This window comes from Akebia trifoliata, chromosome 7 (genome assembly GCF_017979445.1).
Source record: "Akebia trifoliata isolate Shusen 1 chromosome 7, ASM1797944v1, whole genome shotgun sequence".
Classification (NCBI taxonomy): domain Eukaryota; kingdom Viridiplantae; phylum Streptophyta; class Magnoliopsida; order Ranunculales; family Lardizabalaceae; genus Akebia; species Akebia trifoliata.
Window position 1 is genome coordinate 6454635 of NC_141381.1, and position 72089 is coordinate 6526723.

At 34.0% G+C, this 72089-nt stretch overlaps 3 protein-coding genes and 1 non-coding gene across 5 annotated transcripts; 2 read left to right on the forward strand and 2 right to left on the reverse strand.

The window, feature by feature from the left end:
* Positions 1-7860: 7860 nt before the first annotated feature.
* LOC147398131 (calcium-binding allergen Ole e 8-like) lies at positions 7861-8896 on the reverse strand. Its single transcript, XM_086447285.1, has one exon. The coding sequence runs from the start codon at positions 8757-8759 to the stop codon at positions 8289-8291; it is 471 nt and encodes a 156-aa protein (XP_086303411.1). The 5' UTR covers positions 8760-8896; the 3' UTR covers positions 7861-8288.
* Positions 8897-9032: 136 nt separating this feature from the next.
* Positions 9033-9916, forward strand: LOC147398132 (ESCRT-related protein CHMP1B). The gene has a single exon (XM_086447283.1). The coding sequence runs from the start codon at positions 9183-9185 to the stop codon at positions 9792-9794; it is 612 nt and encodes a 203-aa protein (XP_086303409.1). The 5' UTR covers positions 9033-9182; the 3' UTR covers positions 9795-9916.
* Positions 9917-40061: 30145 nt separating this feature from the next.
* Positions 40062-45958, forward strand: LOC147398133 (helicase sen1-like). Of its 2 annotated transcripts, XM_086447287.1 has the most exons (8): positions 40062-40291; positions 41189-41774; positions 42186-42343; positions 42563-42887; positions 43143-43398; positions 43501-43717; positions 44245-44612; positions 45664-45956. In XM_086447287.1, exons 1-8 carry the CDS (start codon positions 40202-40204, stop codon positions 45791-45793), a joined length of 2130 nt encoding a protein of 709 aa, XP_086303413.1. In that variant the 5' UTR covers positions 40062-40201; the 3' UTR covers positions 45794-45956. The 2 variants fall into 2 exon arrangements, with proteins under 2 accessions (XP_086303413.1, XP_086303412.1); XM_086447286.1 differs by having other exon boundaries at positions 41189-42343; positions 45664-45958.
* Positions 45959-57162: 11204 nt separating this feature from the next.
* On the reverse strand, positions 57163-57236 carry TRNAN-GUU (transfer RNA asparagine (anticodon GUU)). Its single transcript has one exon. It is a non-coding gene; the product is annotated as a tRNA-Asn (tRNA).
* Between the last annotated feature and the right edge of the window lie 14853 nt (positions 57237-72089).

Here is a 72089-nt window from a genome sequence, read left to right on the forward strand (position 1 = left end):
TTATTATTTATTGTAGAATTTTAATTTTAAAATTAGGAGTTCAGCTGTCCATTTACAACACCTTGGATTATGTTCAAAAATGATAAAAATCTTTTGAATCTAATTTTTTCAATGAAATCTACAAGCATACGATGTTGGATTGTCAATGTCATAAAGCACTTCTAAAATTTAAGTTCAGGAAAATTACATGATGAACCCTGAGAGAGAGAGAGATTTCTTTTAAACACCCTTTTTTTTTCTTTTCGTGATAACTTGATAGTCTATTTAGTAAACATTTTATTTTTTAATGCCCACTCACCCCCCTTTCAAATGTTGAGACTGTCAAGATCAACAATTGCAAATCGTCATTTTCAACATTTATACACGAATCATCGAGATCAACATTTAAATTGCAAAAATCTATCTTGTTACAATCGTCGATCGCCATGTTTCAATATGAATCATCAAGATCAACGATTCAAATTATCAAGATTGATTCTTTCACTGGTTGAGCTTTAGGAATATCTTTATATTGAATCACTTCTATAAGAATTTTGATTACAAGTTACGACATTCATTGTTCAATGACTACGGTCCAATAATGCTCTTTGGAATTTAATAGGTTGCATTTCTCGTGCTTTTAGCACAAAGTGGCATTTCCTCGATTTGAAATAGCATTATGTAAAAGAAGTTAGAAGTGCTTCAACTTGTAAAGATGATAGAAGCGACTTAGAACCGCTTATCACTGCCTTTGGGGGAAGAATCCGCCTGAATCGGATTTTTTTAGGAACTTATCGAGAGAGAATTAGATTTGGTTAGACAATGTGTGGTTGGTAAACAAGGATTGATTTTTTAGCAAAGTACGAAATGTATCATCAAATATGCAATATGATTCCACAAGATCTATTTCCGTTCAAGTAACGGATTCTAACCAATTGACTCCAGATGAAAAGGGTAATCAATCGACATCGAAGTCTCATTTCACTCTCATGCTTGAATTCATCTCCTCATTGGAAGGAGATAGGGTTATGTCTATTTGGAAAATTGTTAATATATTTTGTGTAGTACTTGGTCGGTAGATGAAAGGAATATTTAATTCTCTTAGTGTAATGATTTTGTAACTCAACTTAACAAGGTGACTCAAAAACTCCACTAACGTGTACCTTGCAAGAATTATAAATTTTTTTTCTCAGGATACACACATTGGATTTGACCTAAAATCACATCCATTAACTTGGATTTGGATTAAAAAAATTTGGGATTTGATGAAGATTTAGATTTCTTATTAGATCAACGACGCTCTAATCTAGAGTTTGATCCAATAGTGTGAAAATATACAAATTACAACATATATTAAAAATATTACGAATATTTAATGTAGGATTTTGTTTTGGTTGATAAGCCTAACATGATGGTGCTTTGCTGGTTTTGAACCCAGGACGACTTAGGTGGCCTGCAACAAGTAGTTCTATGAGTTAAATTTAATTGAGATTCGTGATAATCTAACGGTTCTTTTTTTTTTTTTTTTTTTTTTTTTTGAAAAAGATTTATAATTCTATAACTACCATGTTAGGGAACATCTAAAAAAAGAGCATTAGATTATCAGTAATCTTTAATTAAACTGTATAATTGAGAGAGTTTTACGACGAGCCATGCTACAACATTGACATCCAACAACACTTTCTAGAACATTATTTGTGTAGAAAACCATTTATCTTCCTCAATGTGTAACACTCACATCTCGAGAAAAACATCTATGGGTTCTATACACATCACCATATCAGTGCAGTGCTGTGGGAAGTTAGTGTAGGATTAATCTCCAACCAGACTATATTAAGTAAAAAAAAAGAGTCGTGTGCTGGGCTGACACAGGATGTATTGTGATTCTCACAATTTTGACATGGACATGCATACATAACCGTAGATGATTTTTACTTATATTGCGAGGAAACACATCTATGGTTATGTGCACATCCCACGTCAGACTTGTGAGAATTGCAATAAATACTTTTTATCATTTTAGCATTTTCCATAAATAAATATAAAAAAATCAAGAATAGGTGTGTAGTTGTACAACCATCCTAATTGACGAATCCAAGATAGTTATTTTAAGTATCAGAAGAATAATAATACATATATCATCTAATATTCAACAACCCCTCTTGCAATTGCATGTTAGTTTGGATAAGGAACACGTGCTCGCCTATATTTTGGGAGCCATTTGTGGATTGGGCATGGCAAAATCCGTTTTTTAACTATATTTTATTGTATCAAGCGCATACCAAATAATAATAAATCAATCAAAATAATATTTTATTATCATATTTGATGCTACGACACCTATTGCCTTGCCCCCTCTCTTTAACCAAAATATTGTTTGCCTCGACTCACCTTTCTCTCAATTATTTTGCCCCCTTAAATTTTATGAGGGTAATTTAGACACCCCTCTAGGTTTTGGTGAATATTTCATATACCCATGTATCTTTGAACTAATGACATTCCCCCCCACTCCCCCCCCCTTCAACCTTAATTTTTTAGTTTTTCGAGGATGGGTGGGATTCAACACCCCTCTATACTCTATACTTTGGTGAACATTTTAGATACTCTTATTATTATTATTTTTAAAAAATTGGTGATATGCCACTTTTACCTTATTGCCCCTTAAAATTTTTCAGGTGATTTAGACACCCTTCTCCATTTAGGTGAATATTTGAGATATCCTTACTTTTTCAAACTGATGACATGTCCCCTTTGATCTTGCTCTTATTTTTCAAACTAACAATAAATAATCTAAAGGAATGTTTGATTGCATATGAAAAATAAGGTAGAAAATCAATTTTCATAAAAAATGACATTTTTCACGTGTTTGATTGCATTTTTTTCATGGAAATTAATTTTTCATCCTAATTAAAAAATTCACCAAAATATGAGTTTCACTTTCTCACCCATATGGTTGGGAAAATGAAATCAATCTATATTTTTCATTATCAAAATATCATCTTCTTCCCTACCATCACCATCACACTAACCTTGTTATTGTCACCACCATCGTCGTTGTTGCCTTCATTACCATCTCCGACCACATTCTCTCTCTCTCTCTCTCTCTCTCTCTCTCTCTCTCTCTTCATCTTCTCCTTCTCCTTTTCTTTCTCATTCCCTCACCTCCGCCGCCACCACTAGTACGTTATCCTATTTTCTTCCTCATTTACCTCCGCCACTATCACTACTACGTTCTCTTTTTTTCTTCCACACTTATCTCCACCACCGCCGCCGCCACCACCACTTTCTCACTCCTCCCTATCATTTCTCAAGCCTCTTCCTCTACTCTCATCTTCTTTCTCTTTCTTCTCATTCTTCTTATTTTTCATCTTTCTCAAATATTTTCCTATGATTTTATCCAACTAAAATCAAATAATGAAATTTGATTTTTCAACCTTGCTTATTTTCCACTATTATTTTTTCATGGATTTCAAATTCCATGGAAAGTCACTTTCCATGCAATCAAACATACCCTAAATACCTTCATTTTAATCACTAATGATTTTTTTTCTTTAATGTTTTCTGTCTAAAACTAGTAATCTTTAGGCTCTTCAACCTCTATAGTAAATGAGTTTTAGTTTATTTAATTTCATCTTCAATCCATCATTACCTTACATTAATCCCGTGTAAAAAATTCCAAGATTTTTAATTTTTAAATTTTTTTTTAAACATACCTCATCATCTCTACTTCTAAAATCCTATCAACTTCTTTCAATTTGCAAGTTTAAGTATATTAATCCCAAGATTGAAGACTAGGGTAAAAATTTTACTTAATAGGTTAAAGATTATTGATTTTGGGAAGAGAAATTAGAGGGATTTTGATTTAAGGTAGAAGATGAGGGTAATAATGTTATTTATTATTATTTTTTTTTTTCTGTAAGTCAGTTTGCATTAATCTATTAGAGAAGATCGAGATAAAAGGGTGGTTAGATCCATACCTCAGTTGGTTTGACACTCGTGGTAGAATGAAGTCTAGCTTTACCCTTTAAAAGGAAGATTGAGATGGGTGGGGGTGGGGGTGGGGGTGGGGGTGGGGAGGAGTTTTGGTGAATAGTGAAAATATGACATTACCCTCTTGACTTTGGGTCTTCTTTCATAAACTAGTAAGAAATGACCTAAATACCCTTTTACTTCTATTTCTAACAAAAAAAGCCATGAATTATCTTCCCAAAGCCGATTACGAGTTAATTATAGTTTGCCCCTTACAAGAAAATTCTGGCTCCGCAATACTACTGAAAAAAAATTCATAGTACTATTGTCGGTCTTCCTATCGATAAAACCCATCATTGTCTTATTCCGAAAATCATTCATAATACGATCTCTCTAAGAGCATTTGATTAGATTGTAAAACTTATTACCTCTTAGTAGAGATTATGAATGATGAAAGAGTACTAGAGAAAGTCCAAGAATATGGATAGAAAATTCTATCGGAATAGAAACTAAGAGCATGGATCACTTGGTAGAAATACCGGGATCAACCATAACTCTAATACAAGTTTGAATTATGTGAAAAAGCGAAACCTATCAAAATAGAAATCAAGAGCATGGTTGACCTGATAGTAACATTAGAATCAACCACAGCACTGATATGGATTTGAATTATTTGAGTAAGTAAAAGTATTTATAATCTTCGAGGTATAGTTTGTAGCTTTTTTTTTGTTTTTTCTGGGCTGGTGAACTCGACCTTCCCCCTTCCTCTAGGGATTCAAATTCGTATCCAAATAATTGAATATTATTCAAAAATTTCAAATATTGAATTCAAATAGTGTTTTAAGATTCGATTGATTTTTAGGTATGAATTCAGACATTGATGCAGTGAATCCGATAAAATTCAATTCAAAGTTTTATTTTATAATAATAATTATATTTAACATAAAAGTAAATAAAAATAAAATGAATAAACCCAAAAATATCTTCACTTCATCCTTTCCGCTAAGGCTGCGCAAGTATGGACAGATCAACAAAACCAAGTAGAAGAAGAAGATGGTGATGACGACAAATGAAATCACATTTATGAGGATTGTGGAAAGGGACAAATTAGGGTTTGAAAGGTTGTGAAGACGAAAGAATGTTGAGTTGAAGAAGAAGATGAATGGAAGAGGGATTTTCTTGTGTTTAATCATTTCTCTCTCTGATCTTTAACTTGGGTATAAAATCCTTCATCTTCAGCTCGAAATCCACCATCTTCCACTAACATGGTTGTTCCAACACCAGGTACATCTTTCTCTCTCTACCCCAAACCCATTGATTTCTCGTTTAAAATGCATCATCTCTACCTCTACCTAAAGACTTGAAGATGGATGGTTTTGAAATTAAAAATCAAAATGTTAAAGATGGTTGGTTTTGAGAGAGAAAATCTAGGGTTTTTAATTACAAGTTGAAGATATGCGTATTCCCAACACTAATTATTTTTATTATTGGACGAATTAGATATTTTTGGAATATCCGATAAACTTATCGAATTTGAATTCAAATAGAATTTCAGATTATTTGTTAGATTCGAATATCAATAGTTATTTTCAAATTCCAATTTGGATATAGTTGTATCCGATTCGACCAGTGTTCGTAGATAACATGTTGTATCTACTTAACTTTATTTTCAATTCATCATTTTCAACTAATCGTTTTCAACCTAAAACTAATCCATTGCATAAAACCCTACATTTTTTTACCTCAATTTTCCCAAAAATCCTATTTGTTTTTACTTCCCAAAACCAATCATTTTCAAGCTCTTCAACCTCTTGGTAACTTTAATTTATTCAACCTTATCCACATCCATCATTATCTACTTTGCATCCTTTATAGAATACCTTACATTTTTCTACCCAAAATTTCATCATTTTATACTTCTTCCAAAATTGTATTTTGCTTTAATATTTGAATGTTGAAGACTTGAAGTAGATAAAATCTTAAGATTGACGATGAAGGTTAAATTTTTTTGTCCAACAAGGCTGAAGTTAACTAGTTTTGAGATGAAAAATTAGGCTTTTTAACTAGTGGTTGAAGATGAGGGCATTTGAGTCTTTTCTTGTTACTCTATTTAGAAGATTGAGGTCAAAGGATGCATGTCATCAATTTCAAAATTTAGGAGAATCTATAATATTCGATAAAATAGAAGGGGGCATGTCTAAATCACCTTTTTTTTTATTAATGTAATTAAATTTATTATATTTTAAATATGGACAACGTTCGATAGATAAAATTGTGTACAACGTCTAGACAAAGTTTTGTCTTATATGGTTAAAATATTTCAGAATGGGCTGATTTTTTATAAGGATTATCTCTATGGTGAGAAGATCATCCTCACAAAAAATCAACCCATTCCGAAACTTCTAACCCTATGAAAAGTGGTTACAAACTAACGGTAAATAATTTTTAGATCCATGTTCTTCAACTTACAAACTAGGGTTAAGAATTTCAAAATGGGCTGATTTTTTGTGAAGATGATCTCCTCACCATAAAGATCATCCTCACAAAAAATCAGGTCATTCTAAAACTTTTAACCCATATAGGACAAAATACTTTATCTAGAACTAAATATTTATTATCTAAATAAAAATATGATATTATAACCAAGCATTTTCAAAGCTAACTATTTTATAAAAAAATGATAATTATGTATATATATATAGGGTCAGGTTCAAGGGCCATATGAGAAAACTTTCGTTTTTAATAAAATTTTAAAATATGAGTTAGAAGTTTTGGATTGAGCTGATTTTTTATGAGGATGATCTCTATGATGAGAAGATCATCCAAAAAAAAAAAAAAAATCAGCCCAATCTGAAACTTCTAACCCCATTAAAAGTGATTTAGAATGTGGACCGTCGATTTTTTACCAATTTGTATCACTAATTTGTAAATCACTTTTGATGGATTTAGAAGTTTCTGATTGAGCTAATTTTTTGTGAGGATGATCTTCTCATCATAGTGACCATCCTTGCAAAAAATCAGCTCAATCCAAAACCTCTAACCCTTATTTTGGAAAACGAAAGTTTTTTCATATGTTTTCTCATATGGCCCTTGAACCGCCTATATATATATATATATATATATAGAACAGCGTTCCTAAGACTCATATTGGGACTCACATTGCGACACACCGTTTTGTCTTATATGGGCAAAAATATTTGGAATGGGCTGATTTTTTGTGAGGATGATCTCTATGGTGAGGAGATCATCCTTGCCAAAAATCAGCTCATTATGAAACTTCTAGACCGTCCAATTTTTGTTGAAAAATTATAGATCGTCCAATTTTTGTAAATCAATTTTGATGGGGTTAGAAGTTTTGGAATGGGATGATTTTTTGCCAGGATGATCCCCTCATCACAGAGATCATCCTCACAAAAAATCAGCTCATTCCAAACATTTTTACCCATATAAGACAAAACGGTGTGTCGCAATGTGAGTCTCAATATGAGTCTTAGGAACGTGACCCATATATATATATATTAAATGATGTAGATCAAGTCAAATGATCTATCTTGTTCAAGAAGAGATGGCGAGACAATTTGGCCTCATCCTAACTAATCATGGATCAATCCCCCCTTCAAATAGCATAGTTTTAAAACTTGTTTTTACGTCTCATCTGTGAGTGAGACCGAGTCATCTCGGATGAGTTTTCCAATACATTTGAGACATCCCGTTCAATAATGAGAAAAGTGAACCTGGGTTTTAAATCTCATCTAACACATTTACTTGTCCGTCCGTCTCGTTGTTGGGTGATACCGAGATGACTCGGGTGATACATTTCAGTCTCATTCGAGTTTGGAAACCATGCCAAATAGTCACATTAATATTTTTGTATTTTATGTTTTAATTTCTAAATTTAAAATAACAGATATATTAATCAATAATCTTAAACCGAGTTAAATGGTTTATCTAAATCACAACATTCCAAACCTCAAACAGCAGTTGAGGAAATTATTAAAGATCAATGGTGATCTTCTGGAAATTATTACAGATTTTTCTAGGCGACAAGTTTGACTTTCAAACCAGAATCAGATCCATGTGGTCCCACCATGTGATGGACCATATAGAAATGATCAGTGGGCCCACCATTTTTAAAATGTCTGTATCAACTATTAATACATCATTGCTACCTAAGCTAAGCTTGTTCCAAGTAAAGTGGCATGAGGTTTCATGCTATCAAATCTTCTAATTTTGACCAAATAAAAAAGAAACCATATCAGATCAAGAAGAGCAGAGAAAAGATACCATGTATCAGCAAATATACTTCCATGGGTTAGGCTTTTCTCCACCGTTCGATCCAACTATTGCAGCCCGTTGACCACCATCTTCTTGAACTCCTCGAAATTAACGTTTCCATCACCATCAGAATCAACGGATCTGATCATCCGAGAGCAATCTTCAATCGAACACTTCTCACCTAAGCTTGTCAACACCATATGCAACTCTGATACAGATATCAATCCGTTCTTATCTTTATCATATAAATTAAACGCTTCTTGTAATTCTTTGCTCCCATCATCACCGTTGGATCCTGCAATATGGAAATCTGCGAATTCTTTCAGATCTATAAATCCATCTCCATCTGTATCGATCTCTTCCATCATCTTCTTCAGCTCCTCCGGAGATGTTTCGGATCCGAGACAGCTAAGAACGTTGGAGAGTTCGATTGAGGAGATCTTTCCATCTCCATTGGTGTCAAATCGATTGAAAACCCTCTCGATTTCCTCCATATTTTCCAGACAAATGGAGGATTTAGGGTTTTCGCTACTCATGCTCTCGCTCTCTTTCTCTCTCTCTCTCTCTCTCTCACACACACACACACACACACACTCTCTCTCACTCTCTCTGCGTCTTTATTTCGATTTTCGACAGTATGTATATATAGGGTTATGGTTGGTCTTTGAGGACTGTTTGGTTGTAAGAATATATGTAAGAGAAGACTTTTTAACACGGTTTGGACACGGTTCTTAAACCGAGTAGTCAATAACTCAATATTAGAGATACACCCTTACGTGTTTTTAAATTGATGGCATGCACCTCTTGAGACTTAACTTGCTTTAACCCAAAGTCAGCTCTTCATTTTAATCCATTACTACGTCTTTTTAAACCATCAAATAAGACATTTTCCATCAAAACCCTAACCCTAATTCAAGAGAGAATCGATCAATCTCTCGATCCGATCCAATTTGTCTCCAATGGGGAACACAGAGAAGCTCATGAACCAGATCATGGAACTCAAATTCACCTCGAAAAGCCTTCAACGCCAATCTCGCAAGTGCGAGAAAGAAGAGAAATCCGAGAAACTCAAGGTCAAGAAAGCGATTGAGAAGGGAAACATGGATGGAGCTCGAATCTACGCAGAGAACGCGATACGCAAGCGTAGTGAGCAGATGAACTACCTCCGTCTTGCATCACGTCTCGATGCCGTGGTCTCTCGTCTCGACACGCAAGCCAAGATGACCACAATCAGCAAATCCATGGGTTCAATCGTTAAATCCCTTGAATCGTCTCTTACAACCGGAAATTTGCAGAAGATGTCGGAAACTATGGATCAGTTTGAGAAGCAGTTCGTTAATATGGAGGTTCAGGCCGAGTTCATGGAGAGCTCTATGGCTGGAAGTACGTCTCTGTCTACGCCTGAAGGAGAGGTGAACAGTTTGATGCAACAGGTGGCGGATGATTACGGGTTGGAGGTTTCGGTGGGACTTCCGCAGGCGGCGGCGCATTCGATTCCGACTGCTACGACGGAGAAGGCCGACGAGGAGGATCTGTCGAGGCGCCTCGCCGAGTTGAAGGCAAGAGGGTAAGGAATTTGAGAATCTGGGTTTTCGGATATTTTCTATGTAATGTGTATAATCTGTGGAGATTTATGTGGATTGGATTTGGATGATTCTACCATCGAGAATTTATAGTAATAGATTTCCATCTATGAAGTATTTGTGCAAAATAAATATTGGGTTTAGTGAATTTATTGCTTGATGTTTGTTGAATTCCTCGAAAAATGTAGGGCTGTCTTCAAATTCCTTCATTTTTTCCTAATTAGCAGCAATTTTAAAATAGGGTATTGGAATGTAATTTCTCAATGCTTTGTTTAACTTTCCTAGATCTCTTTTATGTTACCGTATTGAATGTTGGATGCAAGATCGAGGTATTGTGATTAGGGCTGTTGATGGATCGATTTGGGTCAGATCAGGGTGGGTGTTTTGCGGATTTAGTCTAATATCTTATTGGATTGGGTTTTTTTCAGACCCTAAGTTGTACCAAACCTTGTCTAATAATTGTATGATCCAATCTGATAAACACAATCTAGGAGTATAGAAATATAAGGGTACATGAAGGAAAGAAAACTCGTGAACAAGCTACAATTATCAATATTGAAAGTGTGCTATTTAATTGGTCTTTTCTTTTTAAGCAGTGTAGGGTTTAGAAACTTATTGTTTGACTGTTGAACTTTCTCCCTTAGTCTTGGAAGGTCATCTTGGCCTCTAGGGCTTGTGGTTTTCTTGTATTGTTTCTAACATTGCTGTAATAAATCTTGATATTCATATCTTAGGTACTTTGTGATAATGTTTGGTCCTCTCGGTTGGTTGTGAAATGCTTTCTAAGTGTGTGCTCGGTACTTAGAGTGAATATTTCACTTTGGATCAGTTATAACTTATAAATGATGTGGAGTCATTGACTCTGTCTCGAACTATCTGGCTATGTCATTCTGGTCTGGGATGAGTGCTTGATTATTTATTGATAATCAGAAATCGCCACAAGGGACAGTGGTCCCACTCATTTGGTTTGAAGGAGTGGCGACTGTGCTTATAATACACTTTGAAATTCTGAAATGCCACTCCTATTCAGAACACATGTTCTTTCAATCCCAATTTTTCTTTTCCAATTTGCCTCAACCTGCTGTTCTTTCCTTCTCCAATTAGACAACCATTTACAATGACTCCAAAGGAGAAAAAATAGAAAACTAAGGTTCAAGGTTTCCTTTTTTGTGTCCTGAATCCACCTTTACAACAAAAAACTAAGATAATGAGTTCAAGAGAATTGAAAAAACTCAGTTTGATTGCTGGGCTCAATGTTTAATTTAGCAAATGGTGGAATTATAGATAGTTCATAATTGAGAGCTTTGAAAATTTTCTTTCATTTTTAAGTACGGGGATCGTTCAAGGGATGATCATATGTAAAAACATATGTAAAAACAATCATTTTTCAAAATATGGATGATCATCCTCACAAAAAATCAGCCCAATCTGAATCTTCTAACCCTATCAAAAGTGATTTAGAATGTGGTCCGTCAATTTTTTACCAATAATTAGTAAATCACTTTGGCTGGATTTAGAAGTTTCAGATTGGGCTAGTTTTTTGTGAGGATGATCTTCTCATCATAGAGATCATCTACACAAAAAATCAGCTCAATCCAAAACTTCTAACCCATATTTTGAAAAATTATTGTTTTTACATATGTTTTTACTTATGTCCCTTGAACGCCCCCCTTTAAGTATATTGTTAGAAAACCTATCCTCCTTATGTATGTTTGCTCTTTCTTGGTATTTCAGATATGATTCAATAGAAATTGAGATCCTTATTAATTACATTGTTCCTATTGAACAATTCAGTGCAATAAGAGTGAACCATAGTTGCACTGTGTATATTAAATGTTAACAATTGCTTATTCATTTCTCTTACTCAACTTATTGGATGAATTTTTAGGCACGATATGGTTTCTCACAGTTTATGATTATATTATTTCTCTTATATATATAGGGTCGGGATCCACATACACATAAAGCTACAACGTGTTTTGTCTCATAGGGGCAAAAATGTTTGGAATGGGCTGAATTTTTGTGAGGTTGATCTCTATGGCGAGGAGATCATCCTCACCAAAAATCAGCCCATTCTGAAACTTCTAGCCCCATGTTTACAAGTTGAAAAATTCTGGACTGTCCATTTTTTGTAAACCACTTTTGATGGGGTAGAATTTTTGGAATGGGCTGATTTTTTGCAAGGATGATCCCCTCACCACAGAGATCATCCTCACAAAAAATCAGCCCATTCCGAACCTTTTTGCTCATATAAGACAAAACCCGTTGTAGCTTTATGTGTCTACGGATCTTGATCCATATGGCCATATATATTATTTTTGATAACCGGGTATCCCTGTAGATAGGGGATCTGGTCCATATCTGGGTTTTGACCAATCCATAGACCATGTTCTTGTCCATGGTAATAAATATAAGTAATATTAATATCATACAAGTATAAGGTGATCTGGTCCCAAAAAAACATTTAGATAAATAAGAGATAAAACTCATAATATCCAAATATGAACACGAAAAAAAGGGATTAGCTGTGTCAGCAAATGGAATGTCTTTCTTCCTCAAGCTTTATACTTTTGATATATCTTTTATCTCAGGTTATTATTATTGTTGATAACTACTAACTGGCTCTAAGAACAACCTGAGAAAATAGATTGGTTATCCAAGAGTTGAGCTTATTTGCCATGGTATTTTCTTCACTTATATTTTGTTTTCTCTACACAAAGCACATCCCATACAGGTTGCAGATATGCTTTAGTGATGGTGGCCAACTTATCTAGTGGTTATTAGAGTTCCAACATCAGATTCTTTATTTTTTTCTATGCAAGAAGGATGTTGTGGAATAAAATCATGTGTTGAAATTTAAAAATTATTTTAGATAATTTCAGGAATTAAAATAATGCATAGAAGAAGGATGTTGTGGAATAAAATCATGCGTTGAAATTTAAAAATTATTTTAGATAATTTCAGGAGTTAAAATAATAGTTACTGAATTAGAGGATGTGAATTCTTGGCTAAGTTTTTATATTTATGGTGTAAGTGGTCTTGAGAGAATTAATTCAAGGCACAAATTATGCAGGTTGAGTTTTGTAATGTTTGAATGTAGTTCTTTTTCGTCTGGTTTTTTTGTACAGGTTAGGTAGTATGATTATATTTCCTTCAAATGAATCTTTTATCTGTCTGTTCATTTATGGATTTACTTAAATGCTCTACCTAGGGCTGCAACTCGGTCAGATTAGGTGCCAAACCAAGGTTGGGTTTGAGTAAAGATGGTGTGCAAGTCTGGGGTGAGAGAAAATTGGATGCATTGAGTAGATCAAGTGCTTTATTGGGTACGTTGATTAGCTAAAAAATACAAGAAAGATACAATGAGAACATAAGCAATACCAATTGCATGTGAAAAAGCTCTCAAGAGGGGCTGAAAAAGATCAAGCCCACACCCACACTCACACAAAATTGAGGAATCCCATTCCCACCAAAATATATACTAAAAAAACCCTTAAAACTCCTCATGCATCTAGAATCAAAGAAACAAGATTACAGTTGATTCATCCTTGTCTTTAGCACTTAGAGAAAAGAGTGCAGATTATTTTCGCATATACCATATAGTTTGTTCGATAGGTGAAAACTGGACTAGGTTTCAGGTCAAAATGTTTTTTTTTTGGCACGCAAGGGTGGGGGTCAAGACCTCTGTTGGCGCTAAGGTCCTCATAAAGAAAAAAAGGAAATTGAAAAAGTTGTGGAGTTGGATTGAATTTTTCTAAACAGACCCTAAGGATCTAGCTATAATAAAATGTGTCTATTCAGAAATATAGTTCAGGATTATTATGAGTGATTGTAATAACATGTATAAGTTCTTTAATGATAGGGAAGGATGTGGGAATTGTTCTTGTAATTTAGGAGCCATTCCGAATTCAGATAAATGTTTAAGCATTATGCTTTTGGCCTGTTGCATGCAACACTTTCTAGATTTGGAGTATAAGTGCATTGGTTTCCACCTATTTATTATTGATGATACAATATTGTTAGGTTTTGTCCTATTGCTCTTGCTGCTCATTTTGTGAGGCCTTAGTAAGATGTCCTCATCCTCCAAATTTCCCAAGGAGGTGGTTGGCACAACTTGGTGTTTGGAGATATTGGGGTTCGTTATCTAGGGCAATATCTTTAGTCAAGGCAAAGTTTTCATATATTTTTTACTACCCCAATTAACATCATTTTCGGCTTTGCATTCACCCATTTAGATATTCTGTCTTGTACCAAAGTTTTATGATCCCTTGACTTTGTACTAAAACATTTGTTTTTACCATGGCTTACATATGTTATTCATGGCACATATCCAAACCATCTCAATTGTTTTTTGTTTTTGTGTTTTTTTTGCATTTATCCTCTTAGGACTATTTCTATACTCACTCGAATGTTTTCATTTCTTCTCTTCTTTCCTAATGTTTCAACGGATCCATTTCAACACCCCATTTCTATGGCTCTCATGATGACATTGATGCTATTTTTATATGATGTATGACTTTTTTTGCTTTTGAAACAATTACTGGAGGAAACATTTACTATATGTTTGTGTGTTTCAATTTTCAATGGAGTAATGATTTTCGTGTGGGTTTAGTGGGGACACAAAGCACAAATTGCCTCGTCTCTCGCCTTATAAACTCCTGGGCCTCTCCACTCATTGTCAATTGGTTTTGTATTGAACCCCCAAATTTATCATGGTATCAGTGGGTCTTTTTCTCCTCCATGCCACCCAGTTCTTATCTCGTACTTTGGCCCAGTCTGAACCACACATGCAGGGGTGTGTTGAGTTTAATCTCACATCGGACATAAATTTTCTTGTCTCTCTCCTTGTAAGCTCTTGGGACTCTCCACTCATTGCCAATTAGTTTTGAGTTGGACCCCCCAAATTTATCATTGAGCACTTTGAGTAAAGGTTTAGAAATATAATTTAGGATTCAAGGGACAAAAATATAGGCGAACGAAGGTGGGAATTTGAGCTATTGTTGCTGGTTCAAATAGGTTAATGGCTACGATGATTACAACGTTCAATTAGGGTTGGAATATGATTCCAAAGGGGCTGAAACAATATCTGACATAGTACACAATGTAGAAGATATATAGGTTGAAGTCGGGGTTGAGGGTTGTGTTATATATTCGCAATACATGGTCACACTTAGGTTAGCCAAGGTTTGGATGATTAAATCTCAATGCTAGGAATGCAAATTTGAAGGAGCTTACATATTACAAAATCCATAGCCTTATTGGGATTTGATCTTTATCAAATAGAGTCCCAAGGAGAAAAAAAAAATTCTTAACTAATGGGAGATTGGTTATTTTGAGGACAATCAATTAGGATACCTTTAAGGGTTTCCTGTTTTTTTAACCTCCTAACTTGGCATTTTTTATTACTCCTTGTAATCTTAGCACAAGATGGAATTTGAACAACTAAGTTATGCCACTAAATGGATATCTTAGTGGTAAATTCTTTTGTGGATTTTCCTTCTTTAAATCCAAATATCTAATCATGTAAGAGGGTTCATTATTAGAATTTTAAAAATAAGAAATGATAATTTTTTCTAAAAATAATGAATTATGACTTTATACAAAATAATATGGTTATATGGTATTTGAAAATTTTCACTGTTAAATGTTTGAAATTTTTTTTTTTCAATTAATAAATTTTCATTTTACATAAAAATAAACTTATATCGCATGCAACATACGTGAACTTCACTATTATAAATAAAGGTACTTTAAGAAAAATGGTTACATAATTTAAAATTATTATTTTTTAAAGTAAATACATCCATCCTACTGAATTGAACCTGGGTAAGACTAATTTCACAAACATTCAAACCGATCTTTGATTTGGTTTTTAAAGCGTCGGGAAATTACTTATAAGGACCTTTGTGAAGGGACTTTTTTCTTAGTAGTCCATAAGTTTTAAGCAATTTTTTAATAATTCAGTTAGTAAAACTTTTCTCTTTCTAAACAGTACCTGAACCCCATCTCCCACATTTCTCATGATTGAATGTCCTAACCGTTCAAGTTCACCGTTTTCATCCAAAAAGTTGGATTTCTAGCATCTCAATTGAGTTTTGGAGATTCTATTCCATCAGAAACGATGTAAGAAAGAAGAAAAAGTCATTTTCAAATATTTTGAAGATGTACGTAAAAAAAATTAGGGTTCTTTCACTTCTTCTTTTTTTCCTTAGTTTTGGACGAAAATCGACCAAGAATAGTTCTTTTGGATTTAAATATCCAAACAAGTCGTTATTACAAGTTTTTAGTCGAACTCAATAGTAAATAGTAGTGAGTTTGACAATAAAAATTGTGAACTCGATAATAAATAAAAAAGCGGTGAACTCGTCAGTAACAAGGGACCATTAAGAAAGAAAAAGTCTACTACATGTCTATCAAGCTACTGCATAAAACTTAGGGATTATTTAGAAAGAAATCCTTTCACGAGGTTCTTTTAAATAATTTTTAAAATATTATCTAAACTCACTCCATGTGAAATAGAGAGTTAGATTATTTACTTAACCTTCTGGACCTGATTTTCTCCCTTACAGATTTATCTATTGACTCATATCACGAATGAAAAATATTTGATTTCTTATCTCATATCTCGAGGAGACATGTGTCAATATTATGGAGGATAAAAATTTATCACCCATAACTCCATTATTTTTTAAGGTGCACTAATGTGTGAACCACTCATAAATATGGAATATGTGGACCATGTCCCTAAAACTGTTATTTTTTAATCATATGATTAAATAAAGGGTTGATCTGTTAACTCACGAAGAATGACTCTTGAGAAAACATATGATCCCAACCGCTTTAGATACAAAATCTAACAATTGAGATTTATGCGTATCTTAATACTTATCCCGAGGATTCTTAATACTTATCTTGAGGATAAATCTCAACCATTGGATTTTGTGTTTAAACGATTGGGATCATGTGTTTTTTCCATTAGTCATTCTTCAAGAGTCGAGGGATCCTGACCTTTAATTAAATTATCCTTATTATTATAATGAAGTATACTAAAGACTGCTTAATTTTCTTAGGAATTATGATATGGCCATTACCTGATATATTAACTAATAGAATCCAGAGGTGTAACTTTATCTAAGCCAGATTTTGGTTGGCTCATATATTCATTGAACCAAAGACCATATCTTTAGAAATAGGGGCGGATTTAGAGTATGGGCACTTGCCCCCATAAGAATTTTTAAAGTCTATGAATTAGTGAGCTATTGCGATGGATTTTAGTGGTGGATAAAAAAAATGGGCCACTATTGCCCCCCACAATTTTTTTTTTTTTTCACTCTTAGTAGTCCCCACAAAAAAAATTCTACTATGTTGCCATCACATGGGCAAAATCTTGGATCCGCCCCAGCTTAGAAAGCTCTCCTAACTATAAAATTTATATTCAAATGTACTATATTACCCTTAATAATTTATTTTGTTGTATTTTATGTAATCATTTGTTTTTTTTTTGGTAGCTTCTTTTTCTCTGGTTGGCCTGCCTAACCCTCTCTTAATCTTGGGGGAAAAAAAAAATTTTAAGCACAAAATGAGCCTTTATTTTTTCCTACAAAAGAAATCATTGTGATGATTGGATGAGAAAACTTTCAATGATAATAAATATATTAGTGCTATAAACACCAACTATTTGGCTATCAATGGAAAAAACTTTGAAGCTGTCAGGCCACTTCAAAATTTGAAGAAACCCTCCTCCCCATTGGATTACATATGACATTTTCAATGAGGTATTTCAAACATTGGTGGAAGTGTACGCGTGAAATAAATTCAAAATACCGCGTGTATTGCATCGATGAGGGCTTCTTTAAATTTGAAGGAGGCTGCCCACTTTAAAGTCAGACTCGGTTATCAATGATTAGACACAATTATTTTGGTTATCTTTTAATGGCCATATTTATTGAAACTTTTGTTAGTTAAGAGTCTTTTCAATTTCTATAAATTTTAGAGATCTGTTATCGGCAGCCCAACTCTTACTTATTACACCCTAATAAAAAATAATTAAAATAAGTGAATGGTGGAGTATAAGTAAAAGTTAAGGTGCTAATAGAAGCTCTCTCAAGTTTTGGCATTGACGAGAATAACATAGTGATCGACATGCATAGTTTGCTAAGCATCTATATGCCCGCCTATTGCAATTCTATCATCAAGGGGGTCTAAACTATAATGGTCTTCTACTCAAGTTGGAATGGGGAGAAAATGTATGCCAACTGTGATCTTGTCACCAATTACCTCAAGGGTACTCTTCGATTCTAGGCAACGAGAGAGCATGCAGTTGCTACATTAATATTAGTGAAGGTGCAAAGTACATTGTCAATGGATAGGAAAAACTAAGGTTTTATGTAAAAAAGAGCAATTTTATGTTAAAAAAAACATATTCAAGATGGGGGCATTTGGATCTTTTCATATTGGTGGTTAGGTCAAGGGGCATATCATCAATTTAAAAATAAGGGTATCTCCAATATTCAGCAAGATGTGAAGGAGCATGCCAACAATTTAAAAATATAGAGATAATCTCCAATATTCAATAAGACGTGAAGGTGCATGTGTAAAATTACACAATTTTTTAAGAAGTTTTATTCACAGCAATGGCCATGACCGTAGCTATAAACCTCTTTAAAAAAAGATATATTATTTTCACACCAAATTTTACTATTGCCACACTAATTCCTTTATTAATTAGCAACAACTTGCACATTGTAAATGTGGCATTAGCAAAAGTTTGTGTGGAAATAACAATTCTTTTTAAAATAAACTTACCCTATAGCGACGGCCAATAGCCCTCGTTGAAGCCTAAATTTCAATTTTACTTTACACCATTGTTATAACGACGATATTTTTATATGTGGCTATCGGTAATACAAGTTGCTACAAGGGATCTTGATGCGACGTCTAACGACTAGGTTGATTGTCTCTGTAGGCTTCAGCGACGTCTGTTGTAGGCTATATCGACGACTTTGGCCATTACTATAACCAGAATTTATTATAGTATTTGATCAATAATTTATCAAACAAATTTAAAATTGTTTATTAATTTTAATTGAATCTTTTTTTATATTAAAAGTCCAACCTTTCAATTTTCAATATTTTAATTTACAGTTTTAATTTTGTAGTGAGTCGTCATTTCATGTGAGATTTTATCATTTTATATGGTGAAGAGTGTCATTCCGTATAATAAAAATTATCATGTTATGTGGTGATGGGTGTCATTTCATGCAATAGAAATCATCATTTTATATAAGAAATTTCGTCATTTCATGTGAAAATTCATAATTTCATTTTCATATGCATCGAAAATCTCTAGGTTTAGTCGATTCGCACGAATGTTGGTAAAAGACTCAGATTTATTCCAGAATTTTATTTTTCTAGTGGGGAGAAGTTTTTAACTACGAGTTGAAAATTAGGGTTATTTTGGTAATTTTGTCAATTTGTGTGAATTTTGATGTAAGACTTCTTCCTATTCCAATGTGATTATTTCTAAGTCTCAAGGTCTCATTTTCTTAGTATTGCGAGGTCTCTAGGTAATCAAAATGCGTAGCTATCCTAAGTATACATATTTGCTACACTACGTCATAATGCGTCAAAAATGTTGTCCAGGACAGTCGTTTTAAAAAAAAAAAAGACTACTCCTACAGTATTTAAAGAAGTCGTTTTTAAAAGGAATGGTTTTTGAATTGCAATTGCCGAAAACAGTCGAGAAAAATGACTATCATTGACAGTCGTTTTTCTTGATTTATAATATATATAATTCTGAATTTATAAATTGAAAAAACTAGATCATTAAAAAAGTTATTATTATTTTTTTAAAATACAAAACCACTGTTAGTATCAGTCAACCATCGACCTTAATATCCAAAACAACAGTAACACCAACAACATAAATAAATAAATAAAATTAAACCAAATCTCACACCAAAGCCTACAAGTGTAGCTGGTAACCTAAATGTAGTTATTAAACGGCTTCATGTGGTGTTGAAATTTTTGAAAAACCTGATACAAGATCAACATATTCAGGAGGCATTCACTTGTTAAAAACCTGCAAAACCACTTTCTCCAGTAAATAGAGGTTGAACATCACGCATCAAACATCAGAAGAATCCAACTAAATAAATTTGCATCTCAAGAAATACACCATTAAGGAACCCAACTAAGTATCCGATCAGTGAAACAAGGTTGGGGATAATACCCAATTCGTTGCTTGATTCATAATCTAAAATTTGGGCCACAAATAGTAAACAAACTCAACAAGAATTCCCTCTCTTTGTATACGTTTCACTTCCCAAACAATATCCGAGTGAGCTCTTCAAATACAGCAAAACTACATATCAAGACACCAAAGAATGTTTGTACCCTTTAAACCTTCCACGATCAGTTTTAAGTCCAATTCAATAATTAAATTTACACCACAAATGATTGATTAATGCAAGAGATAGTTTGTCCATTACAATCTGCCCCCACAAACAACTTGGGGCCAGCACAATACCTTATATAATTTTATGACAATAGCAATTCAAAATTGTAAAAAAAAAGATGAATGAATTGAGCCAAACCCAATAGAAATCAAATCAATACTTATAACGAAGAATATGAGTCTCATTTCATTTCATCCTTAAAGAGATAAAAAGGGAAGGAATAAAAAAATGAAAGAAAAAGGCCAATGGTTAAGCTCACAAAGATCACAACTTACGTTTCGGATTATGAATCAAATTTTAGAATGAAAAGTGTTTAGGTCAAGTCCCCAAAAACCATAGATAAACATAAAATGACATAGATTAAGGTGTTGTTATCGTCTGCCTGTTTGAATGGGACTCATCAAACACCTGTCTTTTAGTATGTCGCAACATACAGAGCCTATAATAAATTAACTGCCCCTCAAGAATGTAAAACTATACAGGTGGATCATAATTAATTAAACAATACATAAGTATTCATATTTGCATACCTGATGCCCCAGAATTTGGCTTAACTCTTGAATACTTGAAGTAAGCCATCATAACAAGTTTGTCCATTGCAATCTGCTCAAGATTCCTGCACAATAACCTAAATTAAGTTCCAAAATCTATTGTAAGAATCATAATCGTGCCCAAACTATAGTAATTCCTACCTTTGTTCAGGGTTGTTGGACCATCCATTACATGGATCTGACTTAACACATATTCTTGGTTTAGTTGAAAATGGTTCCTGATGGCTTCCACTTTCAAGTCGTAATTGGAGATACTTGGATCAGAAACCAACTCTTGAACAATGGTTCAACCCTCGAGAATGGTTACCACCGTAGACATTGCAGACCTTAAGTGTCGAAGATGTACTAGTGCAAAAGAGAGCCACATTAATCATCCTCAAGACCTCTTCCTTGTTGAACTCAAATTCCAATCTTGGATCCACCAACTCCATTAAAGTTCTTTTCTCCTTTAGAATCAATGCTTCTAAAAAAAGTGGTAAATGAGTTGCTTATTAGGAAATCAACTCCAATCACATAAAGCTCATTAAATTTAAGAATATATATAACAATGGGATGGGATTATAGATCTAAATTCACACACACACACACACACAAAGGAGGACAAAAAGAAGAAGGAGAGATTTGAAACTTACGAGTCGTTGCCCAATGAAGAACTCCCAAACAAGTTTATGAAGAAAATGGTGTAGACAAAAGTATTATGTTAAAAGAAAATATTTAACCTCATGAATATAGAAACTAAAAGGAGGCCACAACTGAATGAGAGTTTTCTTACACATTTTGTTGTTGACAAGGGAAGGAATCAAATCAATACTTATAACGAAGAATATGAGTCTCATCTCGTTTCATCCTTAAAGAGAGAAAAAGGGAAGGAATAAAAAAAAAACGAAAGAAAAAGGCCAACGGTTAAGCTCACAAAGATCACAACTTACGTTTGAAATATATGGCTCCCCAATTTTTGAAGATCTCTACTCAACATGATACACAACATAGTTCAATTCAAATGAGTAAAGACACGCACGCATGTGCCACAATATATGGTTCCCCAATTTTTGTATCCACATAGTGACAACTTCAGACTTACTTGCTATCAAACCTTCTTATAGGCTCCCATGCAAACTAAAGTGAGATTTTAGCCCACGATACTATTCTAGGGAAGGAAGTACTAACCTCACTGCGATAACTTTGTAGTCATGGATGGAAGACTGAATATTTAAAGAGATTTGTCACAGGACGAATGCCAATTAAAAGGTTTGCTGCCAATGCCAGAGCTGTTATAACTTTCTTCATTGTATCCATCAAGATATCTGGTAAGATCGTATAACCTCTACATTAACTATCAAACCCAAAGAATAGAGCTATGATGACTGATAACAAACATATGAAACACCAGAAACTATAAGCACCACAGCAACTAATCGGGTTGAGAGTCCTGAAATTACAAAATATTCAACAAGACACAAGCTTCAATTCAAAGTAATATTCCAGGAAAAGCATCAGATCCAATATTAGTTAGCATGTTGTAGATATATCTAAAATGGAAATCATAAGCATTATGTTCATCCCAATAAGCTTTTCATAACAGGAAGTTAAACATAAGGCAGGGTGCATCCCTGCAAAGTTGTATGCCATCTCCATCTACGATATGCTAGAGAAGTAAACTAGCCCTATCTGGATGAAGGATGATCATTCTTAAAACATCAATAACTGCATATAAACTATAGATCATGTAAGCCAAATGAAAATGAAAGCAACAAAATTAAGCAAAAACTTCCATATACCACAAAAAGATGACTAAGTCCCTGCACATTATAGTACAAGATTAATTATCTGATATAAAAAAATAATAATAAAATCTTAGATTGCAACTGAAATTCCATTTAGAGATTAACTCAAAACTTCGAACCTATTAAATGAATTCTACATTTTAAAGAGTTGATAATTTAAGACTTACTTATGGCCCAGTTTTGAACCCCCTTTCCAGGCACTGCCTAATGCTTGCCATGCTCCTGAAACAAGGTTTTCCATTGAACTACAGATCATGCGTCGCAATATCAGATATAGAAACAAGGTACTTCATTTCTATTGGAGGTATTGCTTGCTTGGCCTAACAAAGATTCCTCACTGAGACAATCTTAAGATAGCTGTAATGGGACAATCTTAAGATACCCATACCATGCGTTTGCCTTGGAAATAAAAATTACTTTAAACAATAGATAAAGATATAATTTTACCTCAATAGTCATCCGGACTTAAGACCATCCTTTTCCCTCCTCCTTTATCCGGGCTTGGGACTGGCAATGTAAAACATATAATTTTACATTGGCAGAATTAAAAAGGAGTTAATTAACAACAACAAAAATAGTTATGTAAGAAATCATAAAACATACATAGGTAAAAAGTCTATGTAGTGAAATTAAATGTACCAAAAAATAAATGTATCAAGATGACATTGGATCTACACCAAACTCTTTTTTTTTCCCTTTCCTTCTATGTATAAGATGGAACATAAGGAGGATAAGTAAGCTGCATTCTATCACACAGATTGATGATGGAAAGGAACATGTAATGCTTCGTAGACCACTTGTTAAATCTAGTTAATGAGACCCATGTTACTCTTGATGAAAACAATTAGAATAGAGAAAACAATTTAATTCGGACTTGTTTCTACTAAGTGGATTTTCAATTCCTAAAAATGAGTTATATACCAAACAGCGAAAAAAGTGTTTTGCACACATCCAAACAAGCCCTTATGTAATTTTGGTATACTTAATTTTTTGCACTATTAAGTTTCTCCAAAGGAAACTATCGAGGGGAATGCTCACTGGGATAGAGGGAATGAAGACAGAACTCCTTATATGGGTTAAAGTTACAAATGTAGCTGTTGAGAGCTACAAGTCAGACAAAGTTTGCTTCATGGCTGGTATGAAGAAGTCAAAGCCCAAGGACACATATGATATGCCTCATGACACCATCAAAGTAGAAGAATTTTGAGAAAAGAGTATATAATGCAGTCTGCATTACCTTACTTATGGGTGCATATTCATGTTCATGTCTATATATAAGAGGGTTACACTTCTTTTTTTTGTAATCTAAGAAGCATTATATGGATACCATTTTGGTTTATTGGTTCTTGTTGCAATTTTATATGGGTATAGTTTATATATATTGTTATTATTGTTGCTGTTGTTGGTAGGGCTAGGTTTTGGCCCGACCTGGCATGAATTGGGTTTGGGTAGTGTCACTTGACCTGCTTGTGGTATAGGGTTGAATAACCCAATTCATGTTTAGGGATGGGTTCAATCTTGGGAACGTTCATTGGACAGCCTTAATTTCCCAATTCTGAAATCATCGGCCATTGCACCATTGTCAACGACTTACATAAAATAAGTTTAAACACCCAATCTTATATATCCAAGTAAAAAAATATAAGTGCATGCTAGGTTGCCAATAAGGGTGCACACGGTTCAGTTTGGGGGCAAAATTGAAATCGAATTGAACTTGATTAGTTCTACAAATCGAACTAAACTTCTTTAGGTTTAAAAACGGTTCAATTATCTACTTAATAACATGAGAAAATTTTTGGTTGTCTTACAACTTGAGATCTGTCCTATAAATCATTGTCTTATGATTTCTACCGGCCCTTTCCCACCTGTACTTGCAAATTGCACTCTAGCACCAAAGTTCAAAACAAACTACTTGAAGATTAAAAGAGAGCAAATCCTTCTTACTTTTTTATTTTATGTCCAAAGAAAATTGCCTATCTCGAGGTGACACTTGTCTATTTAGGACAAACATCCAATTTTTTCCCCATAAAATTATGATCACTTGACTAGATTGATATGTATTGTATTATGAGATTTAAATTATAAGATCCAGTAAACTATAGTACTGCACCACTCTTGAATCAAATCAAAGATAAATGTTATATTATTCTAATAACGCCAACAATACAATAGCCCCACTAGAAGGGTAATGAACATAGAGGAAATACAAGCCATTTGTCTTGAGGGAACCCCTTAGCCTCTATACACATTGCTGAAGCTCACTCATCCATAGTAACTAGTTCACTTACAAGGCCAAATGCAGCTTTATCTTCACCACAAGCAGCCTTAGCTAAAGCTTCCCACACCTCCAAATGCAATCCCATATTCCTCTTCTCCATCTCCTCCAATTATTTACTTAATAACATGAGTGATTTTTTCAAAATTAAGATTCATTAGATGGTTAAGGCCATATCATTTGGACCACTAAGATTAGTGATTAAATTTCTTAGAATTCAGAAAGCAAACGGTGAGAGCTTTTTTTGTTATATTTAATTTTATTTATTAAATAAATGTATATATATGGGATAAAAGTTTCAGATTGAGCTGATTTTTTGTGAGGATGATCTATATCATGAGAAGATCATCCTCACAAAAAATCAGCAGAAGCAATAAGGAATGCCTTCGCTTGGTTTAACAAGATAACAGGACTCAAGATGAACTTGAACAAGAGCAGTATGCTCAGCTCTGGGATCGGCAGTAGAGTCAAGGAAAACATCTTACGTATGCTAAAAATCAACGAAGGCACCTTACTTGTAAAGTACTTAGGAATCCCCCTTATCTCCTCAAGATTGAAGCTTACCGATTGCCAGCCCTCATCTCTAAGATCTCCAACAAGATTAAAACATGAAAGGCTAGATTTCTCTCATTACCAGGGCGTATGGAGCTGATTAAATCTGTTCTCAACATCATGCAAGTGTACTGGTCTAGTATTATTTTGCTCCCCAAAATTGTGATCAAGGTGATTGATAGAATATGTGCAAGATTCCTATGGGCTGGCCCAAGCCTAGGGAACAAGATGCATGGTGTTAGCTGGAAAAGAATAGCAAGAAACAAAGAAGGAAGGCTATGATTCCATGACCTGGAGCTTTAGAACAGAGCTGGGATAGCAAGGCAAGCCTGGGGCATTATTTCTAAAAAGGACAGCATATGGGTGGATTGGGTACACAAAAACATCATCAAGTGGGCTATTTCTAGACTATGCCAACTTCGTCTGATGCATCCTAGATGTGGAAAAAGATTTTTTCTGCTATACTCAATTTTTTGCACTATTAAGTTTCTCTTTAGGAGCTAAAAATCTACTTTGATTATTTTTTGTCTATGCCTTCAGACATTAGCCAATATGCATAAAAATTATTCACATATAGCATGAAACAAAACAAAACCTGTTTGGAAACTAAGTTCCAATTTACTGAAAGTGTGCTAATTATGTTCCTATTGCAATAGTCATTAAGTACTTTTTTAATTCGGTATAATCAGGGTACTTCAACTAATAATCAAAATCTCTTTATATTTTACTCTTATAGATATAATACTTGAAACTATAAAAATATAGATTGGTGTACTTAACAGAGTTATACACTGAACACATTCATATAGGTCCTTAAAGAAAACTTTAAGTTTCTACATGCATTATCTCTAACTTTTTGTGATCTTAAAGAAATCATTTCAACTCATCCAACCTAATCCAACCTCTCTGTTTGAACCAAACTACTTCAACTCATCTTTTGTATCTTATCACAATCAACATGAGCAATGAATCAGGATTAGATGAAGATTTTATAATTATATCAATGAAATAACTAACATCCGAGAATATATAGCATTTTGATAAATAACATTAAAATTAGAATCTGAAACCTTAAAATAATTGAAAACAATCTGAGTTTCGATCAAAAGCCTTAACATACCCTACAATTAGATAAGAAACCTAGTCAAAACTAACATCAAATCCAAGAGAAATCGAAATTTAGTTGCTGAAATGCTATCTTATATGAATTTCCTCTACGATAGAAAGTAATATAAAATGATTAGGAAATGGGGCATCAAACAAAATCCTAAAACTTGCTTTAACAATGAAGAAAACTTTTGAAATCCTAAATTAATTAAAGAAAATCAGATATTCAATAAAAAACTTTAACATACTTGAAGATTCGATCATAAACCAAGCAAAGAGAGGGAGATCGAACAAAGCACTAAAACTTTCGAGCAAACTCCGATCGATTTTACCCTGAAACTTGCAAATCGAAATCTGATTGCTAATCGAAATGTGATAAAAATCACAGATTCTGTGAGTGAGAGATCGAGCGAAGATATTTAGATCAAACTCCGATCGATTTCTTTTCAAAAAATAAAATTCCAATTGATTTAGTTTCCAAAATGAAAAAGACTGATCAATTCTGTGACAAAGAGACGAGTGAGAGAGAGATATGCTAGATCGAAACTTAGAGAGTTGATCTTCAAATAAGAGAGAGATAGATTTGAGAGAGAGAGAGAGACAGATTTGAAAGAGAGATTTGAGAGCTAGCGAGAAGATAAACATTCGATAGAGGAACAGTCAAGTGAGAGTGTGTGAATGAGAGAAGATAGAAGAAGTTCGAGTGCGACGGAGATTGAGAGAAGAGAGTAGAGAGAAGAGAGAAGAGAGAAGAGTTTTTGTATTTTTTTTAGAGTGGTTATTGGCACCCCAACTTTTACTTAGTAGCGTGTGAGTAAGTTGAAATGATGGTTAGACAACAGTCACAAACTGTCGCAAAAAATGACAGCCTTTAGCAGTCGTTTTTAGCGTAATTGTGGTGTCGCCCAATGCACAATATGACGTAGTGCTAAATCGAATGTGGAGTGTTGCAATCCTAAGCATGCGTAATTTCTATACCGAGCGTGTCAATAAAGAAGGAGATGGAATCAAGAGGAACATTAAGGATTATAAAAATTTTGATGGAATTGGAGAAAATTAGGAGAGGGCTTCTCACAAGCTTTTAATTTCTTTGCATATTCTACGCTCATCATTAGGAATCCTCAACAACTAGGTGACAGATTGTCAAATCAAACAGATGTAAAATGTAGTGTATGAAAAATCATTCATAGAAGGCTTATAAGGAACATGATGTCTTTTGCCCATAATTTCAAGGGTTTAAACCAAAAGAAAGAGGGAAAAAAGAGGTCAAGAATGGGAAAAAAAATAAAATAAAATGAAGCAAAGACAAAAGACAAATACCTAAATTATAGAGAAATCAAACAAGGATGATGATGGACAGAACTTTAATCGAAAAATTGAACGAAGAGAAGCTTGAATTCTCAAAGGCTAAACGGATTTTTATAGAAATGGGAAATGAAAAATGGATTTTTATAAGGGAAATTATTTTGACATCCGTAACCAATCAAAAGGTCAAAATTGCATAGAAAATAAGGTCCATGATGGGCTATCTCTACCATTATTGCCCCCAAAAAATGAGAAGATCGAATGTCGTGTGCTCCATACTGAGTTAATAAGGAAGCGCTATGTGGAAAGAATCAACCGTCCAGAAGGTCAAGCAATGGCATTGAGTGTAGGCTCATAATGAAACGACAACTCAAGACTACATACCAATGAAGAAAGGGCACGTGGAACTACTAATTAATGCATGCATTGGGAACATATAAACGACTCAAGTCGTGTTGTTTCAAAGATTCAAGATCAAGAATTTTCAAGTTCAAAAGTAAGGTAGTATAAGTTCTTGGAAGGATAGGATACTCTCGACCTTTCGAGAGAGAGCATAATGAAGGGATAAATTCCCTGGCCTCCAAGATATTGACACATGTTAGTGGACAATGAGAGATTCCACATAGGACAATATTCTAACCTAAATATTGATAATACTCGGGTATTGCATCAAGGGAAGGGGCTCAAATGAAGGTCGGGGAGATAGAGCTCTGTGGATAGAAATAATTATAATCCCTCAATTCTCAGAATTTGAACACCACAATTTAAAAAGGACTTTCAGATTATGATTTCATACGAATCTAATCCTTAAACAGAAGGAGATAAGGGTGGAAATGTGATAAAGACAAATTATTTCCTTATAAATAAGGGGAGATGATCCCACACAGAGGTATGCATTATTCTATATAAAAGAGACTTGATTTTTTCTATTTTCTGACTTTAGCATTGGAGGCTCTGTGGAATAGGGAAGATTTCAAGGAGTTGCAGAAAAGAGAATAACTTGAGAATCACGAGGTGATCACTAAAATCATCTCCACAGAAATGAATTTCTTGAACAAGTTGTTGACAACTTCCAACCCTTTTTAAGTGACTCCATGATTAATGGGCGCTTATATATGTACATTGATTCCAATTTATTTATTTAATTTTTTTTTTAATATATAGTTTGAAGTATAACTGAGTTTTGATATGCACACATACTTTACCTAGTATAACTTACTTTTTTAGAGTAATGTTAGAGTGATCGCACACAACACTGGGCGATGTGGAAGTGTGCACAAAACACAATGTTGAACATAGTGTCATAGGAAATCACCTTAGGATTGTCCTTTTTTATTAAAAAATTGGAATTTAGCATTGTCCACGTGGCAATCTTGCAAGTAGTGAACCCACCATCAAACTTTGCCTAGCATATATTTTCCTTTTGAAAAAGAATCGTGTTAGAATGACCTCAAGATTGGACCTTGTATCGCACATCTTGATGTGAAAGTGGATAGGAGCCATTGATGCTTTTTCACTCGTATCTCGAGAAAATCATTGATGGTTCCCATACACTTTCACATCAGCTTGTGTGATGTGAGGTCCAATCTTGAGGTGACTTTAGTATTATTCTTTAAAAAAATGGTAATTTAGTCTTACCTCTTATAAAATTGACGAAATTAGTGATACCCCTACAAAATGCAAGATGCGGTCTTTATCCCTTTGACTTTCATTGACTTGATTAAACCGTTAAAAAAACAACACTCTATTAATTGAGATTATCAAATGACTCAAATACCCTCAAGTATGTGCAATTCTCTCTTACTTTACCCTTTTGATGAGAGGAAAATGAGGGTTTGAAAGGAAAGGTTGGTTTTGGTGGCTTTGCAACCATGACAACATCTCCATCTTTGGCTGTGTTAAAATTCAACACCAGCCCAAATTGAAAAAGCCCACATTTATTGTCCAAGCCCAATAGTTATTTATAGCCCAATTTCTAGAATCTTCCTAGAGAAAACTCTAGATGTCTTTAGATAAGAGAAAAATAGAAGATTCTAGAATTATAGATATTTTGGTAGAAAACTCTAGACTAATAGATATTTTTAGAAAGTTCTAGATGACAAAATTGTAACCACTAGATTAAGAATGTGTTGGCACAATCCTAACCATTAGTTAAGGAGGTGCCACTAGTATAAATAGGGGTGAGTCCTCTCATTTTGTAATCAAGTAGTAAGAAACAAGTTGTGAGAAATAACTTGTGAGTAAGAAGTCTTGAGAGGTTGTAAAAAGTGTGAGTATTTGTAAAAATGTATTCTTCTTAATAGAGTGTTATTTTCTTCTTCAACTTGTGAGTGATATTTTTATTGAGGGTATAGTACAAGTAAATCGTTTACTTGTTTATATCCAACATTTGAGTATTTAGAGTCGAGTACTCTAGATTTTTCCTCAACAATTGGTATCAGAGCGAGGTTGCCAAGGATCGATTTTGGTGGAGTTATCTTGAGTCGTGAGGAGTTTACTACTCTACAAGATCGTTAGTCAAGTTTGTTCCGTTCAGTCGAAGCTCTGTCAGCACGATGGGTGACCTTCAAGTAGTTGGAGGAATCAAAAGCTCAACAACCAAAACTACAACACGTGGGCAACATGCATGGAGTCTTACCTACAAGGTCAAGACCTTTGGGAGATTGTCGGTGGTAGTGAAGTTACACAACCGACAACAGAAGATGCCAATGGCATCTTGAGAAAATGGAAGATTAAAGCAGGCAAGGCGATGTTTGCTTTAAAGACTACAATTGAAGAAGAAATGTTAGAGCACACTCGAGATGCCAAAACACCGAAAGAAGCATGGGATACCTTCGCTACACTCTTTTCAAAGAAGAACGATATAAAATTACAACTTCTCGAGAACGAGCTGCTATCAATGGCGCAACGTGATATGACGATCGCCCAATACTTTCATAAGGTAAAGTCGATATGCCGTGAAATTTCAGAGTTAGATCCGAATGCTGCTATTGGAGAAACCAGGATAAAAAGAATAATTATCCATGGTTTGCGACCCGAATACCGAGGCTTTATTGCTGCAGTACAAGGATGACCGACACAACCATCACTTGTTGAGTTCGAAAATTTGCTTGTTGGTCAAGAAGCTTTGGCTAAGCAAATAGGAGGAGTCTCGTTGAAGGATAAGGAAGAAGCACTTTACACAAGCAAAAGTAAAGGTAGCTTCAAGCAGTACGTCAGAGGTGGATCTAAAACGAATGGTGACAATATAAGAGGTCATCAAAGAGAATGAGGCTCTCGTCCAGGGGGAGCTTCAAAGAATCACGGTAATAGTAGAAGGTTCGAAGGCGATTGCTACAATTACGGGAAGAAGGGCCACATGGCGAAAGACTGCTGGTCTAAGAAAAAGCATGCTGAAAGTAATGCTGCTACTTCCAGTTCTAAAGAGAAAATTGAAGATGAATGGGATGCTGAAGCATCGTTTGTAAAGGAAGAAGAAGAAGTAGCTCTTACAGCTACATCTGAACGGATTGACTACGAGAATGACTGGATCGTAGACTCGGGGTGCTCAAATCACATGACAGGTGATAGACAGAAGTTGCAAAACTTGTCTGAGTACAAGGGAAGTCGTGTGGTGGTGACGGCTGACAACTCAAGGTTACCGATAGCTCACATCGGTAAGACGATAGTCACACCTCGTTATAATTCTAACCAGGTGCCACTTCAAGATGTCTACCATGTTCCAGGAATGAAGAAAAATTTGTTATCCGTAGCTCAACTAACATCATCAGGCTATTATGTCTTGTTCGGTCCCCAAGATGTGAAGGTATATCATGACATCAAAATCTCAGAAAAGCCAACGATGGAGGGACGACGATTGGAGTCAGTTTACGTAATGTCAGCAGAGTCTGCATATGTAGACAAGACAAGAAGGAACGAGACAGCAGATTTGTGGCACATGCGGTTGAGTCATGTTAGCTATTCCAAGTTAAGTGTGATGGTAAAGAAGTCGATGCTTAAGGGACTTCCTCAGCTTGACGTGAGAACAGACACGGTCTGTGCAGGATGCCAGTATGGCAAAGCACATCAATTGCCATACGAGAAATCGAAGTTTAAAGCAAAGGAACCATTAGAGTTAGTTCACTCTGATGTGTTCGGACCAGTCAAGCAACCATCAATCGGCGGAATGCGGTACATGGTAACCTTCATTGATGACTTCTCTAGGTATGTGTGGGTTTTCTTTATGAAAGAAAAATCTGAAACTTTTTCAAAGTTTAAAGAGTTCAAAGAGATAGTTGAAGGAGAAGTAGGAAAGAAGATCCGTTGCTTGCGCACAGACAACGGAGGAGAATATAGCTCGGACGAGTTCTCTCTATACCTACGAGAATGCAAAATACGTCATCAGTATACATGTGCCAATACACCACAACAGAATGGTGTAGCAGAAAGAAATAATCGACATCTTGCAGAAACTTGTCGGAGTATGCTACATGCAAAGAATGTACCTGGAAGATTTTGGGCCGAAGCTATGAGAACAGCAGCCCATGTGATCAACAGACTTCCTCAACCAAGGTTAGAGTTTGTTTCACCCTTTGAGAAACTGTGGGACATAAAACCTACAGTTAGCTACTTTCGAGTATTTGGATGTGTATGCTATGTATTTGTTCCTGATCATTTACGTAGCAAGTTCGATAAGAAAGCAGTCAGATGTATCTTTGTTGGATACGATAATCAGAGAAAGGGGTGGAGATGCTGTGATCCTACAACTGGAAGGTGTTATACATCGCGAGATGTGGTATTCGACGAAGCATCTTCTTGGTGGTCCTCAGGAAAAGAGGTGTTGCCAGACTCAAGAGAATTCGAAGACAAACTACAACAAAAGATGGAGGAGCACACTGTCAACATTCAACCAAGTTCAGATGAGGCTGGAGATCTGCATGACAGTGATGGTGATCAAGAGATGGCCCAGAATCCTTGGGAAACTGGTGTGTATCAACAAGAAGATCATCATGGAGAAACGGAAGTATCAACTCCACAATCACAATTGAGAAGGTCAAACAGAATTCGCAAACCAAATCCCAAATATGCCAATGCAGCCATAGTTGAAGAAGCAACTGCTAAAGAACCTGAGATATTTGAAAAAGTCACAACGCTAAAGCAAAATCAGACCTGGGATCTGGTGCCAAAGCCAAAAGATGTGAAACCCATATCCTGTAAATGGGTTTACAAGATAAAGCGTCATCCAGATGGATCGATCGAGTGGTACAAAGCTAGATTGGTGGCTCGAGGGTTTTCTCAACAATATGATGAAACGTATAGCCCGGTGGCAAAACTCACAAAAGGATCAAGTACTGGCAAAGTTCAAAAATTTTTGTCGTCAGCTCTGCATGGTGCATAGAGTGAGAGCTGGTGTTGAGGGGGAGTGTTAAAATTCAACACCAACCCAAATTGAAAAAGCCCACATTTATTGTCCAAGCCCAATAGTTATTTATAGCCCAATTTCTAGAATCTTCCTAGAGAAAACTCTAGATGTCTTTAGATAAGAGAAAAATAGAAGATTCTAGAATTATAGATATTTTGGTAGAAAACTCTAGACTAATAGATATTTTTAGAAAGTTCTAGATGACAAAATTGTAACCACTAGATTAAGAATGTGTTGGCACAATCCTAACCATTAGTTAAGGAGGTGCCACTAGTATAAATAGGGGTGAGTCCTCTCATTTTGTAATCAAGTAGTAAGAAACAAGTTGTGAGAAATAACTTGTGAGTAAGAAGTCTTGAGAGGTTGTAAAAAGTGTGAGTATTTGTAAAAATGTATTCTTCTTAATAGAGTGTTATTTTCTTCTTCAACTTGTGAGTGATATTTTTATTGAGGGTATAGTACAAGTAAATCGTTTACTTGTTTATATCCAACATTTGAGTATTTAGAGTCGAGTACTCTAGATTTTTTCTCAACAGGCTGATGGGGAGAAGAAACATTGATTGTTGCAGGTGGGGGGAAGAAGCATGGGAAACATTTTCCTTACTAACTTAATAAGATTTTAAACTCTACCGAGAGTTGTTTATCTCAAATGGATTACCAAATCAGTAATCCAACTCCACATTCCTCTTAGGTTGCTTCAAAATACTCATATCCAAGAAAAACAAATTCAAAAAGTAATATCTTTTGAGCATGATCCTAAGCTTTGAAAATAGACGACTATCGAACTACTACATAACTCCCAAACTTAAAATTGAAATTCAATGGTGAAAAATAACTTTTCATGGAATTCTTTTTTCTAAGTTCATAGAATTTTGTCCTCCACAACCCTAGAGCATCAAGATCATGTTTTTGGAAGCGACAAGGTGAGCCCAAGGATCATTAGTGAGGGTGAAATGCTTACTTACTTAGTAAGGATAATCAACCCCTTTAAGTGATGTGTTCAAGCTTTTTATGTGTTCTATGAGAACTTTTGTGAGAATAATTGCACTTAATCCCATCAAAGCAACTGCACCTAGTGGTAATGGTTGAGTGATGATTCCAACGATTGTGGCAAGGAAGATCGCTAACAACTAAAAAGCCTTCTTCGTCACATTTCATTATAACGGAACAAACCAAAGAATGATTCTAGTCGTGATTGAAGCTCCTCCCCATGGTTCAGTAGGTACTACTACAGACCAAGCTGATGCTCAAACAATGATTCTTCAATTCAATAATAAGATAGTGGAATTGAGAAATTTAATTTGGCACCTAACTAGGGTTTTTTTTTTTTGAGAATATGTTTGATGTTGATGAGAGGACATTGTATCTGATAGTGGATAAGAGATTAGTGGTAGTGATATAATTGAATGAGATTTGGAACTCTCTATTTAAGATAAAGAAATCGAAGAAGTATTGAAACCCCAAATGATCAATTTCTTGTGATTAAGATTTGAAAAAGAGATGTGAACAGTGCGGGCGGAATTGAAAATGGAGAGAGAGATGAACATACCAATAAAACGACGAATTGTTTTTGTTAAAATTTTAATCAAGTCAACGAAAGTCAAGGAGAACAGACCTCATCTTACATTTCGGGAGTATTACTAATATTTCAACTATTTTAGGGGTGGGGTAAGATTAAAATTCCCTTGAAAAATGAATAAATTTTGAGATTAGGCACTGTCCACGTGGCATAATGAAAGTAGCTGTAGTGGGACCTACCATCAAACGTTTTGGGGTTCTTGGTTGGCGGGGGGACGTGAGGAAACGAATAGACTGGTACTAGTACCCATGGATCAAAATAAATTTGATTGGACGAGAGAATTGAAGAAAAGAAAGTTAAATCGACAATTATTAAGTATGATAATGAACCAACACTCTATCCAACTAACGCTATAATTGATTGAAAATATAGAGCCTGAAACGAGGCTGGATGTTCTTTTTCAAACAAACGGTTAAGATGAGTGGATAGTACCTAGGGATTCCCATATCAAACAAATCAGAAATAAATGTAGAGTAAACGGACCATCTCAGCCGTATGTTTGATAAATATATGCTTCTGTACGGATCAAACGTTGTTTGAGGTAGAAAAATTCCTGCCATAATTATCATTTATTACTTCTAAATAATAAAAGCCAGACTTATTGGTTGCTCCAGACGACACATATACACGTAAAAGAGAAGAAAGAGATGGTTTAAACTTGTTTAACATAAAGAGAAGTCTGGTTTTAACTTTAAACTTGTTTTATAAAGAGAATTCTTCCTCTTTGACATTATCACTTGCACCCCCTTAATTACTGCTTGCACAAGGTACATATATAGAACACTCTCTCTCAACATATTTCAAAGGCTTTTCTTTTATTTTTAATGCACCTTTGGTTTCTTTCTTTATCAAATGAGTTTAAGAGGAGAAAAGCTTGGACGTGTGTCTTAGTGAAGATATATAATCTCATTTTTTTGATTTTTTTCCACTCAACTTTCATTTATTTATGTATAATATAAATGTAAGATATGACTAATATGTTTGATTATTGAAGCAGAGAAAAAGTAGTAGGAGAACAGGTGGTGATGGAAATGGCAGACTCTAGTGATGATGAGAAGGCGAAATCCAAAGACCTTGGGTTGATTCATTTGGTGTTTTCTTGGACTCTCAAAGATATACTCAATCAAAACCTTTACAAACACAAGGTCTCTCTCTCTCTCTCTTTCATGCACACGTGGGTTTTGGAAAATGTTCGTTTGTGATTCTATCTAAAACAAATGGCTGAGATGGGTAGATAGATAATACTCTTAAGGGTGAATTACCATTTAGTGAGCTGAAAATGAGTTATTTATTATTCTGACTGATTGTTCATTTTAATTATCAAACTGTGAATGATCACGTTTTCGTTAAAAAAAATTTAGAACGATAACGAATTCGACGGTTTTAAAGTCACTATTTTCAATTAATTAGTCACTTTAAACCTACGAAATTGCCACTTTGAACTTGTGAAATAGGCACTTTAAAAACTTCTGAATTGGTTATCGTTCACATTTTGATAATTAAAATGAACAGTGAGCTGAGATTGTAAATTTGTCAAAAGTTGATCACTTTTTCATAAATATCCCTACTCTTAAAAGTTACCTTTAAATGATGGGAGAAAAATAGTAAAAGTCCCTTAGGTCTTTTACTATAATCTCAGACATATTTTGCCAAACATCAACAAACCTTAGGTTAAAAAAATTAGGCTAATATTCTAAATGTTGGTTGAAAATACCCTTTTCAAAATATTATGTTTAATAATAAAGATTAAAGGGTATTTTAGTAAGTTAAAATATTTTTCCTCTTTGAGGAAAAAAATTGTAAATTCGAAAATGGTAATTGTTAACGTACTACTTTTCTGAAAGTAAAATAAAAATGGTGCATTGCAACAGGATTTCATAATTTTCTCTACTTTTTTTAGTAATTTCTCCTATAAAATACATCATGATTATTAGTAAAATATTAACAGTGGCCTCAAATTTTGTTTGAGGCACAGCATCAGATTATGGGATAACTGAAGATAATAGTAAACAAAGTAAGCTTAAGAAATCTATGAGAAAAATGGTAGGATTATAGATCTCTTATTTATTTTTATTTTTTTTAAATCTTGATGTAAAGATATTTTGTTATTATGTAAATTATGAGATAATTTTAAATAAAATGGTGTTCGTTGGCAAGAATATACTGGTATAAGATGAAAGAAAATCTTTGCAATTAATGTATATATATCGTACATTAATTAGTTTTGATTTTTTTTTATGGGTCTATAATACACACCATTCTCTGATTAATTTAATAATATAGATAAAGATTCAGATGATTTGAAATGCATTAAAGGTTTAATTCGAAGATATTTTTATGATAAAGAATTATTCAATATGAATTTGACACTAAAAATGTTAGTGTCTGCATAAGATTGAATTGTCTTTACAATTGAAAGGGATCTGGAATTGAGGTATTCGGTAATAGTTCGATATCAATTTTGATTAAATGGGTACCCATTAACACCCCTAATCCTGAAGCATAAAATCTAAGTTGTGGCACATGCCACGTCAAGAGAGTATTTTGAGTATGCCACATGGGGGAGTCCGATTATCACAACTCATAATGTGTAATTATTTTGTAACTCAACCTGATAAGGTGACTCAAAAAATATGGTTCTAGCACATGCCATGTTAGAAGAGTATTTTGAGTATACCATTTAGATTATTACGACTCTTAATGTGTAATGATTTTGTAACTCAATGTGATAGGGTGACTAAAAAAAAATCTATGATTCTAGCACATGTTAATGTTACATCAGGAGAGTATTTTGAATATGCCACGAGCGAGAGTCAAATTATCACAACTCTTAATGTCTAATGATTTTGTAACCCAAAGAATCGTAGATTTTTCTCTTGAAAGACAACCGCGCATTCCTATAAAACACGTGCAATTATGTATCGCGAGAGAAAAATCTACTGATTCTTGCACCTGCCACGTCAATGAATTTTTGAGTTATCTTAAAATCAGCATTCTTATTTAATACGAAACGAAAAGGCTTTTCTTTTATATTGAAAAATGCTGGAATGACACAAAGCATTACTGCGACTCTCACGAGTCTGACGTGGGATGTGGACATAATCATAGATGTGTTTCCTCGCGATACGTATAAAAACCATCAACGGTTATGTATGCATGTCCACGTCAGAATTATGAGAATCACAGTAAATGCCTTGTGTCACCTCAGCACGACTCATTTATATTATTAGCTGAATATAAGATGAAGCGAGTTGAGCTTAACGACTATAACGGTCGTACAATTATAATTCGATTAGCCGTGGCGGTAGTTACCCAACTCCCGGCGTACGGTAACCATTTACTTCCAGAAAATCAAATATCAAAGCTATTCCAAAACGTTGGAGCTTCTCTCCAGCGATTTAGATCTGTTTCTCCCTCTTTAATGGACATTTTTGAAGATATAATACTTACAGAGACCATCAATACTCCAATGAGGTACTTCTCTTGAAGAATTTAGGGTTTGATCTTTTCTTTTCCAACTTAATTACCATGTTGCGTTCAAATTTATGCGAAATATATTGGGGTTTTTTTATTTATGAAAATTAGTGAGTTAGAGCTTTTTATGTGGGAAAAATCTTTGATTTGGGTAAAAAAAAGGGGCTAATTTGTTTTTGTTGGAAGAGAAAATTAATTACTGATCCAACTTTCATGAGTCCTATTTTTCTTGAATCCGACCGTATACATGGTAGAGCTTGTGGAATTGTAATATTTTAACTCCAATTGTTTGGTACAAGAAACAACGATAACAATCAGAAAAACAAAAAAAAAACACAAATCAGAATTAAATAGAGAACACGACACAAAACTTACTTGGTTTGGCAAGTGTTGACGGCTCAAAATGTTGGATAAGGTCCCTTTCAAAGTCCTACTCTTTCCCTTTTTATAGTTCTTCTAGTCCATTACATTCTGCCACCTAGCATTGACAAACCCTAATCCAAGCTGGCTTTGTCAGCTGATAAATCCAAATGTCGCCCAATCATTGGTACAACTCTAGCTTTGTCAGTTGTCGTAACGAACTTTCCACATGTCACCAGTTGATATGTTGTTTCTCAACTATTGTTTGTTGTGCTCACATGCGTCAGTTACCTTGCCTGTTGTATCCTTAACAGCTTGAGAGTTTTCTGGTAACAATTTCACGTGGTTCCCAGATTCGATCTTGGCGCACAAGCTTTGCCACCTCACTGCGCTATGTCATGATTTTCGGTATGTGCCACGTCATAGTCTCTTGTGACACTGCACTTTGACGTAGTCAATCATGGCTCTTCCATTAACAAGGAGCCATGTGGTGCCTTGGTCAATTAGGGACAGGACACCCTTATTCAGGTTTCCCACAGTTAGTTGGCCCTTCTTGTCTTATTCTCAAACGCCTTAGAACCGCCATTGTGACGAGCCCGCATGATTTATCACTTGGTGTCGACATCCCAGTTATGCCAACTCGCTATGCCACGTCTCTATCTTCCATGTTCGTCCTTCTTGTTAACAATATATCCCATAGCACTTTTATCGCCTTTGACTGGTCAACTGAGTATGCTCCACTAGCAGGAGCCCATGTAGCTTCCAGTCAACCAAGGGCCAGTTGACTCTACTTAGATCCTCAACAGCAAGATTGCCTACCTCCGATGAGATCTTTGCGCTATTTCTTTGAAAACTAGGGTTATAATCTCTCAATCTCATTTCCTCTATGAAAAACTATTGAAAACCCTTAAACGAGTAAACTATGAATATATATAGTCCATACAAAAAGTTATGAAATTGAGACAAAAGTCACCCCAAATTTTTTTTTCGACAAGTCGCTCGTCATGTATTTATTTATTTATTTTTAATTATGAGAATTAGATGCAACAAAGAATTTTTTCTTCAGTCTCATTGAACCGATCAAAATGTGTGTTTATGTAGGTGGAGAAGATTCCAGAGACCTTTAGTTCTACTACGCATTACTTGAGGTCATATATTTACCCTCTTTTAGAGGAAACACGTGAGGATATGTTTTCAAACTTGATGATTCTATCTCAACAACCTACTTGTCGAATATTATCCGTTGAACAAGCTGAAGGTTTTAATCCATCCAAAAACTTATCATACAAAATAAAATTTGACACACAAACAGACGATAATGGCAAGAGGGAAATCTACAAGCCCGAAAGCATGGATGTGTTTGCCTTAACGGATGTCAGACCTGTACGCATCAATGATTTAAACAGACCTCGTAGATCCTATCTTCCTGCTGTAGTTATAAGGCGAGAGGGTGATGATGACAATCCTGATTTGCTCATAGTGCTCACATCAAAGCCTATTTTGGGTGAAAAAGGGATGCAAAGGAATGAGCCGCTTTTTGCAGTTTTTTTATGAATATCACAACGAATATTCGTATATGGAATGCACTTCATGGGGGGAACCTGAACATCATCAAGAAGGTGTTGCATGCTGACTCCTCTGTAAGATTCATGACTCCTCTCTCTCTTTTGTATTTACTTATCATGTTATTTCTTAGTTATTCAATTTTCTCTTCAACATTGAGTACTTTATAACAACTATATCAAATATTTTATTTAAGAGATATTTACCCAAATTATAGAGAAAGATGAGAGCATAGTGTTTAGTTCTATTTTCCATCCTTTGTGTTTATCTAAGTCGGACATAGATAAAATGCTTTTCTTTTTCATTTGAAACAGTCACAAATATAATGAATGAGTAACAGGGGAAGGAGAGTGGAGCCATATTTAACTTTTCTGTTTTTCTAGGAAAGTGAGATCAGTTGTCACTGATTATTAGTAGTTGAAGACGGATTTTCAACCTGGTTGTTGTATCAACACTCATGGGTTTTAACCAACTTAGAAAGCTGCACCTTCAATATTTTCAAAGGAATACTGCCTCCGGTCTCCCAAACTTACTCATGGCAACCTTCCGCCCGCCCGACGACCTATAACGCTAGTCTCTACTCCCACTGGGGCTAGGAAGTAAGCCCCACAACCCAAAGTGGCGAAATACAGAGTGATTTTTCTAATAAGCACTAATTTTCTCATTTTATAATACTATACAATAGCTTCAAATTTTTGCCAAAATTGCAAGTCGACCACAATTTGATGCTAATGAACATGATAGAAGTGAAACAAAGAGAAAAAAATAACAAATGCCTACCAGCAAGGGCTATGTAACGGGCTATGGAGATCGAGAGCTTACCTTATGTTGATTGAAAATATTCTAAGAGCCTAGCTGCAACATATGTGTGAGAAACTCATAAAGAGAACACTAACAATTACAAAATTTGAGACACTTAATCCACAGATAACTCTAATTTGATTTCTAATTCTGGTTTTATTGATTTTTGACAGGTTGGTAATAGTTGTAATCTCTGTATCTCAAGAAATTATCTTCATGCAGATTTACAATCGTTTAATCTGAATGAATCTCAAATTAATGCAGTCTTGACCTCTATTTCAATAAGTCAATGCAATCATACGAATTCAGTCAGACTTATCTGGGGCCCTCCTGGGACTGGAAAAACAAAGACGGTTGGTACATTGCTTTGGGGACTCCTAAAGATAAAATGCAGAACAGTTACTTGTGCCCCGACTAACACTGCAGTTGTGGAAGTAACTTCACGCCTTGTGAAGTTGGTTAAGGAGTCACTTAGACGTGAATGTTACGGATTGGGAGATATAGTTTTATTTGGAAATAGAAGCCGAATGAAGATTGATGATCACAATGACCTTCTTGATGTATTTCTTGACTATCGTGTCGATATACTTAAAAAGTGTTTTGCCCCGCTCTCTGGATGGAAACATCAATTAGATTCGATGATTTGGTTGCTTGAAGACCCAAGTCCTCGGTACCTTGCTTACTTGGAAAATAAGAAGAAAGAGGAGAAAAAAGAGGAAGATCTTGATCATAACAAGAATAGAGGAGAGGGCGAAACAGGTGACAATGTTTTAACATTTGTGGAGTTTCTAAGAAATCAACTTGTTCCCATTGAGCTGGGCCTGAGTTTTTGTATAAGAAGTTTGTGCACCTACCTACCTACGTCTTTCATTTCGGTCGAAGTGGTAGAGAACATGACTAGGGTCCTTGTTCTCCTTCAATCTCTAGGAATATTGTTTCATGGTAATACTTTAACCAATGAAGAGCTGATGAAAATCTTCGTTAAATTTGAAGATTTAAAGCATACAATTAACAGTATGTCAGTATTAAGCAAGATCAGGAATGAATTACTTGAAATTCTAATTTCCCTACGTAAAGAATTTTCTGTTCCCGATTTTTGCGATAAAGGTTCGATCAGAAAATTCTGTTTGAAAAATGCTTGCCTTATTTTCTGCACTGCTTCGAGCACAGCTAATTTGCACGAATCGAAGCCTCTAGAGCTGTTGGTTATTGATGAAGCTGCCCAACTTAAAGAATGCGAGTCTGCCATTCCCCTACAACTTCCTGGTGTCCGACATGCTATTCTTATAGGCGATGAATGTCAATTGTCTGCATTGGTTAAAAGCAAGGTTTGAGTTTTCTCTTGGCTTCTTTTATTTTTGAGAGATTCTATTGCCACACCAACTTTTTCTAACGCCACCCCAATACATATGAAATCACCAAACAATTTAGAACACATCTTGGGGTGGCATTAGCAAAAGTTGGTGTGGCAATAGAATTGCTCTTATTTTTATCTATCTGACTATAAGTTCAGTTCTTACAAATTTTGATGTTTGAAAATATATTAGATTTCCGAGAAGGCTGAATTTGGAAGAAGTCTGTTTGAGAGATTAGTATCATTGGGACAAAGGAAGCACCTGCTTAATATCCAGTATAGAATGCACCCTTCGATAAGCTTATTCCCGAACTCTGAGTTCTATGACAATCAGATTTCTGATGCTCCTAATGTCAAAGAAAGGAGCTACATGAGGAATTTTCTTCAAGGAAAACTGTTTGGCTCTTATTCTTTTATAAATGTTGCATATGGGAAGGAAGAATTTGAATATGGGCACAGCCCGAAAAATATGGTGGAGGTAGCTGTAGTTTCTGAGATGGTGGCAAGCCTTTTCATAGGTATAATTATTATTGATTGATTCTTGTTTCTTCTAGAATAATTGATTTCGAACTGAGTAAAAAATCCTAAATGAAGTGTTCCTTTAATCATAACTCATTATCCCAAACTCTAGCAGAAGGTTTGATAGGTCAATACAAATTTTCACGGTTTCATCATGTGCACATGAACTATGTGTGAATGCTTGCTTCCAAATTTTCACAGTTTTACGTACTTTTATTGTGGCATGAAAGATTTTGATTACTTTACTTCTCCAGCATCGGTCGCAGCCAAGCAAAAGATTAGTGTTGGTGTCATATCCCCATATAAAACTCAAGTTTTTGCACTTAATAATGAACTTGGAAACAAATATGGAACACATGGTGATTTCTCAGTCAGCGTTCGATCTGTTGATGGGTTTCAAGGAGGTGAAGAAGATGTAATAATCATCTCTACTGTGAGGTCTAATGGGAATGGAAAAGTGGGTTTCCTTTCCAATCGTCAACGAACGAATGTGGCTCTAACACGAGCGAGGTATTATGCCTTTTAAAGAGTATTTTTATTCAATCATGTTTGAATTTCTTTAGTAGATATCTTGAGTTCCTATAATTGAGAGCTTGGGTGCTTTGATTTCAGGTACAGTCTTTGGATTTTGGGGAATGGTACTACTTTAATTAACAGTGGCTCGGTTTGGAAGAAATTAATAGTTGATGCAAAGAATCGTGGGTGTTTCTTTAATGCCGACGAGGATAAGAGATTGGCTGAAGCAATCATAGTTGCTTCTGTCAAGCTTCACCATTTTGATGATTTACGTAAAATGAATTCTCTACTTTTCAGTGGGGCAAGGTGGAAGGTATCTCACTTGCGTCTGTTATCTATGTTAACACATTTTGGAAAGAGAGCTTGTATTGTCACCCTAACTTTTACTTATTACACCCCAATTTCTTAAATTATTTATCACACCTCAATTAAAGATTAAAACACACTCTTCAAACATTACAAAGGGTTTGCTCAACTTATAATCTCAACATTACATTACATTATAACTCACGCTCAAACAATTTTAGTACTTGTTCACAATTATGATTAGGCTTATATAAAATCCTAAACCTAAAAAATATAAATCTAGCAAGAAAAACATGAGAGCTTCTATTGACATCCCAACTTTTACTTATTCTCAACCATTTATTTATTTTCTTTATTTTTAATTGTGGTGTAATAAGTAAAAGTTGGGGTGCCAATAGAAGCTCTCTTTGGAAATCAATTAGGAATTTCAATTTGTTATAGGCAGGTATTGATGGTTTTATTTGTCTGAACCATGTAAAAAGTTCGAGTAAAGCCTCAAGTTATCTAAACTTCTCATTTTGTTGATTTTGATAGGTTAAGTTTGAAGATGGTTTTTGGAGATCTATGTCAAAATTAAAGATTGAAGTGACTTTGAAAAAAGTGGTTTCTCTCATGATGAAACTTTCATGTGGTTGGCGCAATCCTCCTCAAAAGCAAAGAAACCTCAATGTCGCAGACATGACTTCTTCTCAGCTATTGGAACAGTATGAGGTCGATGGGCTGCTCTACCTTCTTTGGACTGTAGATATTCTGAAGGAGGATTCAAAATATATCCAAGTGTTGAAATTTTGGGATGTTTTGCCTCAACCGGATATACCAGAACTGGCCAATCGTCTCAAAGTCGTCTTCAAGAACTATACAGTGAAAAATATGGAACAATGCCAATTAAAATGTCGTGAAGGGTATGCAATTGTCTGCTTTACTTTGTTTTTAATATATATTGATACTGCTTTGTTAAATAATAAAACAAACAAATGGAGATCCGAAGGTGTAGAGTATGGAATAGAGATCTATTGTTAACAAATGACTGTGCTTAGTTGATCAATTAAGAGAAACAATTTCCTTACTTAGTAAGATTTGAAATATTACTAAGGTTCGTTGAGCTCAAATGGATCACCAAATTGGCAATCCAACCCCATAACCCTCTAGACTTCATGGAAAATAACCCTTTTTAAGGTTTTATTATTATTTTTATTATTATTTTTATTTTTTTTAATTCATAGAATTTTTTCCTCTACATCCCTGTGGCATCAGATCATATTTTTGGATGCCACAAGGTGCGCTCAAAGACCCTTAGTAAGATTTGAAATCTTTACTAAGTTAGTAAGGCTAGACCAAGTCATTAATTAATAGCATGATGCCATGTGTATTGAAAAAAATTAGTTACTGATTAGGCAGAGAGAAAATTGCGGAACATGAGTTAGGCAGTTAAGTGCTTGGATTGTACTCTATTCTATGTACATGTGCATTATGCCATTGATTTCATCAGCCTAGCACAGTATATTGTAAACTAAAATTTGGCCTCAGGAGTAAATACTGTACAAGTAAATCAATCAGGTTTTTAATAGAGAGTTGTTGTTGGCACCCTAACTTTTACTTTTTACACCCCAATTTCCTAAATTATTTATCACACTGCAATTAAGGATTAAAACACACTCTTCAAACATCAAAAGGGTTTGGCTCAAATTATTATTTCAACATTACAAAACATTATAACACTCTCAAAATTTTCAGTAGTTGTTTGCAATTATGATTAGGCTCGTATAAAATCCTAAACCCAAAAAATAGAAATCTAGCAAAAGAAAAATGAGAGAGCTTGTATTGGCACCCCAACTTTTAGTTATTCTCAACCAATCACTTATTTTCTTTATTTTTAATTGGGATGTAACATTCTTTGTTGGATCTTAGTAGTTATGAAATTCACCATATAAATAAATGTTTTGCTTTCTATAGGGACTTAGAAGTTCCTATGAGTTGGGAAATCAGTACAGGTGCTGTCATACCAAACAATATCAACGGTATGAGTCCTGTACAGAATCTGTCAAGTCAGTTGGATTCGCTCATTCTTGGGGGGGAACCCTAAAGCACCATCACTTGGTAAGTTCTTAGTTGAAATTTGGACTTGAATTCTGTTTGTGACCATTCTTTGTTGCAAATATGCAGAAAATGCACAGCTCTTGGTGCCTACTTATATTATTCACATATTATATGCTCCCTTATGCCCAGTGGCTGATTGGTCTGGATATGTGTTACCAGATTCATTCCTTCTATGCTGAACCGCAAATCAATAGTTAAATGTTGTTTATATTTAAAGTAAAACAGAGTTGATCATGTGATTATGAATAGTAAAAAACATAATATAATGCCACTTGTTGCACACATTTCTATAAATTATTCCATGACCTGAAACCAGAGTCGCAACATCTAAGGATTTTTTTTTTTTTTTTTTTGAAAACTTGGAAAAAATTACTGAACAATGGACCAGCAATTGAAGAGTCACAATCCAGAACGGTGTCAATGTGGCACGTTTGGATTGGAGAATACACATTGGGCTGCATGTATGGCTTGGTCAGGAGCCCGAGGAGTTTCAAACTCCAACTCAAGCGTGCCACATAGACACCGTTTCTATTTTATAAGAACGGGACACCGTATTGGATCCTAAGTCGCAATTAAAATGGCAAATCAACAATTGTTGATTCATCTTTGAATCATTTCGAATCGTTTAGTCAACCCACACCACCACCACACGTATATATAAGGGCTCCAACTGTATTTTACATTTTTTTTTTTTTTTTTGAAACCCTTCCAACTCCAATCTCCACCCCTCCCCATTTACCCCATCTTCTAGTTTATGTTATTCTTATCCATTTCAAGGTTTATTGGTCTTTTTTGCAACCTTCATTTTTTTCCTTAAAATTCATCGTCTTCAACCTTCATTCTTCTTACAAATTCTTATTAAACATTCTTTCATTTTCTATTTCCAAAAGAAGTGTAGTTTTTCCCTAAAAAAATCCCATATTTTACCTTTCAACCTCAAGATTCTATATTCTTCAACCTTAAATCTCAAGAACAAGTTAGGGTTTTTAGGGAGGTTGAAGATGATGGAATCCAAAACACGATTTGTATAATTCCCTATTTTTTCCCAAAACTTTTCTGGATTTATACATATAAATCAAACTGTCCCCCATCAAGTAATTTCCAAATCCAAACTTGGTTACTTTGTTTGGGACTAGACTGTTGAGTTGTGTTGTGACTAGATCCCAACCCACATACGGAAACCGATTATTGAAATTAATCTCTTATAATACCAAAGAAATCAATTCCAACAGCCAAACCCCAAGAAATGTGTTGTAAAACAAATACAATAAAAATAAAGATAGTAGAGAAACGAACACAACCACAGCACAAGATATACGTGATTTACCCATGATGGGGCTACATCCACAAGTTGGCAAATAAAAATCCTCTACTGAAGGAAAAATTTATAAGTTTGGAGATTTATACTTACCACCCAACTTTCTAGTGAAACCCACCAAATCTCTACACCCAACTCTAGTCAGAACTCAAATAAGAAATCGTTCTCACACATACATAGAGACTCAACGCTTCCTCACACTTTCTACAAAATGAAACCCCTTTTATGGACAACAACTACCATCTAGGAACCCCTTTTTGGTTCTCGTAAATTAATGAATTGACATTACCCAAAATACCCTTGGACAAAACCCATTAACCTTAAGAAACAAAAGAATGGGGATTTTATATCACCAAACCCAACAAGTTGCATACACATAACTTGGCCTGGGTTCAGCTTTATCCCAATTGTCATACTTGTCTTTGTAATCTATATATGATATGTTTTTAAACTAGATGTTTTAGTGAACTGTTTCATAGTTTATGTTTGTATTTTGTTGTATCGATAAAACTCATCCAACCATTACTGTTGCCTTTTTTACAGCCTTTTGCGCACTTGGTTTGGTGACCAGATTAGATCTGTTGGACAGTTTTTGTGGGTTCCCAAGTTCATTTTATGTTGCTTACAAGAAAATGCTTAAAGTATCCAAATCCTGCTTAGGGAGGTGTGGTTGAATTTTCTTTCTATGAATTATATTATATTGGCATCATTTTCCCCCCCTTTTTTTTTCTAGAATTTAATTTCTTTGGTCATTGCTAATCTATGAATTCATGGTGCTTTTGTGTTTTCTATAGGATTAAATTTGGATAAGTAAATATCATAATGTTTATACCTTTCTTTTTGAATGTTTTTATGTATGAAAACGATTTTATTTCATCGTGAGGATGCATGTTTGGCTTTCTTTTTCAATGATAAAAATGTAAAAGAAAAAGAAGTTTCTTCTTAATTATTTATTTCTTTTGACTTTAAATTTTTTTTTTTTTTAAATTACTAAGTTTGATTTCAGATTACATAATTTTTTTATATATATTTATTTATGCATGAAGGTGGGGTTGTGCTCCCAAAATGTGATAAATAGTTGGCTTCATTAAATTAACTGTTCTAGTAGAATTAATTTCCTGTCTATACAAATGGTTTTTGTAGTTGATAATTTCAATGAGTAATGACTAAATGCCTCCCCCATGTGGCATACTCAAAATACTCTACTGACGTGACATGTGCTAGAATCATAGATCTTCCCTCCTTGGGATGTCACGTCAAAAGAATATTTTGAGTATGGCATGTGGGGGAGTCATTTTGTTACGATTCAATTTCAATTTGTTGATCTGATACAAACACGATCAATAAGTCAAAAATAGTCTTGACTTTGAAGTGTGCAGCCCGCTTCAAATTGTTATGGAACCCTGCTCATTACATGACACGTGACATTTTGAATATATTTCATGCCCCTACATTTCTGCTAAAATTTGAAATACCTCCTTAAAAACATGACATGTAATCCGACGGAGAGGTTTGTTTAACTCTAATGTCGAATAATATGAACCCGACCAATACATCAAATATAGATAGGTGTTAGTGGTGTGTGTATAAAGTTAAAAACGCATCTCTCTTTGGAGTTGTAATGTGGTTCTTAAAAAAGATGATTGTTGATATGATATAGATGCCTTTAAACTTTTTCTGGCTTCTTTTAATTTGACTCAGCTTCTGTATTTTGAAATATAAAAAAGTTGGTGTCGCTGTGTAGATTGATAACCTGTGATGACTGTTATTTAAATTACATCAGCATTTAATTCCCACAATTTTAGTTAAAATTTTTAAATTTTAAATTTCAATCCTGGAAATGTTTTTGGAACATTGATACTTACTTTTAAAAAAAAAAAGAAAAAACCTTTCTCAAAGATACTAAGCTGATTTGGCATGTGTTCAGAAACATAAATTTTTCCTTGAGATACACGAAGGAAAATCTACTAAGCTAGCTGGCACCTATTTCGAATCACTCTTACTCACCTTCTTATTATAATAACTAATAGATGGTATATGCAAATGCTTGTGTTACAAAAATTAGGATACATGGGTACTTCAATTTTTTTATATAATTATTTTAAAATTCTTAAATAAATAATCTAATTTTATATGATGTTTAATCTTTAGTATGTTATAAATGCTTTTTTGTAATTTAAAAATAAAAATACTAACTCATAAGATTTTGAAGGTTGCATAATAAATTGATATTTTTGTAATTTAGAAAGTCTATTTGCCTTTGTGGGGCTTTGTGGTTCTAATTTTATTCGTTTTGGCAAAAATAATATTGATAATAGTAAAGTTAAATGTAATATGGTGGCCTTTTTGGTCTTCCAAATTTTGGTGCTCAACCACTTTTACTCGAAATGTTGATCTCCTCAATGCAAATAATTTGTGCTCATTCATGGCCTTTTTAGTCATTCAGGGCAGCAGTCACTTGGGACATTGGTCACTCATGGCCTCATCCTATCACAATTAAGTTGTTACTCAAGACATTAGTCATTTAAGACTATTAAGTTACTTAGGGCTACTCTTTCATTCAGAATATATTGGCCACTCATAACCTTTATCCACTCGGGACTACTCTACCACTAAGGATAAAAACCTGATCAATTTGGACCCATCACCACTCATGGCAACTTTACCACTTGGGACATAAACTTATTTCTTGGGATCTTCTCAGAGTGTGGATCGAATTTACTCAATGAGTCTAGTTTGTTAAGTGTTTTGCTTGCAACCTGTAGCACCCCGCCAAATGCTAACACAAAATCTCATGTCAGATCTCGAGGTACTAGGTGGCACTTCGAAATTTCGACATGGTTTCCTCTGTTTATGTTAGCATTCCAAGGCATTCAACCTACACCTGATAAACGACCTACAATCCTGCATATATACATACAAAATATAATACTAGCAAAAACCTATATACATCTAATAACGTACTATAGATCAAAGTGTGGAAGAAGAAATTTATATATAAGATTATACAAAACTCCTCACTCTAACAAAAGTCCTAACGCTCAAGACGAAATTCATAAGACTACCTGGATGAACTGACACCATTAGGGGGTATAGCCCCAATACTCATCAAGTAACGGATTCTGATTGTCTATCTGACCCAAATAGTCCTCACTCGTGTTCTACACCTACTTTGCCAAGCTTCGGATCTAAAACTAAAAAAAATGGAGAAGGAAAGGGTGAGTAACAATGGTTATCCAGTAAAGAAGAAAATAATTACTGCCAATAACCTCTTCTAACATGAACGAATAAGTATACTAAATCATTTTAAAATCTACAAAATTTTACAAAAGAAACTACGATTAACTGGTACATATAGCCAAGGATGAGTAACTAAACATTTTAAAACTCACATTACATCGATTAGTAGTACTCACTATAACATTCTTTTTTTATACAAATCTAATTGATCAAATGAAATATTAAACATGTCTTTCATTTTATATATCAAAATAAAGTAACAGATACATAATACACAATGGTGGAGTATTGGAATTAGAAAGTTGGGATTCACGACTGGATCGCTCCTAATCGGGACATGATGTTACCATTCTTCTCTGACTTTTAGTTCTTGATTTTGTAGCCGGTCGCTGCACTTACCACGCTTAGTTGACCATTTATCCGGCTCAGGTTGGCCGTTTGACGTGACCGTAAACAATGGGTCTCTTTTCGATTTGTCAAAACGTTCGACTACTATAGATTGTTAGTGATCACTGACTAATCATCTTCGTCTATGCCTATCAGGCGTGCATGTGATTCCCAAATATACAAGCCATTCGTATACGATCACCTTTACATTACAAGTTCACTGGTAAAGATAGAGATGAATAAACCCGAATTCCAGTTGTGACTCCACTCTCATACACGTCTGTAGACACCCCATTTTTGCATCCGCCTGATTAATCAAGTCGTCAACCCGATCGCAAAGGTTCCCAATGATGGATGTCTATTCCAATGCTTTATTTTGTTACCAGATATGTTTCAGAAATCCGGATGAGGTATCTCGAATTGACAAAACTTAGAAACCACGCTACGCTAGGAAAATACGACCCCAGAAACATAGAAATCATCATCTTGCAAACCAAAAAGAAGCTTCACGATAAAAATCACTAAAAATGATTAAATTACCAAAATACCCCTAACCTCAAAACAACCTTAGAGCCTACATTACGCTTAGGAAAATCCGTTCAAACACATAAAACAACAAATCGAAACCAAGTAAACCACTTCGCCAATTTTCACAAAATTTGACAAAATTACGAAAATACCCCTCATAAAGTTCACGATCATTTCATACAAAAAACTTCATAAATGACAAAAACCAACATTCCCATTGAATTCCTTACGAAAAACTGATTCCAAAACATCTTGGAACATTGAAAAATGACTTAAAACGTAAAAAATCCTCTCCGAGGGCAAAACGGTAATTTCACAATTTTCATAATTAAAAAATTCGAAATTAATAAATAAAACATTAAATAATTAAAGTGAAACATTAATGAAATTAATTAAAAAAGTTGAACCTAAAAAATCGATTAATTGGACTCTCAGGCAAAATTGTTGAGGGTTCGTGGGATATTTCTTTAAGGACCCCTCCATTTGGGGGTCCAAAGAATTAAAGATATAATAGAAGGGGGTTCTCCAAAAATTAAAAGTAAATCAAGCAAGACTGAAGTCAAGGTATTAAAGTCAATCAAGTGAGACTGAAGTCAAAATTAAAGTCAATCAAGCAAGACTGAAGTCAAGGTACTAATCGAGTCAATCTCATAAGACTAAGGTCAAAACCCTAAATCAAAATCCTAATCTAAATTAATCAAGTCAATCTCATAAGACTAAGGTCAAAACCCTAAATCTAAACCCTAATCTAAAACTAATCAAGTCAATCTCATAAGACTAAAGTCAAAACCCTAAAACCCTAAAGACTAAGTCAAAACCCTAATTGAAACCCTAAAAGAAACCCTAATCAAACCCTAAATGCTTCTAAAAACTTTATAAATAGGAGCCTCCACACCCTATTTTCGGATATAAAAAAAAACCCTAGAAAAAGTAGGTGAAGAAGCCTCCACAACCCCTCCAAAACCCTAATTTTGGAGCCCCAACTCCTTCCCTAACACCCCTACTCCTATTTTAGCCTAAAAAACACCCAAAAACCTCCTAAAAATCCACCACAAATTCAAAGCATTCAGATCCAAGAAGGAGACACATTGCCTCGGAGATCAGAAATCAGATCCGGAGACAAAACGAAGCGAGGAGTACGGTGCAAGGAACTGTTTTTCAGATCTGAGGGAATAGTGCTTTTGCATATCGAAGGTAAGGTTTTTTTTATTATTTTTTTTTAATCTAGGTTTTATCATTAGCAATGTAGATATATTTGGGATAAGTAGAGACCGGCATTGGCCGGGCGGGGTTGGTGCCTAACACCTTCCAACCCCGTAACATGATCCCCGGATTCAGATTTCTATAGTAGATTAGTTCTTTTTATCCTTTGATAGGGTCAATTTGGTTCCTAGACCACAATAACTAGGTGGCGACTCCCAAACCTCAAGGGTCAAAAGCGGATCCGCGCACCCCGCGGATCAAGGGCGCTTTCAGTAGGGTCAATTTGGTTCCTAGACCACAATAACTAGGTGGCGACTCCCAAACCTCAAGGGTCAAAAGCGGATCCGCGCACCCCGCGGATCAAGGGCGCTTTCAACGTCACATACCACGTATGATCTTGGTGGTCCCTACCGTACATCCTAGGATAGTATACCACTCCGGATGATATGACGCACTATCCCTTCAGGCATTCACAAACTCTTTAACAGCTCACAAAATAGTTACATATATATATTATTTTCATTTGAAAATAAAAGAGAAATTAACAATACAAGATTGAGAATGGATATCCAGTTTCCTACCATGCAAGTGTGGCCAATCGGCCTAAAATAAAAAACAGAACGAAAAGGTAAATAGCGTCTCGCGCTAACAAAAAGTAAATAAACATGCAACCAGTAACATTATCCCTGGATATCCGTTCACCAACCTACACACAATACAATAATGTAAAATGCAGACATCACCCCTCGGGTGTGATTCTGACATTTTACCATTTCATACCATTTTTTTCCTTTTTCCAATTTTTACAGTCTTTAATCTCTCAAACAAAATATTTACTTTCTGATATTCATCAACTCAATATGAGTTCATTGAATATTAAATTATTTTTTCAGCTATGAAATTCATTTTTATCAATAACATTGAAAAAATACAAAATTTAAATCAAAACGGGGTCTGAGTGATGCACAGGACCTAACTGACAGAAATAACCCGGTGAAATATCTTACCCACATATAATTTGTTATAAAATACAGTTAAACATATTAAACATGAAAATTCTGACATGAATTTGAAATAACCAATTGAATTCGAGATTTTTGGAAACTCACCACAAATTTTTAATAAAATTTTAAATGCAATTTTTACAATCTACGATTATTAATAGAAATTGAGAGTTCCTTACTATCTCTATGCGAAATGATCGAAGCATGTGTGCGAAAATCGAGGGGAACGACACAAAAATAGAGATGGATCGAACTTCGAGACGTCTGATTTTTGAATCTGGCCCGGTGATTTTGAAGATCTCAACGCCGTCGTCCTTTCTCCTTTATGCGACGGAGGACGATTTGACCCCGAAATCGATGACATTCGAGGTCAAAATTTTGAAATCCTGGTATATAAATACAACTGCTTTTTGAAAATACCAGGTGAAAAAGAAAGTGAAACAAAAAAAGGTTTGGTGGGTTTTATAGAGAATGAGGCTACGGACGTTTCTCCTTTCTGCGTCGGTCGACGACGGTGAACCGTTTGCGAGAGATCTGAGGTGGAAGTTAAAAAAAAAAAAATTTTAATGTTAGCTGTTGGACGGGCTGGAGAAGACAAAGTAATAAAAAAATTAAAATTTTATTTATATAAAATTTGGGACAAAATCAGTATTTCTTCTATTGTTTGATCGAGGATAACTTAACCATCCGGACTTCAAAATTGACAAATGAATATTCTATTTCATCTAATTTTTCATTCCGAATTTAATGGTGTGGTCAATTTCTATAAATTTTATCTCTAACAAAAATTTACATTTTTTGCCTGAGGTGACCCTTAAACTTGACGCCGTTTTCATTTTTGACGATAATTCGACTTCCTAATCTCCAAAAATGATAAATAAATAGTCCATTTTCAATAATTTTTCGTTACGAATCCAATGGTGTAATCTAATCTTAATAATTCTTGCTCTAGCAAAAAGTCACTATTTTAGTTTGATCTGACTCGATAATCGAGGATTTTACAACTTTTATATTCGAACTTGCATTTGAGCGTGCTTACACGCTAAAGTATGTTTTTCGATCATTTTGAATATAATGGTGAGGTCAAATTCCATTAAAAATGATCAGAAATATTCTAAAGTTTTACCCCTAAGTCCCACTTTAAAGATTTTCTTAAAATTCCACTATTTATTTCCTCGAGATACGAATTAAAAACTTGGGGTTTTACACAACCTGCAACTGTTAAGCAATACTGACAAAAAACAATAGCATATGCACGGAATATAACATGGTTATTAGTCCCCAAATGGTAATTTAATAATTGTACCTCGTAAATTGGGCTAAAAGTAAACCCCAATGTATACCATTTTACATCATTAAATTTTGGACAAAATGAGCCCTCAATGTAATCACATGATTCAACATAATATCTTAACTTGATTGAATTCTTGAACTATAAACTTAGACTTAACGGAGTCTTGTGACTCAGTGAAGTCCATAACTTAAATAAAAATATACTTTATTTTATGCCCCCATGTTGTGCATAATAATCATGAGCAAAACTTAGTAAATTGAGTAGGAGGCTGGTTTCAAGTAGAGTTGATTATAGTAGAACAAAGTATATTATGAGGGAATCCCAAGCAAAATAGGATTTTGAGCAAAACTGGGTAGACCGAGTAGAATTGTGCAGGATTGGGTTCTGAATAGAGCCGGTAAACCGAGCAAAACTAGATAGATCAATCAAAGTTGGGTAGACCAAACAAGACTAGGTTTTGAAAAGAGTCGGTAGACTGAACAGATCTGGATAGATCAAGTAAAGCTAGATAGACCAATCAAAGCTGGGTAGATCGAGCTTGACTGGGTTCTAAGTAGAGTTGGTAGATAGATCAAGCAAAGTTGGATAGACCGATCAGAGCTGGATAGACCGAATAGGACTGGGTTCTGAGTAGACTGAGCAAGGTAGGATTCTGAAGCTTGATCCTACTTTTCATAGTTGGTGAATAGAACAAACAACATGAACTAGCAAACTCGCCTTACTTGCACAAGGATGTTAAAGTCCCTAATTTAACCCTTTTTTTAAACTTGATGAGAAAATATCCAATCACAATAAAAATAAAATTTGCACATCACGATCAAAGGAACCAATTGGGAAAATACAATCTGTTCCTTGTTAAGATAAGAATGAAAACTCTAACTTGTAAGGGTTGACTTTGGGGGCAACCTCCAAATCTTGAAGGACATCCCAATCATTTTTCATAGTGTCTTGATTCAAATCCTATCATTGTGGTTTTTGTTGGTGTTTTCAAAATCATTTATCACAGATGACGCTAATTTGAAAAGATAACATCCCGGATGTCATCGATTCCTCGAGATTTACCCCTAATAATCAATCTTCATTGTTTTCAATGCACACGAATGATAAAAAATCATACATAAAAATAATCAAAGAGAGAGACACACACACAAGATAAGAAGCAATATTTGTTCACAGGGTTCATCCCAAAATCAGACTACGTCCCTGGGTCCCGAAGAGTCATTCCACCATTCTTGAAATCATTACAAGGTCTACAAAAAAAATCTAGTCATTTATATTTTTCTGCTCCTCCCAAGGGCAACCCTAAGAGGAAAGTAAAATCATTCAAGATTCTCTACAAAATATATCATTATTTAGAAATATATATTCTCTAGTCAATTAGGATACTTTCTATTCATGGATAAGATTACAATCTTAATCAAATAAAATCTAATTCAAGATACATCAATCAATGCCTCGAGATATGCATTATTTATTGTGTGATCAATCATCGATATTCATTTTATTTACGTCACGTGTCTAATACTGATTTTACCCTCTATAGTGGTAATTTGTTTTTATCTTATGCAAGTATTATGAAACAAAAAAAAAAAAAAAAAACTGATGTGGAAATGTTAATTCCTATTTAAAAGTGTGTGTGCCAATTTTTTGATGGGATGTGGCAAATAATTTAAGTAATTAGGGCATAATAAATAAAAGTTGAACTGGCAATATAATTTATGAAAAAAGTGGGTAATTAGACATTCTCCTCCATCTCAAAAAAGGGTTGCTTTTATAAATTTTAATGTATCTTGAAAAGAGACATTTTTATAAAGTCTTTGGGGGTTAAAAGGGTAAAAAATGAGAGATAACAAAGTTACATAAATATCATTGAAAAATGAGATAAAAGAAGAAAAATAATAAAATTAAAGGGTAATTATTGAAAAAATAGAGGAGGTGAGAGAAAAGAAAAGACAATTAAGAAAAAAATGATGAAGGTGAAAGATAATAAATTGGGATAGTGTGAACCCACACTAGTATACTAGTATAGGTTGAGTAGGACGTTTATTAACACACACACACACTCCCTCTCCCCTCACAAAAAAATTATATATATATATATATATATATATTAGGATTCACCATTATGTTTTATTATATAAATATGGATGTAATTAGCTCTAAATAGTCCAGGCCATTTTTTTTTTTAATTTTTACATAAAACCTACTTTCTAAGGAGGTTGACTTCCTTTTTGAGAGTTGAGAGAATCCGTTTACTTGCTCATTTGGTCCTCAAACCATTTTCGCAAGATTTAAAAATATGAATCGAACTTTTCTTTAGTCTATGGAAAAAGACCAAGGTCAAGATATGAAAAATATTCACCAAAAAATCAGCTGTTGCGCGCTAGAAGGAGGGCTCGAACCTCCGACCTTGTGGTTAACAGCCACACGCTCTAACCAACTGAGCTATTCCAGCAATCTTGCAAGTAATGAAACGTTATAATAATAATACTAATAATTCAAAAGTCGGCTTTCAAGCACAATTTCTGGCTCTAGAAATTGGCCAAATTATAATTCATATTTAATACTTTTATTCAAAACCTAACATCAATTTCATTGATACCTTACCCGCAAAGGGTTGGTTTCTAGTTGACGTATCTTCCTCGATTAAATTTGATTAGTGTTAGTGGACCCATTTAGTAATTGGGTCGAGCTAGGCCCAATTTGTGCCTAAGGTAAGAATCAGGCATGGTAGGTAGGCCCGTCAGGCAGTCTAGTCCGATAACTTATATTATAATATTATTTTTATATATATGGGAGATGTTAACATCCAAAATCTCATGAAGACATGCGTATTGTTTAATAGTTTTTTTTTTTTTTTTCAAATAATACATCTCCACGTTTTGTCTTTAAGTAAAACAAACAAGGGCATGTTAGTTTTTTACACAATAAATACATATGTATTTATTATGTTGTCATTAATTGTCAAAGTATTTAATATAAAAAAGATATTTAATTCAAAATACTTAAATGCTCATAATATTTATTATACAAACAAGCCTTTATTGTTTAAAAGACCAATACACCCTTGTTTTTTTTTACTAAAAAAAATTAAAATGAGAAGGGATATTATTGAAAAGAAATATTAGACAATGTTAACGTCCCCATAAAGTATTGGATGTTAACATTCCCCTATACATATATAAATAATTCTAAATATGTGCGGGTTGGACTAAGATTGGATGCAGATGAATTTAATTATTTGATCTCGACTCATCCATTAGATGGGCCGAGCATGGTTAGAATTTTGAGGCTCAATTAGCCCCGAACCATCTGGCCTAAAAACACATTTTAGTTTTAAAACTCATAAAAGGCCATGATAACTCGCCTCGTGTCGTGCTCCATGGTAATTGAGTGAGAAGGTAAGTTTGGATTACCACCATATTAACTCGTTCAAGGTTTGGGATGACTCGAAAATTTTGAAAATCTCAATTAAGTCAACAAAAATTTAGTTGGGTTGTCCAATTTTGATTGTTTAAAAGAAATAGATATTTTTAGTAATTTAAATTTTATAATTAAATATCGTTAATCCAAGCTATAGCCAAAAAATTATTATTATATATGAAAGGAAAAAATTCTCTTTTACTAACTAAAATTCTCTTCCGTGCACCTCTATTTGACATTCAAAAACATAATCAGACGTCATAGTTATGTAAATTACAAAATATTTAGAACCACTAAAATATGTTGTTGTTGTTTTTTTTTTTTTTAAGATAAGATTATACCGTTGACTTAAATTTAAAATTTTAAAGATGCTGGTGATCATCATTTTCAAAGTCTTAGATCAAACTCTTTTTTTTTTCTTGATTGGTGATAATATGACTCCCCCACTTGTCATACTCAATCAACTCCTTGATGTGTGGTGTGCCAGAACCATAAGCTTTATGCCTCGGGATATAAAACCACACATTTTGATATGCACAACTGCACAAATTTATGGGATGTGCGGTTGTGTATCCCAAGCCATAAAGTTTGTGGCTGTGGCACACCCCATATCAGGGAGTCCATTGAGTATGCCACATAGGAAAGTCATATTATCATCACTTTTTTTTTTGGAGTTGTGATAAAATGATTTATCAGGTGGCTTACTCAATCGACTCACTGACGTGACAAATTCGAAATCGTAGATTTGTACGCCTCGGTATACACGATTGCATTTCCCCATAAAAAAAGTGTACCCTAAGGGAATCAAGAATCCCAAGGGAGAAAGATCTGCGGTTTCAAACTTGACCACGTCATGAGTCGATTGAGTATGGCATTTGGAGTCATATTATCAAGGCTCTTGTGACATTTTGCCAACGTGATAATTCATGTGGGCCCAATTTTAATAAGATGATTAGTTCGAGATTCTATAACTCGACAGAGTCAACTCAGTCTCCATAGACACCCAGACTAGACGAGGCTAATCTGGAATAATTAAAGATATTCCCATTACCAAACACCCCTCTAAATATTAATTATTCTTTATTTTGCTAAGTTAAAAGATTCTAATCATGCATGCACGAAACCATCCAACAATCGATAATGGAAGAAGATCAACATGTTGATGATCTCCAAGAAAATCCCACCATCCTCCCCTCCCCTTCATCTCCCTCTTTATATGGTCATGAACTTGAGGACTGGTTGACATCGTTCATCGAAGAAGTACTGGATTATTCAGACGACAACACAGCACAAGAAACCAAAGATCAACATGTTGACGATCTCAACACAGCACAAGAAATCGAAGATCAACATGTTGACCATCTCGATGAAAATCCATTAATATCAGAGGACAACACTGCACAAGAAACCGAAGATCAACATGTGGAAGATCCCGAAGAAAATTCAGAGTCAGATGACAATACAAGACAAGAAGAAACAGAAAATCAACATGTTGATGATCTCGAAGAAAATCCCAACTCTCCCACTAGCGTTCTCTCCTCCTCTTCATATCTCTCTTTTCTTGAACAACAAACCGAAGATTCATTGTCATTGTTCATCGATGAAGCACTGAATCATTCAGAGAACAACACAGTACAAGAAACCGAATATCAAAATGTTGACAATCTCGAAGACAATCCCTACTTCTACTTTTACAATCTCGTAGAAAATCACTACCGTAGAAGTCCCACACCACCTTATCTTCCTTTAGACGACGAGGTTTGTCCAAAAATATAAAAAATCGTAAAATATTTTTCTGTTCTTTTTGTTTTTCATGAAAATTTATTTTCATGCAACTTTGTTTTCTTAAAATAAAATGTGTTTTCTTGAAAGTTTATTTTCTTTCTTTGGGGTTTTTTTTTTTTTTTTACCTTATAGCTGGTGAAAGAAGCGATAAGAGAATTGAACGAGGAAGGAGGATCCAATGTAGAATCTATTTCAAGATTCATCCAATCAAACTATAACAGTCCACGTTCGGATCACGGTCACATTCAACTGAACTGTCTACGGAGGCTTATTGAAACGGGTGAGATTCTCGTTATGTCTGACGGCCGTTATGGTCTCCCTTAAAATGAGAAGCAAAATGTGGTCAAATGACGATAATGCCCCTATTTTCCCAGTCCTTCGAGCTTAAACAAAAGTGAGATGCTACAATCAGTTTTTGATTTTGATGTTCACTGGCTAATTTAACAGCCATGATGAGAGGATGATCGACAGCGAGTTGTGGGCTAATATTTAACGGCCATGATGAGAGCATTGTCTAATTCAAATGGACCATCTACTCATATATGTACAACTTGGAAGAGCCATTTAACTTTTATTTATTTTTAGATTTAAACATTTTCTTCTTGTTGCGTTTTAATGGAAAAGTAAACCAGATTATAAATTAGCAAAATAGTTTCTCTTGATTGATTGAGAAATTTGTCTTAGAATAATATGACTCCCTGGATGCATACTCAACAACTCCCTGACGTGATAAGTTTGGGAATCGTAGATTTGTATGTCTCGAGATACACAATTACACTTTTTCATAAAAAGATTTATCCCGAAACGTACAAATCTACGATTTCCAAACTTGTCCACGTCAGATAGTAGATAGTTGATTGAGTATGCCACCCGGCGAGTCATATTATTAAGACTTTAGAAACAATGTTCTAAGCACACTTTTTAAACTGATTGGGTTGGGTCGAGTTGATTCGGCCTTGAGCTTGATGGAACTAGCTCACTGTGGCAATTTGGGCAAATCATGCATGGAGTCAACTTGGTTGAGTTGTCTAAAATTTTACCAAGTTGGATTGGTAAGTTGACTGAGTTATTTTGTTATGTATGATATTTTTTGTGAAGGATAAAAGAAATATTTTTATTCATTAAAAATAAGAGAAATTATTTTTAAATATTTCAAAAATTAATATATTTTTATTTGATTCATCCGAGCTGACCCATGAGTTTTTTGGTAGACTCAACTCGATGCACATTTAAGTTAAATCGACTTTTAATATTATTGTTCAAACTTCTAAGTATCAAATGGATGTTAGATAAAAATTGTCAAATTAGTAAAGAGCAGTTTATTGGGAAAAAAAAATTATTGTAGAAGTTAGTAATAAGTAACATTGTATAAGGCGTTTGGTAATAATAGTGATCATCATGTCGAAAATAACTCAATAGGGTTGGACTGTTCGAACATTTATCCATATGTCCTCACAAGAGATTATAGAAAAGGGATAAATATAGATTAACTTATTCACGTATAACATTAATATCTTCAATAGGTGATAAATTAAGAGAAAATTAATTGAGATGGTATGGACATATTCATCAAAAGCCAATTACGATCGTGATTAATTTGAAGATTTTGAAAATTTAATAGAATTAGAAAAATAAATCAAAAGAACATATATTGAGGTCGTGAAAGTAGATGCCAAATCAATTTCAGTTTCATCATACGTGACTCTTGAAAAAGTGAAATGGAGGAAAAAACTAGGGCTGTCAACGGATAGGTATCCGATCGAATAGTGCTATATCCGAATTCAAATCTGAAAAAAATAGTGATATTCGAATTCGAGTTCGAATTCAAATCCTATCGAATACCACTCATCCAAATGAATTATCAAATTCGCATTCGAATGAATTATCAAATTTGATTTGTGATATCACTACGTCATAAGGGGTAAAAGGCGATACCATTTTTCAAGAAAAACGGTTGCTTTAGGCTGTCGTTTTAAGTGAAGGATTACAACAGTCGCAAATCAGTGTTTTTCCGCCACTCAATGCGACTCAAGTTAAATCTCTAAACTGTCTCTCTTTCACTCACAGATTCGATTTGGTCAACTCTCTCGCTCTCGCTCTCGTTCTCACTCACTCGACTCTCCTCGGGCAAATCTCTCTATTTCTCGCATTCTCTCTCTCGATCAAACTCTTTGTCGTTGGATCTGTCACTTACTTGACTCTCCTCGCGCAAATCTCTCTCTATCTCTCTTGTTTTCTCGCACTCTCTCTCTCTCTCTCTTGCACGTTATCTCTCTCGGTCTCTCGCACTCTGTCTCTCTCTCGATCAAACTATCGGTCGTTGAATTTGTCTCTCGCACGCACTCTCTCTCCATAGCATCCCAAATCTAGGGTTTGTGAACTCGCTTCCTAGATTTGTCCCAGATCTACGAATCTTAATTAAATCTAGGGTTTGCGCACTTGAATTGGTTCAAGTCCTCTCTAAAATTAGAGATTTTTCTTTGAAAATCCTCTTCGTCCTAGGATTCCTTCTCTCGCAAGGCTTATAAGGCTTCCTCTCGCACTCTTTGATTTCATAGGTATTATTTCGACTCTCATTGTTTTTTCTTTGCTTCAATTTCTAGGGTTTTTAGTCTTTTTTTTTTTTTAAATATCATAAGCTCTAGATAATGCGTCCATGGAGTTTTGGAATAATTTTTTTGTTAGAGACGATATCAATCAACTCTTAATAAATACATTGCCTCAAGATGAGATTTTAAAGATTAATTTTTATTTTTATTTTTTAGAGAAAATAATGTAGATTCATAAGAACATGGTTTGGTTATTTTTCTTCTCCACTTAGATATAAATTGTGAGAGCACCTGTTATGATGCCAAAAAACGAAGACAACTTAAGTGTAAGATTTTGTATTTGGTGAGATTTCGTGGTGCTAGTAAGATTCTATTTATTTTTTGTGGTTTTTGCTATTCTTGTGGTCAGCTAGCAGCCATCAGGGGTGTGTTTGACAGGTTTTGTTCCAGTTCAGAGAGCTATTCTTGTAGATCATTTTGATTCTTAGGTAGAGTAGAGGTTGAAAATGTATCTTCCATTCTTCACATGCACATAGAGAGAGAGAGAGGAGGGGGGCACCATCAAATGGCAGGGCTTATATCCTCCAAATTGTCAAGAGAGAAAGAAAAGGAAAATCTATGTGCAATGGAAGAAAACAATAGTAGGTTCACTGTGCCTTTGAGTTAGTATTGACTCTATTAACACATGTTTTTGGAAGGTAAGGGGATTTCCAGCAGCTTCTGCAACATTTAACGTTATTTTGCAAATTTGGTCAAGAAAGTCTATGTTGTAGACAAAGTAACTTAATGATTTTTTGGATCTTGTAGTATGAGTTATTTGGTTCTTAATTTAGAATTATGGTCTCTAACATGGTAATCGGTACCAAAATATGTGCAGAATTATGGTCTCTAACTTGGTGAGGCGTGTAGAGGCTACTTATTCTTCATTAGCAAACTGTTGGTGATTGAGAAGTCCAAATGATAGTAATTCTAATTTTCTACATTCAAGGTTTGCTCTCTATCTCATATGCAATTCCAGTCTTCCTTTAATATTAGGAGTTCTTCCACCATCATGTCCATCCGAACAGATAATTGCACATATGCTATATGTCATTAAAACTCATCATTAATGATCTAACAACTGGGTACCTAATTTCCATATTTTTTTTTTCGTTCGGTCATGACCCTATGTTTTGTAAGTTTTACATGACTAACTTTTTCAGGCTTCTACAATGGCTAGAACTATTTGCGAGGCCATTTTTAAAGGTTTTCAACACAACAAGTTGTATTTTGCAATTTTCCTTGGTTGAGGGGTATTTTTAAGTGGATTTATTATGTTTTTGTATGTTTTGGTTACATTATTAGTCATGCATTTTACTACCTGTTTTTGTATGTTTTGATTTCTTTCAAGATTAGGTTTGAAGGTTCATGAGCACTTCACGTTGTTAGACCAAAATTTACATTATAGGACTGTTCACCCTTTATTTAGACTGATTCACTATTTTTCTAGTTAATAAGGAGGCAGTCAAAAATTCATTCAAAAGGTTTCTAAAGAATATCAGGATAGGTGGACATCTCATTTTATGTGGGAATAGGTATATGTTTCTCAATGCTTTGTTATCACACTATATATGCATGTTGCAAAGCGTCTAATAATTTCCTAAGAGCCGACTGAGTATGGTCTTAGTATTTGCACATCACAAGAAGTAACAATGTTTTGGTTTCAACTTCTATTTGGAATTGAGGGATAATCTTCTCGTTGTAGCAATATTCTATATTATTCTCTACTCTTTTACTTTGAGTTACTCAACGTGAAATTCATTTACTTTCTTTGTGACATAAGATTATATTTTTTTTTTTAACTAAAGGGGGTGGTTTTTTTATAGAATAGACTTTTAATGGTCTAAAAATATCTTTAAGCTCTCAGTGAGAGCTTTAGAAACTACAATTTTGTATTATGTAGTAAATCACATACCGTGCATGTGAAGCATACTTCCCTTGGTATCTGAACAAAACAAATGATGATATAGAAAGAATTCTGACAATTTTTCTATGAAGAATTTGTGTATGAGCTCTAGTAGCTGTTTTATTGAGTCCTATAATTATTCTTATTCCCTATTACTCAATTTTCTATAACATCTTAGTAGCACTTTTAATTAATTTATTTATTTATTTATCATCTATTGGGAAAGTTCTGGTTGTTCTCTAAGTCTACTCACTTTTAAGTATGAGCTTCTGCAAGATACAACTTTGAGTGAATTATTACTTCTTTTTTTGTGTGTGTGTGTGAATTATTATTATTATAGAGATGCAAGATCAAAGATTGCAAATTGACTCTCCGAGGTACAAATTTTTCATCATTTTTTGTGATAAGCTTCTTGTTATCAAATTTGATTTCGAGATTATAAGCTTCTCTTAGCTGACTAGTCTAAAAAACACAGCTTTTATTTTATATTTTATACATAATTATTTGTTATTTGAGTCTCAATTAAGTTTTGTTGGTAGAAAAATTGAATCACAAGGTATGTTTTTAAAACTTAAATTTATCTTGATTGTAGATTTTATTCGTTCTTCGTTTCATGATATGTCATTGATCCGATTTTTATGTGTCTCAATATGGGTTGATTCATAGCTTAATGGTTTGAATTATTGAAAGAAATCTCGTGGTTCGGTTTATAAGATATTATGTTTTCTAAATTATAATCTTAAAGAATTTTTTGGTGGAAAACTATTTGTATGATTCAAGCACAAATAATCATTTTCTGAACCCAATGATTATATTTTTGAATAGCTGATCTCAATAATTATGTTCTCAGAGGCATCCAATATAATTGGAATGATATAGTTGTTGATCACATTGTAGTTGAAAGGATAGTATGAACTATTGTTACTCTGAAAATGCGGATCGTTACTCTGCAAATGCGGATCGTTAATGTGATGAAATCTTTATGTTATCGACTTACAATCTATCAAAACAAGAATTCAAAAATTATTTTTTGATTTTCACACTTGTGAACAACTAAAAAATTAAAGGTAAGCTTCCTTCTATGCTTCTCATTATATTTGTTAATTGTGAGCTAAACCTTGTGGGATTATTGCTATGTTTATTGTGTTAATAGTTAATGATAGAATTAGCGTGTGCTGATTTTTTTGGAGTTATTGCCATGTTTTAATGTTGTTGGTGCTTGTTATTCATAAGTATGACTCTTGTTATGATTTGGAAATGTAATTGGCGTGGGGGATGCTAGCTTGTATTTGAATCATTATAAACTTCATGTAAATGTGGCAAGTCACCGGCCCGATTTAGTTACTTGTACACTGTTATAAATTTCTTTAGTGATTCTAATATAATATAGGAGATAGTGAGTCATTTACACATTATAAGGTCAGTTTTAATTCTACTCTACTCATTATCTTCCTTTTCTTTCTAATCAAGATCTACAAAAAATGTTTCTCAACTAATATAATTCAAAAACATTTTCATTTTGAAATATTTGGACCATTTAACTTCATGGGAACTAAGATAAAGTTCTAGTGGCGGTAAGGAGATTTGGAGAGATACAACATCAAGATTTAATTTGATTTTTGTTCTGTATTTTGATTATGTTTCTAGGTACTTTCATATAGAACTTGGCACCAAGGAAATGCTCAATATTGAAGAATACACAAGGATGTTTCCATGGCCGATGAAACTAAGCAACATCAAGGCGAATTCAGGACATAAGCCACCCGAAAAAGCGCTCTTGTTATAGTGAGCATCACTCTTGGTTATACATTTTTGGATGTTATAAGTCCTTACTTTAAAAATAATTAGTTTGTAGATTGTTTGGTAAATGCAAAAAAATAACAAAATGAGTATATTCAATTTTTTATATATGATTTAAAAACTTGTCTGGGATCACACACACACACATACACACACACGCACACACACACACAAATGAGTATATTCAATTTTTGATATGAGTGTTTGGTAATTTCTGCCAAATACTCTTCCATTTTGCTAAAACACCCTATAAAATATATGTTCATCTGAATGGTTTAGCATCCATTAGTGGAACTTACGAATTTTCTCGCTTTTCTTCACTGTGATCTTTGTCATGCTTCCTCTTGTCTTGCTAAAGTGTATAGGTAAGTAAGTAAAGACCCCCATTAAATCCAGCCTTTGTTGAATTTTTGGATTAAGGTGAAAAATCAATCAATTATATGAAGAATGAACCTACGCGTATTACAGGGTACTCATGCCATCACATTGTGACATGGTTATAATCTACTGTTTAGCAACTATATTGTTCAAGTTTTAATAAAATGTTACTTATATTTCTGTGGTCCAGTCCCTAAGATATGGTGTATAAGCGTCTGTCTCTTTGAACCATTCCCATGCCTGACACATGTACCCTTAACATATGCCACAATTTCTACACTGTTATTACTTTATGATTAATATTCTCCATGTTGTTTTATGGCTGAAATCATACCTTGTGAAATGGCCCAAGACATTTATAGTTGTTTCTCATGTTAGAGAGTTTCTAAACACATTATTATTCTCTCTTTAACCCTTGAACATTCTTCTTCAGTAATGTTCATTGATTTACTTTTTGTTTGGTAGAAATGTTCATTTCTTTAATACTTGATTGTTGTAATGTTTACAAGATCGTCTCTTCTTGTTTCAATTCTTTTTTTTTTTTTGTATGTGTGTGCAGATAGTTATAGATTTTCTCCATTTACATGGACAAAAACTAGCTTCTTACAAATGAAACTATGATACCTTCGAGAGGACTCGTAAGGAACAGCTTAAAAACCAATAGAAAGCCTTTGAGTCAAGTGAACGATCAAAATCACACACGCAGGTTTTTGTTTTTGCAGAATTACAGTAGGAATGATGCTCTAATGTTTCTTTTTTTTTTTTTTTTTTTTTTTGCTTTTATGTTGTGCTATGAGAAAATTAAGTTGATGCATTGGTCCACTATTCTAGTTATGTTCCAAAGTTCCTTTTAATTGTTTGTAGGCTAAGAAAGCAGCTTTTGATGAAGTTGAGAAGAAGAAAAAAGATGAGGTATTTTATTTATTTGCTTAACTTTCATCTTTTTCTCTTTAAAAAATTTGGGTTTGTATATATAATATTTGAAATTTGAAGTTTGGGTATACTTGTGGATATCTCATCACACTAATAGCCTCATTTCCAACAAAAAAAATTTCATGCTATTTCATTTTTTGTCCATGTTATCAACATCTCACCAATAGAAATTAATGTTTTATATACGCATATGTGGCAGCAATGTCATTCTTGCTGATGTGAACTATTTCTTTTTTGCTAATGTGAACTTTTTTTTTTAAGAGTTGAAATAAAAATGGTTTGTTCAAAGATGGGGTGGTTGTTAAGTGGGAGACATTTTCAAAACTCAATGTCATTTGGCTTAACTTTATAATGTTTCTACCACATATTTTAGTCTCCCAAATTATGCACATAAAAAAATATAATAAGAAAAGAAGTTAATGCTCCTGGCCTAGGCTAACAACTCATCACTCCTATGGGGTATGCTATGGTTTTCGTCCACACTTGATTGCTTTGAGCCAGACTATCTGTAGACACCCCATTTTCGCACTCGCCTAATTAATTAACTCGTTAATCTGATTGCGACGGTTCCTGATGATGGATGAATATTCTAAAGTTTTTTATTTGTTATTAGATATGTTTCAGAAATTCAAATGAGGTATCTAAAACAAACAAAACTTTAAAAACCACGCTACGCTAAGAAAATATGACAAAAAACATAGAAATCATCATTCTTTGGACAAAAAGAAGTTTTACAAGAAATATCACTAAAAATAGTTAAATTACTAAAATACCCCTAACATCAAAACATTCCTAAACCTATATTACGCTTAGGAAAATCCTTTCGAACATATAAAACAACAAATTAAAATCAAATAAATTATTTTCACAAAATTTGACAAAATTACAAAAATACCCCTCATAGGTCCACAACTACTTCGCACCAAAAACCCATAAATGACACAAACCAATACTTTCATTGAATTCCTTACGAAAAATTAATTTCAAAACATCCAAAAATATTGAAAAACAACTTCAAAAGACAAAAGCCCTCTTTGAGGGCAAAACGATAATTTTCCAACCCTAAAAATTCAAAATTTCGAAATTAATAATTAAAATATTAATGAACATAAAGTGAAACCTTCATAAATTAGATTTAAAATTTTAAACAAATAAAATTAATTAATTAAGCCCACGCGCCAAATTTTAAGTGGTAACCCACTTGTTCAAATTGAGCCCACTTGATATTTATTAAAAGACCCCTCTATCTGGGGGTCCAAAGAATTAAAGACATAATTAAGGGGTCCTCTAAAAAAGCTTAAAAAATATTTTTTCATTGTACGTATGAATCAACCCTAAAACCTTAATTCAAAATCTTAATTTAAGAAACCTTAACTAAACCCTAATTCACCTTATCTAAAAGAGACTTAGTCAAACTAAAAAGTTTCCAAAAAAATTTATAAATAGGAGCTTCCACAACCCAATCTCGCATGTCAAAATAAATCATAGGAAAGAGAGGTCAAAAATACCCCCCAACCTTTCCAAAATCCTAAATTTGAAGCCTCAACTCCCTACCTAACATTTAAACCCCAATTTCTGCTAAAAAAAAAACACCCAAAATTTTTCCAAAAATACCTAGAAACCTTTCAAAAAATATCCAAAAAATCAGAAAATACTCAAATCTAAGATAAAGATACCTCGTCTTGGATATCATAAGCGGATCCAGTGACGTATAAAAAACAGGAAAACTCACACGAGGACACTCTGCTTTGAGGGAACCAGTTGTCGTAATCACTTAGGTAAATTAAGTATATTTTTATTTTTATTTTTTCTAGGTTATTTTTGCAATGTAATTTTTTGGGAATAGTAAAGACCGACATTCGCAGGGTGGGGTTGGTGCCTAACACCTTCTAACCTCGTAACATGGTCTCTGGACCCGTATTTTCTTTTTCGTAAATTAGTGCTAATCATCTGTTTAAAGTCATGATTAGGTTTCTAGACCATAATAACTAGGTGGCGACTCCCAAACCCAAAAAAATGGATCTACAACTCGCGGATCGATGCGCTTTCACTATTATGACACCGACTTGTTATGATATTTCTAAGATATTTCCTACAATCTATTCCCTTGTGTAAGTGCTTTTGAAATCCAATATGGAACCAATACATATTCACTTTTTCTAGTCCAGTTATGACAAAAGTATAGATGCATATTGTTCCAGACTGCCAATGAAGCCTTGCAGGCTTTGTTTGTTGAAATCTGATCGTCCTCTCGTTAGAATCATCACTCACTTAACTGTTCAGAAAGGAATTCATCTCATCAAGCATGCCAATTGGCACACTCTTGAACGCAATGGACAAGCCAAAAAAGAAAACAACACATTTAGAAAACAGTTTGTGAATAATTTTTTTATATGGTGTAGAGGTTAGGATTAAGTGTCAAGTGTGACACTTACCTATTTCATGGATGTAGAAGTCTTATTTGTATTTAATATTCTGATTTGTTGAAGTAATTAAGTGGGGATACTTCTTCAGGAGTAAATGAGGTATTTACATTAATTTGCTCACATCAATGTTAAACAATTTTGATAGCAGGTTGTATTGTTGGGTTAAGCTCCAGATCCTCACATACAAAATGATTTTGTTAGTTTGACAAATCAATTGCATTTTAGTAAAATAAATTTTTTAATAATCCATTTTTTTCAATTTATAAATTCAAAAAAAATTAATTTTTTATATATTATAAATCAAGAAAAATGACTGTTAAAGACAGTCGTTTTTTCCAACTATTTAGGTCTATCGCATTTAAAAAATCACTCTTTTTAAAATGACTCTTATTGCGACTAAGGGGGGGGGGGACAATCGTTTTTGGCTCATTATGATGTAGTGTATCCGATATTATTTGATTCGAATCCGATTGCAAATCAAATTAAAAAATCATCCAAAATTTAATTGCTATTAAAAAACTATCAGAAATTTAACCAATTTGTTGTGTTGAAATAGGAAGATTTTTTAATATATATCAACATGTAAAATGAATTAACAAAAAAAATACCTATTGTGGAATGATTATCACAAAAATACCTATGGTGTATGTTCGAGCTGTAGATTATGATAAAATAAAGAACAAAATAAATACCTTGGCAAGTAAGTATCGAACCACAGAGACAACGTTAATTCGATATTCTTTTGACTTTAAATCCAACTCAAGTTTACATAATCAATTTAAAAACGAATTGCGATAATAAACTATCTAAAGAAAATACGAAATTCAAAGATTTAAAATACTGTCAAGAAGTTTAGATTAGTTTGATCCACCATCACAAGTTCTATTAATAGTTTTACGATTCTCTATTTATCTCAATCCACTAAGCTAATGTTTGTGGATAAAAAAATTAAACAGTTATATTATAAAGGAAATTCAAACTATGTGATTAACGTATTAAGTCAATATTATAGGATAAATATTAATTGTTATTTGTGAAATATGGTTTAACTTGAATTTATCTAAAAATAAACCATCAAAACTGATGAATAAGCAATATTAATTTCAATAATATTTACTTAAAAGTATCACAATAAAATAGTAAGACATTATTATGGGAACAGTAAATGGACTAATAGGAACTTACTCAGGCTTCCTCGATCGATCTAACAGAGAGTTTAGCCGATACTCATCGCAAGAACAATAAAATAAAAATAAAATAAAAAGAACATGAAAGAGAGAGTAAAAATGAGAGAAAGGCAAATCTTCTTTATTGTTTCTTCAATTCTAAAATCAGTAGAGTTTCTTCGATTATAACTTCTTCTTGTAAAGAAAACTTAAAAAGAAAAACATAAAAATAAAACTACTAAAACTTTAGATATACATTTACAAATATTCCTTAAGCTCTATCTGGTCTCTTATTTATAGAGACCAGATTAGGGTTTCTAGGAAAATTAGGATTTTGAAAACTTTTCATAGTTATAAAAATTTATTAACCCTAATTTATTACGAATGAACTTCAATCACCAAGCTTTTGCACAAACTTCGACGTTGGGCTCACTGACTTGACCATACCGCTCTCGTCAACCCTAAACACCGCGGTCAAAGTGGGTCCAATTAACTTGTTTTTGGTCAGGTGACTTCTTTCGGGTCCTTGATCGAATGAATGCTTCGAATCTTCTGAATTGTTCTTGAAAATTTATGATATTTTCCTATTACACGAAAATAATAGTAATTAATTACATTATACATTAATAGAAATCAATGGTAGATAAAGACTAACTATGTATTATGTTTAATAAAGGGATTTAGTGTGTATTTTATCCATAAGTTCATGCAATAAGGGCTTTAAAAAGTCCTTTTTAGCCCCTGGTCAATGTAACATTTATCTATTCATTTACCACTTTCCTCTATTCACTGCAATTCAAAATAATAAAAAATTGACTTAAACGCTAAATAAATAATTCAAAAAATATAATATAAAAAGAAATAAGTTCATACTTGATTCAATTAGTAAATTAGTATGCAATT

Coding starts and splice junctions, on each gene's coding strand:
- LOC147398131 (XM_086447285.1), bottom strand. CDS start 8,759: ATGAGTAGCGAAAACCCTAAATCCTCCATTTGTCTGGAAAATATGGAG.
- LOC147398132 (XM_086447283.1), top strand. CDS start 9,183: ATGGGGAACACAGAGAAGCTCATGAACCAGATCATGGAACTCAAATTC.
- LOC147398133 (XM_086447286.1), top strand. CDS start 40,202: ATGAATATCACAACGAATATTCGTATATGGAATGCACTTCATGGGGGG. Junction 42,888..43,142: donor GGTGGCAAGCCTTTTCATAG/GTATAATTATTA, acceptor TTACTTCTCCAG/CATCGGTCGCAGCCAAGCAA. Junction 44,613..45,663: donor CAATTAAAATGTCGTGAAGG/GTATGCAATTGT, acceptor TGCTTTCTATAG/GGACTTAGAAGTTCCTATGA.